This window comes from Pyrus communis, chromosome 11, assembly GCF_963583255.1.
Source record: "Pyrus communis chromosome 11, drPyrComm1.1, whole genome shotgun sequence".
NCBI lineage: Eukaryota > Viridiplantae > Streptophyta > Magnoliopsida > Rosales > Rosaceae > Pyrus > Pyrus communis.
In genome coordinates this window covers 22,138,647-22,206,887 of record NC_084813.1, presented here as the reverse complement: position 1 = coordinate 22,206,887, position 68,241 = coordinate 22,138,647, and the positions used below count along the sequence as shown (strand labels likewise).

General features: G+C 38.1%; 10 protein-coding genes across 12 annotated transcripts; 8 read left to right on the top strand and 2 right to left on the bottom strand.

Moving 5' to 3' along the window:
* The first annotated feature begins 1,214 nt into the window (after nt 1–1,214).
* LOC137749587 (glucan endo-1,3-beta-D-glucosidase-like) lies at nt 1,215–3,611 on the top strand. Its single transcript, XM_068489708.1, has one exon. The coding sequence runs from the start codon at nt 1,215–1,217 to the stop codon at nt 3,429–3,431; it is 2,217 nt and encodes a 738-aa protein (XP_068345809.1). The 3' UTR covers nt 3,432–3,611.
* Nucleotides 3,612–8,553: 4,942 nt separating this feature from the next.
* On the top strand, nt 8,554–13,955 carry LOC137749586 (proline-rich receptor-like protein kinase PERK8). The gene is made up of 8 exons (XM_068489707.1): nt 8,554–10,403; nt 10,675–11,082; nt 11,419–11,505; nt 12,070–12,140; nt 12,394–12,470; nt 12,583–12,730; nt 13,133–13,294; nt 13,374–13,955. Exons 1-8 carry the CDS (start codon nt 9,329–9,331, stop codon nt 13,722–13,724), a joined length of 2,379 nt encoding a protein of 792 aa, XP_068345808.1. The 5' UTR covers nt 8,554–9,328; the 3' UTR covers nt 13,725–13,955.
* A 2,288-nt stretch (nt 13,956–16,243) lies between these two features.
* On the top strand, nt 16,244–20,077 carry LOC137707866 (uncharacterized). The gene is made up of 9 exons (XM_068446797.1): nt 16,244–16,514; nt 17,204–17,312; nt 17,472–17,566; nt 18,166–18,291; nt 18,389–18,509; nt 18,626–18,710; nt 18,960–19,073; nt 19,190–19,229; nt 19,653–20,077. The coding sequence occupies exons 1-9, from the start codon at nt 16,338–16,340 to the stop codon at nt 19,803–19,805; spliced, it is 1,020 nt and encodes a 339-aa protein (XP_068302898.1). The 5' UTR covers nt 16,244–16,337; the 3' UTR covers nt 19,806–20,077.
* Nucleotides 20,078–20,662: 585 nt separating this feature from the next.
* Nucleotides 20,663–24,875, top strand: LOC137708761 (probable isoprenylcysteine alpha-carbonyl methylesterase ICMEL2). The gene is made up of 11 exons (XM_068447914.1): nt 20,663–21,150; nt 21,362–21,438; nt 21,972–22,041; nt 22,130–22,210; nt 22,418–22,492; nt 22,931–23,032; nt 23,137–23,274; nt 23,575–23,640; nt 23,753–23,896; nt 24,050–24,140; nt 24,323–24,875. The coding sequence occupies exons 1-11, from the start codon at nt 20,864–20,866 to the stop codon at nt 24,482–24,484; spliced, it is 1,293 nt and encodes a 430-aa protein (XP_068304015.1). The 5' UTR covers nt 20,663–20,863; the 3' UTR covers nt 24,485–24,875.
* Nucleotides 24,876–25,478: 603 nt separating this feature from the next.
* Nucleotides 25,479–30,775, top strand: LOC137707814 (uncharacterized). Of its 2 annotated transcripts, none has more exons than XM_068446729.1 (9): nt 25,479–25,690; nt 26,251–26,776; nt 26,989–27,070; nt 27,203–27,278; nt 27,742–27,822; nt 28,099–28,235; nt 28,677–28,929; nt 29,136–29,199; nt 29,891–30,775. In XM_068446729.1, exons 2-9 carry the CDS (start codon nt 26,299–26,301, stop codon nt 30,523–30,525), a joined length of 1,806 nt encoding a protein of 601 aa, XP_068302830.1. In that variant the 5' UTR covers nt 25,479–25,690; nt 26,251–26,298; the 3' UTR covers nt 30,526–30,775. The 2 variants fall into 2 exon arrangements, with proteins under 2 accessions (XP_068302830.1, XP_068302831.1); XM_068446730.1 differs by having other exon boundaries at nt 26,246–26,776.
* A 1,699-nt stretch (nt 30,776–32,474) lies between these two features.
* LOC137708705 (uncharacterized) lies at nt 32,475–36,338 on the top strand. The gene is made up of 5 exons (XM_068447838.1): nt 32,475–33,207; nt 33,315–33,417; nt 33,735–33,927; nt 34,020–34,250; nt 34,777–36,338. Exons 1-5 carry the CDS (start codon nt 32,990–32,992, stop codon nt 36,336–36,338), a joined length of 2,307 nt encoding a protein of 768 aa, XP_068303939.1. The 5' UTR covers nt 32,475–32,989.
* A 65-nt stretch (nt 36,339–36,403) lies between these two features.
* On the top strand, nt 36,404–41,726 carry LOC137708706 (histone acetyltransferase HAC12-like). Its single transcript, XM_068447839.1, has 11 exons — nt 36,404–36,676; nt 36,760–37,038; nt 37,588–37,716; nt 37,842–38,042; nt 38,143–38,285; nt 38,389–38,689; nt 39,187–39,326; nt 39,535–39,613; nt 39,881–40,273; nt 40,529–40,755; nt 40,887–41,726. Exons 1-11 carry the CDS (start codon nt 36,404–36,406, stop codon nt 40,927–40,929), a joined length of 2,208 nt encoding a protein of 735 aa, XP_068303940.1. The 3' UTR covers nt 40,930–41,726.
* A 1,404-nt stretch (nt 41,727–43,130) lies between these two features.
* LOC137708704 (transmembrane ascorbate ferrireductase 2-like) lies at nt 43,131–45,261 on the top strand. Its single transcript, XM_068447836.1, has 4 exons — nt 43,131–43,440; nt 43,941–43,989; nt 44,523–44,722; nt 44,816–45,261. The coding sequence occupies exons 1-4, from the start codon at nt 43,297–43,299 to the stop codon at nt 45,122–45,124; spliced, it is 702 nt and encodes a 233-aa protein (XP_068303937.1). The 5' UTR covers nt 43,131–43,296; the 3' UTR covers nt 45,125–45,261.
* Nucleotides 45,262–45,744: 483 nt separating this feature from the next.
* Nucleotides 45,745–49,027, bottom strand: LOC137708703 (uncharacterized). Of its 2 annotated transcripts, none has more exons than XM_068447834.1 (7): nt 48,320–49,027; nt 48,076–48,210; nt 47,587–47,957; nt 46,720–47,464; nt 46,535–46,628; nt 46,374–46,428; nt 45,745–46,237 (listed from the first exon to the last, which is right to left on the bottom strand). In XM_068447834.1, the coding sequence occupies exons 1-7, from the start codon at nt 48,825–48,827 to the stop codon at nt 46,175–46,177; spliced, it is 1,971 nt and encodes a 656-aa protein (XP_068303935.1). In that variant the 5' UTR covers nt 48,828–49,027; the 3' UTR covers nt 45,745–46,174. The 2 variants fall into 2 exon arrangements, with proteins under 2 accessions (XP_068303935.1, XP_068303936.1); XM_068447835.1 differs by having other exon boundaries at nt 47,587–47,912.
* Nucleotides 49,028–49,760: 733 nt separating this feature from the next.
* Nucleotides 49,761–52,060, bottom strand: LOC137707875 (cyclin-B1-2-like). Its single transcript, XM_068446808.1, has 4 exons — nt 51,889–52,060; nt 51,653–51,753; nt 50,833–50,930; nt 49,761–50,099 (listed from the first exon to the last, which is right to left on the bottom strand). The coding sequence occupies exons 1-4, from the start codon at nt 52,012–52,014 to the stop codon at nt 49,999–50,001; spliced, it is 426 nt and encodes a 141-aa protein (XP_068302909.1). The 5' UTR covers nt 52,015–52,060; the 3' UTR covers nt 49,761–49,998.
* Nucleotides 52,061–68,241: the final 16,181 nt, after the last annotated feature.

The following is a 68,241-nucleotide window of genomic DNA, read 5'->3' as shown; positions in this document are numbered from 1 at the left end:
AATTATGAGTCTAATGACTATGCTACTCATTAGTTTAGTTCTAATTTTCTTTTCAGTGGCAAAAAGAAATCTATATTTCTACTCTAACTGATTAAAAAAACTGATTTCTGCCCATTATTTTTCTCATTAGATATATTTTCTCTTACTTCTACTCTTAGAATACATGTTGATTTGTTTAATTTGATTGTTTAAAAAAAAAAAAAAAAAGAGTACGCTAAAGGTAAAAAAAAGTATGAACAAATTAAGTTCCTAAAAAAAATGATTGTCGTGTATAATTCTTAATCTAACTAGGCAATTGAGGATTGGTGTATTCTTATTCATCATACACTCATGCAAGAGTCATGCACTTAATCATTTATTTTGTAAGTCGACATAAGAGTAAATTTAGCTATGATAAATAACTATGTTAAAGGGTTGATATATTTTTACGAGCTCTTTATTGAAAAAGGATCCTCGCCAGATCCTTTTTTTAAGGATCCTGTGATTATGACCGTTCAACGTACATCGTGCGGTCAGAAATCATTTTAAATTTAAAATTTAAAATTAAATATAAATAGTACCTAACGAAAATTAACCGTATAACGTACGATGAACGGTCACAATCACGGGATCCTTCGGATCCTTTTCCCTCTTTATTACCCAAGGAAATACAAAAGGGAACATTCTTCTCTCTTTTGAATTACAATTCTCAGAGCTATGCAAAGTTTACAATAAAACCAGAATCAAGACCACACCATAAGTCATATGATTGCTTGCCTATGAAGCATTCTAAAATCCCACCTTGTCACTGGTATCCCTTCCTCCAAATCCAAGTACTTTTGGATATCTTGCAAGGAGTCATGTGGGGATTCCAAATTTCCCACATATATACACACCAGAGTTCTTCCTCCTTGTTTGCTAACTAACTGCTAAAAAAACCCCCACCATTTCCTCCTAGCTTCCCTCTTGGCTCTTCCCCAATTCCCACCGAATCACCCAAAAAAATAAATCTATGTTAATTGTTTTCCGCTCGAGCGATATTTTGATCTAATCTTATGTTATCAAAATCGTGATCCGAACTTGGTGCGTAGGAAGGACATATCCGCTCCGACCGACTTAACTTCGTTTTGGTACTCTTTGTAAATTATTTATTTTATTTTATTATTATTTATTTCTGACGCGTTCAACCTTGTTTGCATGCGGCCTTAACTAACTTATTGTCATTACCAAATCCAATGTTGAAAAAAGTGAGAAGAAAAATCAAAACCTTAATCACCAAGAGTTTCAAAAAACCCAAGAAAAATCCCTATAAACCGCCACCCCCTCAACCATTTTCATTTCCATCACCACCCCCTCCCGAAGAAGAACCCCAAACTATGTCGCCACCACCGCAGCAAACTCTCAGGCCACCCGCCACCGCCGGCCCATTCCTTTTCCCCCAAACGCAATCCACCGTGCTCCCCGACCCTTCCAACTTCTTCTCCCCAAACCTCCTCTCCTCCCCTCTCCCCACCAACTCCTTCTTCCAAAACTTCGCCCTCAAAAACGGCGACCAACCCGAGTACTTCCACCCCTACGCCGTTAAATCCTCCTCCGCCTCCCTAACCATCTGCTACCCATCTCGCTTCTCTACCTCCGCCTTCATATATCAAGTCTTCGTCGCCGATCTCGCCATCTCCGCCGCCCAAAAGCCCGATTCCCCACAACCCCACAAAATCTCCTCCTTCAACGACCTCAGCATCACATTGGATTTCCCCTCCTCCAACCTCCGCTTCTTCCTCGTCCGCGGCAGCCCATTCATCACCTGCTCTGTTTCCAACTCCACCTCTCTTTCAATCTCCACCATCCACGCAATCCTCTCGTGTGAATCAAACGGCTCAAAGACCAAATACACCATCAAGCTCAACAGCAACCAGACATGGCTCGTATACACTTCCTCCCCAATCGATTTGACCACCAGCGGCCTTTCACTGATCACCTCCAATGGGTTTTCTGGGATTGTTCGGATTGCGATATTGCCGGATTCGAACCCGAAATTGGAGGCCAGCCTTGACCGGTTCAGTTCTTGCTACCCGGTTTCCGGAGAAGCGGTTTTCACAAAGCCGTTTGTTGTGGAGTACAGATGGGAGAAGAAAGGATGGGGCGATTTGCTTATGCTTGCTCATCCTCTGCACCTCCAGCTTCTCTCCGGCGAGGATTCTCACGTCACTGTTTTGGAGGATTTCAAGTTCAAGAGCATTGATGGGGACCTTGTTGGCGTTGTTGGCGATTCGTGGGCGCTGAAACCCGACCCTGTTTCGATCACCTGGCATTCGAGTCAAGGAGTTAGGGAACATTCGTATGAGGAAATTGTTTCTGCGCTTGTTAAAGATGTTGGGGATCTGAATTCGAGTGGGATAGCTACAACGTCTTCGTATTTTTATGGGAAATTGATCGCGAGGGCGGCGAGGCTGGCTTTGATTGCTGAGGAGGTGGCTTATTTGGATGTGATTCCGGCGATTAGGAAGTTCTTGAAGGAAACGATTGAGCCGTGGTTGGACGGAACTTTCCCGGGAAATGGTTTCTTGTATGATAAGATTTGGGGTGGCATTGTCACGAAACAAGGGGCGACTGATTCGGGTGCAGATTTCGGGTTTGGAGTGTACAATGATCACCATTATCATCTGGGCTACTTTGTTTATGGGATTTCAGTGCTTGCGAAAATTGATCCTGCTTGGGGGATGAAGTATCGGGCTAAAGCTTATTCGCTCGCTTTTGATTATATGACGGTAGGCAGGCGATCACATTCACATTATCCACGCTTGAGGTGCTTTGATTTTTACAAATTGCACTCGTGGGCAGGCGGGTTAACTGAGTTTGCAGATGGTCGTAATCAGGAGAGCACGAGTGAGGCAGTGAATGCCTACTATTCAGCTGCATTGTTGGGATTAGCTTATGGAGACACGCATCTTGTGGCCACGGGATCACTGCTTGCAGCTTTGGAGACTCAGGCGGCGCAAATGTGGTGGCACGTAAAAGAGGGAGGTAACATGTATGAGGAGGATTTCACAAGGGAAAATCGTGTGGTTGGAGTTGTATGGAATAACAAGAGGGACAGCGGACTTTGGTTCGCTCCCCCGGAGTGGAAAGAGTGCAGGCTTGGAATTCAGTTGCTACCGCTACTGCCGATCACTGAGGCCTTGTTTTCAGATGTTGGCTTTGTTAAGGATCTTGTGAAATGGACACTACCGGCTTTGAGTAGGGAGGGAGTTGGGGAAGGATGGAAAGGATTTGTCTATTCCTTGGAAGGGATTTACGACAAAGAACACGCTTTGGGGAAGATAAGGAATTTGAATGGTTACGATGATGGTAACTCGCTTACTAATCTTCTGTGGTGGATCCACAGCAGAGGAGAGGCAGGAGCGGAATTCGGACTTGGACATAACGTTTGTTGGTCTAGGCACTATCATTAAATTTCGTTGCACTATGATTTACGATTGTGATTTCGTTCTCCGTTGTATTTACTGTCATGTTTTGATTGACATACATTTGTTCTTTCTACTGAATTGCGAGCTTTCTATCTATTTCGATCCGTTGTATTTACCTGTTGTTATTGAAACCATCTGCTTTCCTGAAATCTATCACATTTTATACGACTCTCACGTCAAAAAACATTGACACAACGAGGGGAGGTCTCGAATTCTGAAATTTTAAACTTTCGCAACGATGTTTATCTTTCACAGCATGAACTGAACCGAACCCGAACGCCATTGGAAACTCACTGAGCCTGAACAAGGTCTCGGATGAGAAATCGCCCTACAAACGCCACACTAACCAATTCTTCGCCGTTACGCACTTGATTACATAGTTGAGCAGTAAGGTCACACAAACGCCTGACGAGAATCAAGACCTAACTACGAGAAAAAATGCAGACCAGAATAAGAACATAATAATAAAAAAGAACCAGAATTCTGCACTCAGTGAGAAGTCATCCTCCGAATCTTGGTCATCTTCCGAATCTGGTTCACCTTTCCAATCCGGGTCATCTTCCGAATCCGAGTCATCTTCTGAACCTTGGTCATCCTCCATGCCTCCTAACACTGCTCTAGTTCCATCCCTTGGTTCTTGAAGTTGGGCTATTTGTTCTTCAACTTGGCGAATGAAAGCATTCAGTGCTCTGCGGACTTCAAGACTCAATGGTAAGTCATCTTCCTGGCATCGACACATTTTGATTGTTTCTGGTGGCTCCTGGCATGATATAAAATCCATCCATCGTACAATATATGTCAAAAACAAGTACTGAAAACTGTAGACTTGACGTGAAATGATGTCGGAAGGGGAGGCATTCCATTGAATCGCTCATCCATCTCACACACACATACTATAGCTTTCCTATGTTCATTTTTCCCTCTGGTGGACTGCATTGTTTATATTTTGGGCTCATTTTCTCCTTGGGACATTTTCTCAGCAACCAAGCAAACAAAACGCCTCGAACATAAATTCAACATTCAACGAAAACAAACGAGAAACTGTATATCGAATTCGAAAGCAGATTACAGAAAATGAGGTCGAAATTAGTGAATTAGATGACGGAGGAAGAAGAAGGGCGTACCTCAGCTGAGAAATCGGAGTTGGAGTTGGAGAGAGGGAGAGGAAGAAATTTGAAGTGCGCGCGTTTACGAACGCGGTTTGTGCCGTTGGGAATGGGATTCCGCGGCCGTTTGGTCATTAGCTGCGGGTTTATATGAAACAAGTATGTTTGTTGGAGCCTTGGAGGAGTCCAATACTGCTAAAGCCCATTTTTCTATTAGCCCCTAAGAAATTACTCTTTTTTTTAGTTAAATACAGTAATCTCGAGATGTATATTTAAGCTAAATCAAACAATGATTAACCCTATTCAAATATTGAACTCGTCGTTCATAAGCCAAAACTGAGACCTCCCTAAAGAAAGGAATATCATTAATATGTAGTGCTAGTTGTAGAAAACTTTTTAAAATATCATATTCCAATGTTTTTATTCTATTACGAGAAATATCAGTTTTCAATTTTTGAGATGAACTTTGACATTTGAGATTTTAGAAAAGTTTGTATTTTCCTTTTCTTATATGAGCTGTGACGGGAGAGGAGAGTTTGAACACATGACCTTAAGCAAGAGTGAACGTTTTATTAACGAATTGAGTTTACATATGACAACCAATCTTTAATATCATCTAAATATATTGTTATTTTTTGCATATGGGGGTTAGAGAAGTTGGTTTGGGTAGAATACGTCTCTCGTGCACTCCAGTTTAAAATCATTTTCATTAATTATAGTAGTATAAAATATCACACTATTCAAAAAAAAAAAAATCATTAGATCCTAAAACAGTTAGAATTTTACAAGGCTAATGTCATCATCTCACCCTCAAATCCATTCACAATTATTTTTCAAATAAACGTATCCAAAAACCATTATTTTAAAAATAAATGCCAGCCACTTAACTTTAGAATTATCGTCACCTTACAACTATCATCGTTCAAATTAACAATCAGCACTCATCATTATCACTATATTTACACTCGACAAATTTCATGATTGAATGTCATAGTCATAGTCATAACCATAAAGTAAGAGTATCAATTCATAAAATCTAATCAAAACTCTAAATCATATCCTTTTCCTTGGCTATAAAAAAACATCACACCCCTATTGGTTTCCAAATCTCAAGTGCCATATTCAAATGCTAGTTTATATGTTTTTCACATACTATATCATATTCATAGAAAGGCCTGGCCTTGTTGCAATATTTTTAGGTCAATGCCCTTGTTACACTATAGGACAAAGCAAAAGCCACATTAAGTTGTACACCAACATAAAATAATTAGAGAGAGCTTGCATGCCATATTTTCTATCATTACCTCAACCAACAAACCTCTCATTCAATCAAAGCCTTTGAGTTGAAGATTTCAAGATTATGAGATGGATTTACATTAATTAATTTAAACGACCTTATAAAACAACTAAAAGACAAAAGCCCTCCTCCTTCGTAACTTCGAGAGCACCTTATAATCCCAAATGAAAAAGACCTGCATAGATTATATTCACACTTATGCGTTGGCAGAGCGATAATGATAAACCTTCTAGACACACACACACATATATATATATATACAGTTAGTGTACTAGACCGTGTTTTCGACACCCCAAAAATCTCTCCTCACTTACTTGTAGTTGGAGAGCAAATGAAACAAATAAAACAAATTAAAAGCTGGGTTTGCTACTCAGTACTACAGTCTGATGGTATTTCTCTTAACTTGGAAGCAAGAATTCTTAGGTTCGAATCTCGTGGATGCTGAATTTGATACCAAATTAGATTGCCCATTGTGTGGTTTAACCAAACTATCTATCTTCTTAATGTAAAAATATCGATGTATTAAAAAAAAAAAAATTGAATTTTGTAGAATTGTTTATTGCCGTTTGATCAACATGCGCACATTCGGAGATCATGGCTGTTGGGAGACTGCTGGCAGTGAGAGAATGAGATCTCACAGTATTTGTTTATTAATTGATTTCAAGTCCTACGCAGCCTTGTTATTTGACTATTCTGTTTTAAGACGTGCTATCCACACATTTCATTTACTTCTCACACATCTTTGATAATTTTCGGCCGTCTTCATACAAAAACTTTGTTTATTCACCTCCCCTTGATGCAAAATTAACACAACCACGCAGTGCTTCAACTGCAAAAGTTTTTAACCTAACAGAGTGAAAGCCTTGTTGGTCAAGCAATGTAACTTTTTACAAGTTAGACGTGAACACCCTCTCAATAAGATTTTTTCATTTTGCTTTTAGCTTATTAGGTATTAGCCACCGTTGCCAGCTATTGTTTCCACATACGGAACATGCTCAAGAATGAAACTCAAAAGATTTGACGGGAGCACACACAAGCGATGAATCATACGATTTAATTCAATGCAAAGCAAAGAAACTTACTAGGGCTTAACATGCTAACAATCCTCTTGAAAGGGAGGGGCGCCTTTGGCAACGCAAACACAAATAATGCACACTGTGGATGTAAATTTCTTCCTTCTTGTTATTGGACGAAAATGCTACTGGAAAAACAATTAATACCTTAGCTCAAGGCCAAGAGCCTCACATGCCCACGATGATTTTTTTTGGGGGGGGGGGGGGGCTTTGGCCGAAGAACCTCTGATGCCAAAGTTAGAATTTTGGGGGAAAAGTGTTTGGAGAATTTAGAGAATTTTGCAAGAGGATTCAACTTAGGTTTTTGGAGGAAGTGATATTTATAGGGGTGTGGCCGGCCCCCTTTGGAGAGGTGGGAACTGGCCACATTTGGTGGTTTATTGGGTGTAATTGCAAGATATTATGTCACCATAATATCTTGCAATCAATTAGGAAATTAATTTGAAAATCAATTAATTAATTTAGGTAATTAATCCTACTTTGAATGAATATTTGGAGGTTACCTTGTGGGGAGGATGGATGAAATAGGTTTTGAATAAATACCTATCTTAATCACTTTTGACATTGATTCAATGATGATTGTCCGTTGTTCGCGCGTAGGAGTTTCGATATGGCTTGAGGATAATCTTGTCTTTTAATACCCAAAAATCCACGTGTCGCCTCTATATTTTTCTTGATTATTTTTGGCTTCACACACACAATAAGTTTTACCTAAAATCAAGTTTAAAGCTTGGAACGGTTTATATGGAAAACAACTTGAAAGGGTTGTTCTTTAATATAATTCAATAATTTAAAAGAAAAAAAATGTGGTTAGTTGCCCTCAAATTTGTATACTTTTTCTTTACAAAGAAAATATACATTGAATATAAGTTCTTTTTAATTTTAACACCTATGATAGTACGTGGGGAAACTGGACATAGAAGTGTAGAAGTAAACTTGCACATCAAGAGTTTTTTTTTTTTTTTTTTTTCTTCCAACCACATCAAGTAAGAGGTTGAATAATATCTTTGAAAAAAAAAAAAAGAGTATGAATAATATCTGTTGAGAACATTACTAAGGGGGGTGTATTCAATTGGAATTTTGAGGGATTTTAATTCTTTTAATGAATCTAGGGGTATTCAATAAGGATTTTAAGTGATTATCTGAAATTCAATGTGTATTCAATCAAGATTTTAAGATAATTTATTAAAATCCTTAGAAATTCGGTTGTATTCAATTATAATTTTAAAGAAGTTTATAACATTTCAGGTGTATTCAATTAGAATTTTAATTTAAAGAATTTGGAAAAGTTGAGGAATTATAGGGAATTTGAGAGATTTTGTAATGTATTTTAAGCATCCACAAATTTTACCTTTCTCCATGAGATTTCGAGGAAATTGAATCAAAATTTTACATGAAATCTCTATAAATCAGTTAAACTCTATAAAAATCCTAGATTTATAAATCTGTTAAAATCTCTCAAATTCCCAATTGAATACACCCCTTTAAAATTCAATTAGGAGAAAAAAAATGAACAAAAAATAAAAATTCAAAACAAAAAGATATACAGGAAGGAACAGCTAAGAGCCGATGAAGGCGTTACATTATGCTAAGCATAAAATTTGTGATCATGCTGTGAAGTAATTTTGCAATCATTGTTTTTGGCTGCCAACTGCAACTCTGCATGTGGAGTCTCTCACTCACTGGTCACTGGAGAGATAGAGACAGGCAGACACTCTACTTCCGAAGTCGCCCCACGTTAACTCGCGTATTTTGTGGGTTTATAACTTTTTTCTCCGGCTCTTTTACCTTTTTCTACAAAAATATCAAATTTTCTCGGGAAAACATTGCGGCATTGCGGCAATTCCACCATTTACGAGATAAGTACGAATTTGCTCGAGCTTTTAGCTTCTGAGTTTTGTTTTTGAACTGTTTTAAAGATCTGGGTTGCTGCATTTGCCCAGTAAAGTTCTGAACTTTGTAGTGTAGATCTGGGTTGCTGCATTTGCCCAGTAAAGTTTTGAACTTTGCAGTGTAGATCTGGGTTTTAAAGCTGGAAGCTTGCAGATGGTGGGTTTTTTTGATCTGATTTGTGCTCAAATTTTGGGGATTTGGTTGTTAAATTTGTTCTTTCGGGGGTTCTGGGAACTGGGTAGTGCTTAGATTTTGTGAATTTTGGTTGATCTGAAACTTTCCGGGGTTTTGGGAAACAGTGAAGGAGTTAGAAGAAGACATTGGATTTTGCCTGGAAATTTTGAATTAGGGTTTTCTGACATTTGGGGATTGTATTTTTGTAATGTAATGGCATCTGTTGTATAATCATCAGTGAAAGTCACCATTGTTGTCATTGAATTTGGAAAGTTTGGTGATGGAATTGATATAATAAGCCAAAAATAAGCAAAATTTAGCATTCAATTCCACACAAACATGTCTTCAACAACCTCACCTTCTCCAAATTCTTCCCCTTCTGCGGTCCCACCAACTTCACCTGATACCCCGTCACCACCCCCATCAAATTCTTCAACTACCCCAACTACTACTGCAACCCCTTCTGACGCTTCACCTCCCCCTGCCCAATCTCGTCCTCCAGTATCATCAGCTGCTCCCACTCCAAAATCGTCACCACCGCCGTCAACTCCACCACCAACTTCACCACCGCCTTCCACGCATAAGGCTCCACCACCTTCCACGCCTCAGGCTCCACCGCCTTCCACGCCGCAGGCTCCACCGCCTTCCACGCCTCAGGCTCCACCGCCTTCCACGCCTCAGGCTCCACCGCCTTCCACGCCTCAGGCTCCACCGCCTTCCACGTCTCAGGCTCCACCCCCATCGCCTCCGGCATCACCCCCGTCATCACCTCCTCCAGCATCACCACCACCTTCGCCACCAGCTGCCTATCCTCCGGCTACGTCTGAACCCCCACCACCTGCATCAAAGGGTTCTCCCCCTCCCCAATCTACCCCACCTCCAGCAGAAGCCTCACCTCCACCTAAGTCCACAAAGTCCCCACCTCCTCCAGCTGAGGTCCCGCCCCCTTCGTCCGCTTCTCCACCACCACCACAAGGAGAGGCACCAAAAAAATCTCCTCCATCCCCGACCGTCACACCTCCTCCATCTGGCTCCAAATCTGCTCTTCCACCAGCTGATAACTCTCCCCCTGCACCCACGGTGCAATCACCACCTCCTTCGGTCCCTTCATCTTCTTCACCTCCTGTTACTTCTCCTACCGTGCCTAGTAGTAATTCGTCAAGTCCCACTCCCTTACCACAGAAGCCAACTGCAAGGTCAACCACTGGTGCCAATGTGACGTCAAATGCCACATCCGGAAAGAAAGGAGGGTTAAACACTGGAGGAGCTGTGGCAATTGGAATTGTAGTTGGATTCCTGGTGCTCAGTCTTGTTGTCATGGCGGTGTGGTACAGAAAGAAGCAGAAGAAAAGAAGAGCTGGAGAAAATTTTGCCTACAACATGCCTTCCCCCTTTGCTTCATCGCAGAATTCAGGTAACTCATTGAGCATGCACTACTTGAATGGTAACTGTAGCAGCTGTTTTATACGAATTGGATGAGCTTGCTTATTAAAAATTGCTTTATCTTCTTGTTGTTTTCTGCCATTCTACTTTCTTTTAGCACCATTAGCTCTTATACGACCTTTAGGCTTTAACATTGTAGAAAATCATATTAGAAGTAAGCTTTTGAGTTAGCTAGCAAGCTTTAGTTGAATGTGAGATGAGGTAATCGGATTCAAACTAATGAACTTTTTTCTGCTCTCCAGATTCGGTATTTCTTAAGCCCTATTCTCCAGCTCCCCTCGTAGGAAATAGTTCTGGCAGTGATTTGATGTATGCACAATCAGATGGTGGCGTAAACAATTCAAAGTCATGGTTCACCTACGAAGAACTAAGCAAAGCCACAAATGGGTTTTCAAAACAGAACCTTTTGGGTGAAGGTGGATTTGGTTGTGTATACAAAGGTGTTTTGGAAGATGAAAGAGAAGTTGCTGTAAAACAGCTCAAAATTGGTGGGGGACAAGGGGAACGTGAGTTTAAAGCTGAAGTTGAAATTATTAGTCGAGTACACCATCGCCATTTGGTTTCCCTGGTTGGTTATTGTATATCTGAGCATCAAAGGTTGCTTGTCTACGACTTCGTTCCCAATGATACCCTTCATTACCATCTTCATGGTGAGTCTTCTGATTTTGAAAGCAAGACCAATCTAATATGTTCAGGAACAAAATTAGGGGGCTTGTGGTATATCCTGTTGGGTTTGATATAGATGTCTTTTAATTGAATTATTAACTAGTAGTCTTATAAGTGATGGCTACGTTAACCTCTGCCAAATAATTTGCTAATGCTGCAAATGGTGCTTGGTAATTTATGCTTCAAAGTCAGTGCATGTAGTTCTCTTGTCTACGTTGGGGTAAATGTGGAGCATAATTTTGAAGTGTAATTCTCGTTTGCGTGTAAGTATCTTGTGAAAAATTGTACCTCTTTTAACTTTCCTCTATTGAAAACTACAGGTGAGGGCATGCCAGTTCTGGATTGGGCAACCAGAGTCAAGGTTGCTGCTGGTGCAGCTCGTGGAATAGCTTACTTACATGAAGATTGTGAGTTTATTCTTCTGTTCTCGACCTCCCAATTTCAGATTTGACTTTTCTAGACCTTGGTTTGTTCGAGTACAAACACTGGCAACTGTTCTATTATTTGTTAATTCAATGAACAGTTTCCTTTCCTTTTGCCGTAAATTTCCATTCAGTACAAACAGTGATTGATTCTATGCGACAGCCATTAGTCAATGATCATACAGAAACTAAGTGTAAGCGAGGGCCCTGTACATGAGAGTTTATGGTTCACACTAATTTCCAAGGCCTTCAACTCTCCAAGTAATATTAACAATTGGGAAGAATTTCTTTGCTGTCAACACAATGACATCTTTCATACAAACAAGCTTCATTTCTGAATTTAATTGTGCTCTATTGTTTAAAGTTTTTATTTCCAATATGGTAACCCAAAGGCTAGTTAAATAAATGAAATAAATCTTTATAAATATAAAATTAGCTATTTTCACTCAAAGTTGTGCAAAGTTTGTTTATCCATCGCTGTATTTATTGTCAGGCCTTCGAACATCTTATTCTCTCTTTCTCATTATTTTGTTTTAATGTGTTTATCAGGTCATCCTCGCATTATTCACAGAGATATTAAGTCGTCAAACATCCTTTTGGATAGCAACTTTGAAGCTCAGGTGTGTCTGTTTATATAACCATAATTTTCATGAAAAAAAGCTTGTATCGGGTTATAGTGGTTGCTTGTAGTGCTTGTAACACAAACCCATTTCCATCTACTTCTAAGCAAGAGCTGTTTAGTAGCCTGATAATCATATATTCATGGAATGACTCCTCTAACAATAACTGGCAGCCAGAGCTTGGTTTTTCTGTTTCTGATTGCTAGTCATTTGATAGCAATTGTTCTAAAGATGAATTTTCTCTTACTAACAGGTTGCAGATTTTGGGCTTGCAAAGCTAACATTGGATTCAAATACTCATGTGACCACAAGAGTAATGGGAACATTCGGGTAGATTTCTTCACTTTATTGGATAAGGATCCTCCCCATTTCTTCAATCTTTCTATTCATGGCATCACTTGCTGTTCATATGTTCTGATGAATAGAATTGTGGGATTTTTAGATACATGGCGCCAGAATATGCAACAAGTGGAAAGTTGACGGACAAGTCTGATGTTTACTCTTATGGTGTTGTGCTATTGGAGCTAATTACAGGTCGCAAACCTGTGGATTCTTCTCAGCCATTAGGTGATGAGAGCCTAGTTGAATGGGTAAATTCATAAACATTGTTGCTATCTCCCTGTAGGTGGTGGGAGTTATTTCTTTTCAAAAGTGCATCTATGCATATCATTGTGATACTGTTTTTTGCCAAATTCCGGATTTTTTCTTTTTCCATCAATTATGGAGGGGTCGAATTGTGTTTAGAATTTTAAAGGGATCAAGTCCAAAATTTTTATTCTCAGTTACGCATGTCATTACTGAGAATTCTCAAATGGCTCAAGTCAAAAGTTTTAATTCTCACAATTCTCAAATGGCACGTTTAGATTACTGCTTTCCGTTGGGCATGTTTGCGGTGGAGATTTTACCTGTATTGTGCTTACACTTTGATGGATTGTTGTGGTTCAATCTGGCAAAGTTAAGTCCTAGATTATAATAGCTAATTTTTCTTCCAGGCTCGGCCTTTGCTTAGTCAAGCACTTGAAAGTGAAGACTTCGAAGGGCTGGCAGATCCAAGGCTGGAAAAGAATTACATCGAGAATGAAATGTTTAGAATGATTGAAGCAGCTTCAGCTTGTGTGCGCCATTCAGCTGCGAAAAGGCCACGGATGAGACAGGTATTTACAAAATATTGCATGACACTCACCCACATTTACATGTACAGCAGATAACTAATAATCGTTGTTACTTTCCTAGGTGGTAAGGGCTTTCGACTCCTTAGATGAATTATCAGATCTCAGTAACGGAATGAAACCTGGCCAGAGCGAAATATTTGATTCTGCAGAACACTCTGCGCAAATTAGAATGTTTCAGAGGATGGCATTCGGTAGTCAAGACAACAGTGCGAGTTTTTTCAATCAAAGTCAGAGTAGCTGGAAAAGTAGAGACTCCCGAGAGCAAGGGTACCAGAATCAGAGAAGCTGGGCGAGTAGAGACTCTCAGGAGCATGGGGATCAAACTCAGAGCAGCTGGAGTCGAGACCAGAGAGACCCGAGAAACCCGAGTACTTCGATATCCATAGATAGATCTGGGATATGGAACAACTGAGAGTTCAACCAACTGTTTGAGCCAGGCTAGGCTGTGTTGTGTTGCTCATTTCTTGTAAATCCTACACATATCATATCATTTTTTCCATTTATTTTTTGTATTCTCTGCTAACATGATTTTGTTGCCAGGATCCCAATTTCTGTATTCTTTTTGTAATGTAGATGCATTGATACAGTATATTGTATCTGTATTTGTTGTTTTAATAGAAATATATAATTTTATTATTCTGAATTATCTTCTCTCCAAATTACTATGCATTAAAGTTTTTCCCGCTCTCAAAAAAGCAGCATGCGTTTATACCTTTCTCGGCCGTGTGACTAAGATTAAGATAAGATAATATGCAGGCTCTACATGCAATAACGGTGAAAGCTGTATCCGTATCTCCTAGTTGTAGATGACTGACACTTGTATACCTTTCTCCGCCTTCAAGCTAAGATCAAAATAAAATGTAACTGTGTGGGCTCTATATGCATTACCGGTGAAAACTCTATTTCTAGCAGTCTACGTCAATCTCAACCAGTTAATCTTAATCTAATTAAAGTTTTGTGTTTGATCCTCTCACCATTAAACATTTCTTGTATCAAAAGCAAAAACGAAAGGCAAACATGTCAACCACAAACTAATAAGGGTCTTTTCATTCCAAGTATAAAGGGATGGTTGGTCCTGAGTCCTCATTCAAAGGGTAAACTGTCATTTAACCCCTTGAACTATTACTCCAGTTGTAATTGACCCCATGAACTATTTTTTTGGTAAATTAACTCCCTCAACTATTTGAAATAAGCTAATTGACCCATTGTCGGTAGATTTCATCCACTATTTCGTCAAATTCAAAGGAAAATTAGTTTTTCCTTCATCAATTCTTACTAGTCAACTATAACCAACAATGTAATTATGACATGTGAAAGGAAAAAAAAAAAAAGTGTAATGACAATGTGAGATGGTCCTTTATGTAAATGTTTGGTTTTTAATGTTTTCTCATTATGCTATATACTTTTGAATTATTTTGTGTCCATGTGTTAAAATTTTATTGGTAGTTATAACTAACAAGTAACAATTAATGATGAAATGCTAACTTGCCCTTCAATTTGATGGAATTAATTCCGCAATTTAATGGCAAGGGTTAATTGACTATTTTAAATAGTTCAAGGGGTTAATTTACCAAAATAATAGTTTAAAGGGTCAATTTTCAACTGGGTTGATAATTCAAAAGGTACATACTAGATTAAGGTTCTCACAGAGTTCCCGAAATTTCATTTTTGGTTACCGTGTTTAATTTTGTTTATCAAACTGTGTTATGGGCAGTGGATTTCGAGGACATGAAGAAGCTAATGAGAGTTGAAGAAATAAGCCAATTGGAGTGTGTGGTTGTTGCAAAGATGGGCGATATGGATGGTCCTTGTGATGCTTTTAGAGGTTGCCAAGCAATTTTCCACACCTCCTCCTTTATTGATTCACATGGTATCTCCAATTAGTCGGTGAGTTTGTCAGGACAGTGTGTTCGTTTACTTGCACCAGAGTTTGATACTCCTTCCAGTGGATAGACTAGTTTAGAATAATTTTCTGAAATTTTGTGCCTATATATGAAACTCGGGAACAAATGACATTTCTTGAAACTGAAGGGGCAAGAAATGTTATTGAAGCTTGTTGGAGGGCAGCCTATGCAAAAAAGATGCGTCGACTAGTCACTTCCTCTCTTCTAGCTGCCATTTGGACTTGAAGAAGCGAGTCAAGCGACTATGAAGACAAGAATATCATTTTGATGAGTTTAGCTGGACCAATTAGGAATTCTGCAAAGAAAATAAGGTATACAAATACAAATATGTAAATATTTGAGGCCTTTTGAGTGAATTTTGTATTTGATAATTAGTCACACCAAATAAGATTTCTAACAAATTCATAATTTTATTGTCATCGTCATTCTAAGGAAGGTATCTTGCAATCTAAATATAATATATATTTTTTTTTTATAGAATTAATGCATGATGAATTTTTTCGAGTGCCAAGAAGAGCTTCCAATAAATAATCATGACAAAGGGAAAGAAAATATTCAAAACAAATTGATAAAATTAAGTGCTCGTTTGGATGTGCTTTTACAATGACTAAAAATGTTTTTAGGGAAAATATTTTTAGAACCAATTCTTAGTAAAAATATAAGTAAATCCTGAAAGCACTTAAAGTGTTTCCTGGAAGAAGAACATAACTGATATTTCTTGCAAAAAGCACTTTAAGTGTTTTTTAAACCAAATTTTTTTTTCTTCTAAAAACGCTTTCAACCATTCTAAAAACACATCCAAACGGGCCATAAATCTAGAAATAATTGGGCTTTCACTTTTGTCTTCTTGAGATCCAAAAATTATTGGACCTAATAGAAAAACATCAAACCCAAAAGGCCAACTCACCTAACAAAATTAAGAAAACGTCCTCCAAACGACGTCGTCGGGCATCGAAAGAAAGGAATAGCAGTGGAGAGTTCGGTTGCGCCGCAAGAAAACTAACCAGTACAAAACGACTCCCTCTCTCTCTCTCTCTCTCTCTCTCTCTCTGTGATCGGAAGAACGAACGAACGGAATTAAACCAATCAATCAAGCGATCGAGAATTCAAGAAGTGAAGAAATGGCGGAAGAGAGAGAGGACCCACAGCAGCTGAAGAGAGTGGCGGCGGCGGCCTACGACTACGAGAACGACCCCAGATGGGCCGACTACTGGTCCAACATCCTCATCCCTCCTCACATGTCCTCCCGCAGCGACGTCATCGACCATTTCAAGCGCAAGTTCTATCAACGCTACATCGTCCGTCCTCTCTCTCTCTCTCTCTCTTCTTTATGCAGTTTCTTTAATTTCAGTGATTACCCTGTATCGATTGGTTGTTAATTAGCATGTGTTTCTTCGGAATTTGGACTCTGAACACTTGAATCTCAATTGGTTTTCTTCTGTTTTGTGCAATTGGGGTCGGTTTTTCCATTTGGGTAATTGTGGGTTTTGTACCCTGTTTCTTTGTTTGATGATAAGGGTTATTGGTTTTGCTTTCTCCGAGTACTCGATCTATACTGCTGGGGTTTTCTTTGAATGGCAAGATTTTACGTTTTGGGAAATCGAATTGGAGGTGCTTGAATGCATGCTGGCCCTCTATAGAACCTCATTCGAATGTAGGGGTTCGATTTTGGAAAGTTTATGCAGGATTCAGTAGCTCGTTCAATTGTTGATTCAGTTGACTTCTTTTCTTTTAGATTTCTGAGTATAAGTGAGATCTTGCTACTTCGTTTCCAAAGGAATAGTTTTTGACACATGAGTGCAACTTTAAAGTCAACATTTGGTTGAAGAATTATGCTTTAGGGATTTCCGTGTGTAGTTTTATCGTAGATTAAGAGTGCCTTGTTGGTTGATGTTTTGGGGGAATGTAATTTGGTTGGAGATGCATGGATTTTGTTAGATTTTTCTTAATTGCGTGCATCTTAACAATACTTGGATTTTGTGAATAGGATCCCGAGCTGATGGTAGATGCGATGTCGTCAGGCAGTTCTTCTCAGCCAAAGAGACCATCTGCATCGTCCCGGACAACAAATGACCAAACTCAGCCCCGTAGCGCAGGTTGGAATGCTTTAATTTTTTGGGTACAAAAGTTAGATTTGCCTAAATTGCTGTTTCCCTTGGAAGAAATGAAATTTATCTCAAAAGAAAACTCTAGTTGCCTTCAGTAGCCTGGAATATGTTGATTATAGTGAATTGACCTTGAATTGGTGCTTGTAGGTTCAACTCCCAGAACTCCAGGGACAGCAGCAGCAGCTCCTCCAACTTCTATGCGTTGGGATCGAAAAACCATTCAGTTTTCTGTAAACGCTTGGGTACTGTCAAGTCTACTCATGGATTGATAGATAGACACGAGTAACCTATACAAACACGCGTTTATATCCACGTATATGCATAGAGAATCAGCTTTCTTTTAGTTTCTTATCTATCTGTCAAACTATTTCCTTATAAGGTGTATGATGTTTATAAATCAGCCTGATTTTGAAGAAATGTCATATGACTTCTCGTAGGTTTTTTTGTTTGTTATTGACCATTCACAATTTATCTTGTTCCCTTGCAACCATGTTGTCTATTGACAGTCTCAATAAACAGTTTTCTATAGAGTTTACGTTTTACATTTTATTAACTGCTTATTCACTTCTCTGAGCCTGAATTATTCTGTCTTTTGACTCTATGGTTTTTCAAATGCAAATAAACTGCTGTAATGTCATTCTGGTTCAGTTGGGCAAGGGTCTTTCTCTGTGACAACTATGTGTGCTTCTTTTGAATCCAAAACTTACTTCACCAATTTAGAGAAAAAAGTTCAAACTATTCATAATTTAGGCGTTAAAAATGGCCTCGTGCTAAGTTCTACTTAGAATTTAATAATTCTCTGTTGTTATTGGTTCAGTTTGTTTGTCTTTCTTCCCTGCAGGTGTTTCTTGTGGCTGTGCTTGCAATTTTCCCACTGGTGCCAAAAAGCCTTTCAGATAGGGCGTATCGGCTTTCCTTTATGGGCACTGCATGTTCGTCTCTGTATTCCTTGTATTCGCTGTATGGGGTAGGTATACTTTCTCATATTCACTTGCTTTCTTACTTCATTAATTTGGATATGCTGCCCTCGTTCATATTTTATTAACGCACCCTTTACCTTTCAGAAACCAAGGGCTTGGAACTTGCAGGCTTTGCAAGTTTACTTTCAGCCAATAATCACGACTAAGGATTTTATCTACTTGATATACTGCATTACCTTTGTCACATCACACCTTTGCCTAAAATGTGAGCATTCCTTAAATCCTCAAGTTTCCTTCTCGATTTCTTCTTTCTATGTTTTCAACCTAAGTTAGCCTCATTTTCTTGTTATGTCTGGTTTGATGGTGCGATCTTTATTGCAGTTGCACTGATTCCCATTCTCTGTCGGGCTCTTGAACATGTTGCCAAGTTCCTTAGGCACAATTTTAGTCAATCCTCATTGTACAGGTAGAAGAGTTGATGTTTAATAATGTTGCTTGATATTTTCTTGTGGTGTTTGAATCCAAGTTTATTAAGTTGAGAATTGGTAATTCTGAGTGCTGGGCATGAGGATTGTATTCAGGATTCTTGTAGTACTTTTACTTTTGGTTTGATGTTCAATCCAGTCTTACTAAATAATACCTTTCCGACGATGAGTTGAAATCTACTTGTGTTCTTTACTAAGCAATCTATTTCTCTTTCTGTCATGGTGAACAGGAAGTACCTGGAAGAGCCTTGTGTTTGGGTGGAGTCAAATACAACTACCCTCAGCATACTCTCTTCACACGCTGAGGTTGGAGTTGGCTTCCTTCTGATTATATCATTGTTCTCGTGAGTTGCTTGGAACCATTTTCTCTGCTGCTTTTTTCTAGTCACAGAAACATTCTTATTCCATTGTTATTGCTTTTGACTTCAAACATTTCGTAATTTGTGATGTATATTTGTAGGTGGCAGCGCAACATTGTACAGGCATTCATGTACTGGCAGGTGTGTTTCTGTTCTTTTCTTCATCATTATGGTTATGGAATGGCATCTTTGTTCCTGAAGCTAAATTCTTTTCGATTATATTGAACACACACACACACACACACACACACACCACAAACACACAAATGGATACAAGCACATGAAAGTATGCACCGAGTTAGTGCCCCTTGCGTCTCATTTCAAACATTGTTCTTCTCAATAATTATAGATATGAAAATATTATATTCTGCAAGAGTACGGTAAGTTGGCAAATATTTTTTGGTCCTTTTAGATCAAAATCTTGGTAATTTTGGAGTCAAATAAGTATTAGTGAAGTAAAAAATTGATTTCTGTATTCATTTTTTGCAATATCTCAACCTTTTATCAGAATTCAGAGCCTAATGAATTTCCTCCCTCCTTGCCTCCTTGGAACACATTTTACAGCTATTGAAGCTCATGTATCATGCCCCAGCAACTTCTGCCTACCATCTGAGCGTGTGGACTAAGATCGGAAGGACAGTTCATCCCCTCATCCACCGCTATGCTCGGTTCCTGGAAACTCCTCTTTCTGCTGTTCAGAGATGGTGGTTGCGGTAGAGAGTAGTCGGAGACTCGGAAGAAGAGGATGAGACTCGGAAGGACGTCGATGGAAATTTCCTTGAATTGCGATTCAGGAAAAACTGACGTCTGATACACTGAATTTGTCGAAACTGTCGTTTGGATTCTAGATGGATAAAAAGTATATCTACCGAGGTGGTGTCGATTCTCTAGTTTTACTTCGAATTAGGGTTCTCAGTTCTCCCTACAAGTTTTATAATGCTCCGGCGTATACGATACTTTGAGAGTATTAATCATTAAATATTGTTTTTCGTGTGTGTTTAACTAAAATTTTAACCATAAAAGATGCTCTCATCGTTTACATAAAGAGAAGCGAATCTTTGATCTAATTCTTTATTTTTTATTTTTTATTTATAAATATTATCTTTTATGTTAAATAAATATATTTTATCCAATTGAAATAAATGAAGTGGAAAATGAAATAATTGAGCAGCAAACTTGATTATTTCTTACACGACTTGTTAGATTGACAGAAAACGATACAAAATTAACAGATTTTTGATTAACCTGTAATTGAGTAGGATTGTTATCGGGGGTCATCAGTTATAAATCTGATAAGATATCGTTGTCAAATCTAAACATCAAACGAGATAATTTTTTGCATGACAGGTTTTATCCGACACAAAACAACACGATTCGTTAACAAATCGGATATTTAACGTATCATCTGTTAAGAGTCTATTAAAATAACGAATTTAACATGTCACATCTAGTTAAAATAACGTATATGACAATAAAACGACACTAACACAACGACAAATGCTTTCGCCACTTAAGTACACAACTGTAAATCGTGGGCCTGAATATTTATTTCATCGTTACTTTTTATGCATCTTTAATTTTTAATTTCTGGTACCTTCCAGGTTCCAACGGTTCGAGGCTTCGAGTTCTCAACCGCGAGCTTCAAAATTAATGGTTTAACGGTAACTTAGTGAAAATGTTGCCAACCGAAATTAGCAACCAGTCACCAAAAAATCCTAAAAAACATTTTCAGATCCATTTCTTTTACTAAATATTGGAGCTATCATCCAGCAGCTATGGCGTCGGAAACCGATCGTCTTCTCCGGCATTCTTTCACTTCCGAGGCAGACTACATGGCGGAAGATGCGCAAGCAGCGACGCCCATCCTTTCTGGGTTTTTGAGCTATCCTGTTGCTAATACCAATACATCAAGCCACAAGAGGCGTCGCAGGCTCGCCAAGAAACAAGCCTCCGCCGCGCCTCCGCCTCACCGGCAGCAGTCGTTCAGCCACGACATTGGTCACGCTGCCAAAGAGACTTACTTGATTACTAGCCTCAGCTTCACGCTCCTTCAATGCCTCGGGTACCTATTCTTCTTCTTCTCCTTCTTCTTTAGCTCCTCCTATCTTCACCTTGCTCAATTATTGGACTTCAGCGCTGTTTGGTTGCCGAGAAAATTGTAGGAAACCGAAAGAAAATTGAAATGTAGGACAAAAAATTAACCAGCCTAGCAAATTTGTGAATTATATCGAAGTTTTTTGTTCGATTATTTCTAATCATTTATTTTCATTCAGGCTAGGCTATCTGTGGATCACAAAGTTACTTGCTCTTGGTTGTTATGCTATATTACTTATGCCCGGATTTCTTCAAGGTGTGTGTGTTTATGTAACTACTTGGTATTACATAGTCATTGCCCGTATAAATCGTTCCCCTTTTCGTTATCCGTTTTGAATTTCGTCAAATAATAGTATCCACTGATCAAACTTATAAGAAAATTGTCGGTTATCCTGCGTAAAATCAAAAAGCTTCCGCTCGGATGCTACCACATTTGATGAGCTTCACTGTCGTGATTTGTTTGGTTTGTTGCTAATCGATGAAAGAACTTGCCACCTGGATGGGATTTTGCACCATCCAGATCATCTAATCTTTCAGAAAAGCTCCAAGTTTGATTACTGTTGTTGATGTATTTCAATATTCTCGTCTCTAAGACTTCAGTAGAGTCATCTCCGTAGATTTCACACTACCGTGCCATTATATTCTTTGACGTGACCTACTTCCTGAACGTAGATTTGTCTGCTTAACATGATGAGAGTTTCTGTTTTTATTTGTTTTGTTCTTTTAATGTAGTGAATAGTCAGCTGTGCATTTGACCGGAATATAACTTGTTTGTTGATTTTTCTTCAGTTGCTATATGTTATTTCTTTTCAAGCCAGGTCCGGCGTAGTATTGTGTATGGAGATCAACCAAGAAATAGGTAGGTTGATTTTGTGAAAGGAATTTAAACAGTTGATTGCGATTTTGTCAACTTCTGTGCACTCATTTATGTCATGTATCATTTACAGGTTGGATCTATATTTACCTGCAAATAGTGATGGAAAAAAACCGGTAGTAGTATTTGTAACTGGTGGGGCCTGGATTATTGGGTGAGTGATTTTAAATAGATGTGAGCTGTTAGCTCATCAATTCTTATAAGTTTTGTTCTTGAATTAGTACAACGGCCTGGAGATGATATTCTCTTCGTTTTTTGGGGTATCATGCAAAACATCTTTAGTTGAAGTTTCTGGTTATATATATGTGGCCATTTATTTAGTTGTTTGACATTAAGTTTCTATAGTTTCATGCTGGTTTAGGTATAAAGCTTGGGGTTCTCTTTTAGGTCTGCAATTGGCAGAAAGAGATATCATCGTGGCATGCATTGATTACAGGTAATTTGTTTTCGTTAAAGCAGTACAAATTGTAATGCACGATTTCATTAACTTGCATATGGTGATCTATATGAAGTATTTGAAAAAAAAAAAAATTCTTGGGCAGTGAATCATTGATAGACTCGTAAACACCATGTTCACTGTGTCTGATTATTAGACCGATACATTAGCACATTAAAGTATTCTTTTCCGTTCAACCAAGCTGATCAAACATGGCTAATTGGTTAATTTATGCCTTGTTTTCTGTTTCCCATATAAAGAACCAGTCACTGAAGCTTGAGCACGTTCCATGATCTAAAAGTAAAATGAACCTTTGGTTTTTTATAGTTCATTGTGCACGCATTGAAGACTTGAATCATGTTACTCAAACGAACAGTTTACACATCCGTTATGTCCTTTACCCTATAAGTGTTGATATGCAATATATGATTCTTGCAGAAACTTTCCCCAGGGTACCATCAGTGATATGGTGAAAGATGCTTCTCTGGGGATCTCATATGTCTTCAACAATATAGCAGATTATGGAGGTGACCCTAACAGGTCACAGTCTAATATTTGTTCTTTCCTTCCCTATGCATCTCAAAACTGGCTGAGTATATATATTTATTTATATGTTTTGGTCCTTTTGTGGTTGTTTTGAGTAGAATCTATCTAATGGGACAATCTGCCGGTGCACATATTTCTGCTTGTGCTCTCTTGGATCAAGCAATCAAAGAATCCAAGGGAGAGAGCATTTCTTGGAGCGTCTCCCGGATAAAGGCGTATTTTGGTTTATCCGGCGGGTAAGGTTTATTTGTTGCATTATCATGAATCAAGTGAAACTTTAATGAATTTAGTTCGAATAAACTCAAATTCTAGAAACATGGATATTGGTAAGCATGGGATATGATAGTTGAAAGAAATCCTTCCATCAGATCATGTACTTTTCCGTATAAACACTACAGTCTGCACTACACTCACAGCTTGTTGTAGCATCGAGCTGCGGAGACTGATAACCAGTCATTACTTTAGTACCATGTTGATAGATCTATTGATTGATGGCAATGGATGGGTACACTAATTTTCTTATATGCTCCTCACAGGTACAATTTGTTCAATTTAGTTGACCATTTTGATAGTCGTGGACTATATCGTTCCATCTTTTTGAGGTACTAACCAAGTGACATTTTGCTAGCCACTCTTTGGTCTACTCCTATCAATTATTTTGTACATTTTCCTGTTTGTTACTTCATGATGCTATTGTGGTGATGTGTCATGCAGCATTATGGAAGGTGAAGAATCCTTGCATCAATTTTCTCCTGAAGTTAAAGTAAAGGACCCAAGCAATAGGAGTGCCGTTTCTCTCTTGCCTCCTATCACTCTTTTCCATGGAACTGATGATTATTCGATACCATCAGACGCTAGGTTAGAATCCCTTAATGTACATTAATATGGGATTTTGATCTGTATAATACTAGTTTAGGCCTTGAAGTACAGACATCTGAATACAACTTCAACTTCTCCACAGAATATATCATGGTGTGATATTTTCAGAAACTGATGCGTCTTTATATGCAGTAAAGTTTTCGTAGACGTGCTTCAAAAGGCAGGAGCTCGAGCTGACTTAATACTATATGATGGAAAGACTCATACAGATTTGTTTCTTCAAGTAAGTGATATTTCTGATGCGAGCCTTTTACAAGTGTGACTGTTAAAAACTTACGACCTCCATTTACTATTCGTATTTTAATGCACCGATGCTCGTTAAAGGTTCAAATTGTTATAAAGAGATCTGAAGTAGGATATCACAAATTCCTTTCGGGGCATCTGACTCTTGGAAGCACTATGCAGGATCCTCTAAGAGGTGGTAAAGACGAACTGTTTGACCATCTAGTTTCCGTGATACATGCTGGTGATAAGGACGCTCTTGAGCAAGATGCTATGGCACCTCCGAGAAGGCGGCTTGTTCCAGAGCTCTTGTTGAAGTTGGCACGCAGCATCAGCCCCTTTTAGTCCTTGTACACTTGTCAGTGTTGATCACCAATTATGTCCATGCAAAGGAGAGGCTTCAATTAGCTCGCGGAGATCTATTTTTCAAAACACATTACGACATATTTACTTCGATGAGGTTGCTCCTTCGTAATCCAAGAGTTGAATATATGACGAACAAATACTGGTAGCCTCAGATATATAGAGATGTCTCTCCTTGGAATCCAATTGTTTTAAATGATGGGAAGAATATGCTTTTGTTGTCCATTAACGTAGACTTCAACGCCAAAACACGCAGATCAGCGGCCTTTACTTGGTTTTTGTATTGAACATAATCCTTTTGTTGTTCACAAAACACTTGTTGCCATTCGTCGTTGTTTTAGGCAGAATTGTAAGCTTGTCTCTCGTTTTAACATCTTGTTTGCCTTTCATCATCTTGTTTGCGATCCTGAGTCTTGCGAAGCTTTCTCCATCGGTAGACACTGCAGAAACCAGCAGCAGATTGGGGACTTGTGGGTTGCTGCAATTGTTCTCCCCTTTCCTCAGTTGCCATTCCTCAATCTTCACACACAATCGAAGCCACACCAACAATGTGCATAGAACAGATAGCCATCTACATTACAACACCATGATACACGATTATCTTTGAGAAAGACTCCCAAATACAACCGGTTACAAACTTTGAATCAAATGTAGAAACACCAAACCAAATTAACCAATAATAAGTTGTATATTAATCACTAATTTTAGGCAAAATTATACTCTGTAACATATGTGATAGAATAATTGTAATACGAAATGAACTCAACGATACGTGATGGAATAACTCTGTCTCACATAATCTTTTACCCCCTAGGCCATTAACCATCTTGAATTTTTACCTTATAATTTTACTTAGAAGTGAGGGATTTGAGTTACAAATTGAAATTTTGGATTTAATAACAAAATATCTCATGTGAAGGCAAGAGTTTTGCAAGTCATTAATCTCTTATCCAAACAAGGTAAGAAAATAAAATAAAAAAAGAAAAAGCAAAAGTCAATGATTTCTCCACACTAGAAATATAGCCACAAATAGCTGCGGCGGCGAGTCCGCGTTGTTCCGTACGCCGCAGCACACCCAATCATCGCCTCTCTCTCTTTCTCACACACACTCGGAATCCGTGGCGTCTCAGGACTTCGATTGAAGCTGCGGTGCTTCTGTACAGAGACCCTAATCTCACTCAACTCAAGGTAATTGCACTCTTCAAATCCCTAATTTCGAGCCCTTTTCTATCAATTTTCTCTTTTCCGTTTGGTTGCCGAGAAACCCTGGATTTTAGGTAAGAAAGTAAATTAGCTTGAAATGGAGCTTGAATCCGTTCACAATCTTGTGTCATTGCCAACTTGTTTCCATTTCAATTAAAAATTGTTCGCAATCTTGTGTCATTGCCTACTTGTTTCCTTTTCAATTAAAAAATTTCTTACTTTTTTGTGAAATTAGTACTAATAGATTATGGTTTATGCTTCAAGATTGGATTTTTGAGTTGTGGGGGTCTGGATATCTGGTTAATTTGATTTTTATTTTTTGTATAATTACTGTATTTTGGTGGTGTTCCCGACTCTTAAAGCTCCAATTTTATTTCGTAATATTGGACATTTCAACTTAAAGATCGAATTTTTGAAATATATTTATATACAATATACATGAGTGTGTTCATGTGTTTAGTTTAATTTACTTAGTGGCGGTATTTGAGTTCAGTATCGTACTTGGTTGGTTTTCTGATCTACCAATGATTTTTTATGTAGTGCAGAGTACTTTCTGGGTGTTCTCTTACAAAAGAAGTTGCTTCTTCGTAAATATGGAATCCGAGAATTTTATTGGTCTCCTTGCTTCTGGTGGTGATTCTGTCATTGAGAATGTGGGGCACGAAAGTGATGTTCAATATGAAGTTAAAGAAAATGGGGAGGATGTGGGGCAGGAAGGTGATTTTCAATGTGAAGTTCAAGCTAACAGTGAGAACCTGAGGCATGAAAGTGATGTTCAATATGAAGTTAGCCATTGCATGCTGGAATCAAACCTTGAAAAAGAATTGGTTGAAGGTGATTCGGATATGGAAATCGAGGACATAAACAACCTCCCTGCCTTGGACAGTTCTTGTTCGGCAAATGTAGGAATCAAATTAGGGGGTAACGAGGACGGGGATGCTCATTGTATACTGTCTGAAACTGTTACAGTTGCAGGGGAGTCAAATGTTTTGTTCCCAAGGGTGCATGAAAATGGTTGCCTTCCTGTCCAAGATTCAAGTACCTTTAAAGTCCCCAAAAAGGGCGGCACTTGTATCCTTCTTCCACATTTGTTTTTTCTTAAGGTTTTCTCCTTGTTTATTTTCAAGCACTTTCCAACTGTGTAACTTTGTGGCATGTGCAAATAGGTTTACTTCTTCAACCATATAATGCAGTATGTTAAAATTAAGAATACTGAAATGTAGGTTCTCTTCATTAATACCATGATATTTGAATTTTTGTTATCCGTAATTCAACATTGCAAGCTGTATCAGGTGTTAAGAGAGCTAGAATGACAGTTGATGAACATAAAGCTTCAGTTCGTGTGACATATGAGTCGTTGACAAGGTGGGGTTGGAGTAACCATTGTTGCATAATGTTTTCATATGCACTTAAGCAAAAAATACAAAGCATATAGATTATGTCCAATTGCAGTTTTCCATTTCTCAATTTCTTAATGAATTGTCATAATTTTTCTAGAGCTAGTAAACAAAAGCTTGAAGAACTATTACAGCAGTGGTCAGAGTGGCATGCAAAGCATATTTCTTCATCTCAAGTAAGACTCCTCGTTTAGTTGGCTCATCATATTGAATACTATATCTTGTGACGTCACTTTCTGTGGGATGGATCATCCAAAGTGTTAAGTTTTAAAGAAAGTTTAACTTCCATTTTCTGTTTGAATGAAGACTCGCTCAAAATTCGGGGCGGGTTGAGTTTAACAATCCTAGGTTTTGGAAGTAATTTGGAACATTTGGCATAGAGAGGTGGCTTGTGAAATGCAGTAAACTTTGAAGAATGATTTTTTAATTTTTTTTTTGTTATAATTCTGGTTATATGGCATTAAAGCAAGAGTATCTTAGAGAATGAGAGGTCTTCAATTGGTAGAGTCCAATCAATAAAATCGCTATTACCCTGTTTTGATTTGTTGACTAAAATTATGATGATGTGTTTTCTTGCCTTATTTTTGTTTTTCTTTTGACTGTTGGGTTTATGATTACTTGTATCATGTGATCTTTCAGGATTCTATTGAAGTAGTGGAATCAGGTGAAGAGACCTTCTTTCCAGCTCTTCATGTTGGCGTAGAGAGGACGTCTGCGGTGGTATGGTCCTGCTATTGTGCCTACTTTTCTCTATATGCGTTTTGTCTGCTTGAGTTTGGGTGCTTTTCTGATTACTTATCAAAATTTCGTATTATACTTAGCTGCTAAAGTTATGCAGCCACTAGTTGTTATACTTGGCTGACATCTCCTGATTTAGCTTTCTTCAATTTGTTAATTTCTCTGTTTGTCACAAAAACTAGAAAACGGAATGTTTTATATAAATTTCATTGTTTAATACCATTTGTTAGTTTTTCTGAAGTATTCTTTCATGTTCAGTCTTTTTGGATGGACAACCAAACACGGAAGGCAGATAACAACGAATCCAATGTTTTGGATAACAATGATGTGCCCCTGTATGATCGGGGTTACGCCTTAGGTTTGACTTTGGCTGGTGGCTCAAGTAATGCAGAGGGGTAAACATTTTTATCAGTATTTTAAATATAGTAGGATCATGTTATTGGTTTTATGTTTTATGATGATGGTATTACTATATTTGTTAAATTTTTTGTAGTTGGTTCCTCATTTTTCATGTTTTGGTTTAATCCTTCTGATAGACATGTTTATGTCCTTGATCTTCTTGAGGGAGAAAACACCAGATAATTAAAAATGAATAATGAGTATCAAGCGTGAAGGGTGATTGGGCTCTGAATATTGTTAGGTGTCTAAGTAGAGATCTTCATTTAATCCTTAATCTCGTCATGACATGACAATCAGGATGCTTTGTATGGTAATCTGGTGGTGAAATGTTTGAATCCATTTCATGGTTGTCTTCAGCCTGACTTCTACGTATGAGCAAAAAGTTGTTTTGCAGATGTTTGATATCCTTCTTTCTTTATTTTTATTTATTGTTTCAGAGGCTTGGAGATTATAGATGATGCAAGTCGTTGTTTCAATTGTGGCTCTTATAGTCATTCATTGAAAAATTGTCCAAAGCCTCGTAACAATGCTGCTGTCAACAGTGCCCGTAAACAGCTCAAGTCCAAACGTAATCAGAATGCTAGTTCTCGCAATCCAACACGATACTATCAGAATTCTCCGGCTGGAAAGTATGATGGTTTAAGGCCTGGTGTCCTCGATGCTGAGACACGGAAGCTTTTGGGTCTTGGGGTAAGTGATCACTCATTGTGTTTAATACAGAACACTTGTTATTGTCTACTGGTGTTCCTTCGAATTATGAGGCAAATACTGTTAGTTGAACGTTAAGCTCCTATTCCAGATTGTATTAGTATAGAAGCTTAATGATGTGCTTGTGGTCACATGAGTCTAGAATATTAAGAACCGATTTATTTATTTATTTTTTTGCTTGTGTGCAGGAGCTTGATCCACCACCTTGGCTTAACAGAATGCGAGAAATTGGTTACCCACCAGGATATCTAGGTATTTGAATATATTTTACTGAATTGGCAGTCACTTAAAGTAACCGATTATAAATAATTGTTGTAGTTCCATCACAGAAGTACCAAAAAAAGAAAAAACTTGGTGAAGTGTTTTCAAATTTACATTCCATTTTGCCAATGACCAATCAAAGGGAGAAAGAAAGTAGTTAGGTTTTCAGCAGGGAATTGATCTGGCCCTTGTGTCCTCTAGCTTCATTTACTTTGTCAAATTTTTATTAGGCAGAAAAAAAGCTTGTGGGTCTGATTTGATGCATAATCAATGGAAAGTTGCTGAAGCTCTTATGGTTGAAATGTTATTTGCGGGATTAGGCTGTGCATTCGAAACATATTCGAATAGTACAGTTCAGAATTTAATATTGCAATTTAATGCTTGATTCTGGTACAGCATTGTTTGTGGCTGTGCAATGTGCATTTTGAAGAGATTACCCAGCATTCGCAAATGTTTGAGGTTTTTTGCTTTGTGATGTATGGGATTTTCATGTGCTCAGGTTATGGAGAGTGATGTGCTAAAATCCTGGATAGCACCCTTGACCGTCCTGTTTTCTAGAAATATCAAACCTAGGTTTCAAAAAACTATTTGTTAGCCGTACTTTTAATTTATTGTACTTCCCTTTTCCTTTTAGATTTAAATTCTGTTTTCAAGTCATAACACCTTGTCTTGTCATTTTTAGATGTAGATGATGAAGATCAGCCATCAGGGATAATAATATACGCTGATGGGGAAATTAAGGAAGAACAGGAGGATGGGGAAATTATTGAGACAGACTTTGCTGATCCAGTGAGGAAGAAGACGGTCAAATTTCCAGGAGTCAATGCACCAATCCCAGAAAATGCTGATGAGAGACTTTGGGCTCCTGGACATGCATTTGAAGATCTCTCTAGGAACCGTTCACACAGCAGAGTGAGCCATCATTCAGAACCTGTCAGCAGAGGGCATCACCGCGAGCAAAGGTGGTCCAGGGATTATAGAGACGATGGGCCTCCTGGCGTTGATCCAGGTTTTGCGCCATCTAGTTACCCTCCAAGATATGCTAGTTATGATTACGGATACAACTCTCACAGTTCAAGTAGTGCTTCAGCACCAAGAAGTCCTACCTTCGGAAGGTCCCAGTCAGACAGAGGTAGAAGAATCCCGTCATTCAATGAAGGTTCTTTTCCATACTCCAATTCTCGTCATTCACCAAAGAATTATGACTCGGGCAATACTGAAAGTTGGAACGATGGAAGCAGGAATGACTACGACCTTGATCTTTCAACTTATAGTAGGGATAGGCTAGACAGGCATCGCCATCACCGCAGGAGGTAATGGCAATGACATGTAGCTAGTAGAGATGCTTACTGTGATGGATATAGGGATAGTTTAATCCAAGGAGGGAGTTGTACAAAGAACTAGATGTGATGAGTTTAGATGGCTCTGTGATCATCAGCCGCTGTTGTTGTATGTTTTTCTCTAATTTAATGTACTCGAAGATTCGAAGTTTGAAAGCTTTGTCGTTTGGCCCGAACCTGTTTCGGGCCTCATCAACATTTAAATAAAAATAAGAAATTATGGTAGAGTGAAGTTAAGGTGCAGGGAGTTCGGGTTTTGTCAAGAACTACTATTTGTTTATTAAAAAAAAAAAACAAAACTTTTATACTCATAAGGGTTTTGTCATTAAACTCGCAGAAACTAAGGGTTTCCCTTTTCAATTATATGCCCATTTTTCTACTGTAAGAAACAATTACATTGTTAGGAGATAAACGCTTCAAACCCGATACTTTAGAAAAATATCTTTTAGAATTCTAAGCTAAGAATTAATTAAAACATGACAAGTGATTGATTTATCAAATGACCGATTGATTTTGAACGCTATTCCGCAATTTATAAATCCAATGACTGGGTTTTTATTTAATAGCAATAAATGAAATAACTTCACTCATCTGCTTCTAATCAAACTATGCAAATTATTTGGCGCGCAGAAAATGGCACGCATATGAGTAGCACCCAACAAATGGATGGTTGTGAGATTTTTTTTCTACAATTTTTTTCTAATTCTCTGACTTTTGGTAGGTGTAAATAACCTTTAATCTAAAATATTGAGTGCTAAAACTATATTAGAAAAAAAAAAATTAGAGAAAAAAAATTTAATATATATTATAATTTTTGGAACTAAATTATTTTGGAAATAACTTCTTCTTCAAACTTCATCACATATAAGATTTATTTTTTTGTCATCAATCCCTATTAAGATATTTCAAACCAAAAAGAGAAATAGTGGGCTTTGTTTTAGCAAAAAAAGAAATACTTGGGCTTTGAGCTTGGATTTCCCTTTCTACTTTATTAGGGATTTCCTACCAAAACGATGGTGAAAAATAAAAGTTTACCTTACTATTTAAAATTCGATACTTGAGGACACTGAATATTACGGTTTGATGATATTCTTATTTATTTGGAAGTGAGATATATTCAGTTCAAATCTCGTCCAACTTAGGCTGCTCATAATGTGGCTTAGCTGAACTCCCAATCCCTTAAGTGTAAAAATATCGATGTATTAAAAAAAAAAAATCGATACTTGAGGGTCAAGCTTATAAAATTGTGTATTTACTTATTGACAAAGGGAACGCCAACGCAAATTCATGTTTGGGCAAGGAGAGAGACTTAAGCACAACTGGAATCGAATATTTATTTGTTTACACTTTTTTTCGCATGACATTTAGATAGACAAAGGTAAAAATGGGAATTTGGGAATACACACATCACCATTCTTCTGCTGTAAAGGTTTTTTTGTAAGTGTAGCCGGAGCCAGATATTTATCTGCCTATTATGCATCTCTTAACTCGTGTGGCGCATTAAGACAGAGCTAGATATTATTCGTTTATTACACACATCTTTACCTGGGTGGCGTAACGAGATAAACAGAGGTGAAAAGTGGCGTGCGGGTAATTTGGTAATATAAAACACCCTTCTCTCCTGTGCGGGGAGTAAAACCTAGGTTTTTTCTTGGATATTATATAAGTATTTCGACTGACTGCTCCTGCTTTGAACTTGTCTCTCTCAAACATTCACTTAAACTATTCAATAAAAAGCTTCAGTGGGCCACCACCGATGGTAACGTCGAGGACGCAAACTTCAGCTTCAAGCCAATAAAGAAAAAGAGGAAATTACAGGTCTTTTTCCTTAAACCCTAATCCCTCTTTATTTTTTCCAATTAGGGTTTTTCTCGATTTCCCTTCTTTTTGCTTCCTGCTGATTTTTTTAGGGGTTTCTGACTTCGTTGCTGATTGCAATTCGGCTGTGGCCGGCGGCGTTAAATCCCAATTCTTGATTCCGACTCGCCATTGATCACAATTTTGTTGCGTAATTTGATGATTTTTAATTTAAAAAAAAATTTAATTGAATGGTTTTTAGTGGGATAATTTGAGCAGCGAATTGCTGAATTTTGGATTTAGGGGATTAGGGATTTTAGCTTTCGGTGGGGTAAATATTTGTAATTTATTGAAAAAAGGATTGATAATTGTATTTGCAAATTGGGGACTTGAGCGAATTGATGAATTTGATTATTTTAATAGGATTTTGAAATTTAATTTAGAATAATTTGATGGTTTCGCGTGGAAAATCATGATTTAAACGTGGTAATTGGTAAATGTTATCAAACAGCAGCTGCATTGTTATCGAGATTCTTATTTTGTGGATGAAACTTTAATAATTTCCTGCAGCGTTGATGTACGCTCAAACATTCTGTTTGTAATCTTCCATACTAAATGTTCGGTAATTTACAGTTTCAGCATGAATGAAGTCTCATAAAATCAGCAAGATGGATGTACAAATATACAATTCAGAACAAACTCCTGGCCAGATGCCTAACTACCCAAGGCTGAATTCAAGTCCTTTTTTGCCGGGAGGGGATAGTTTACGTTGTCAAGCGTTGAAATGCCCAGTAGGTTACTTGAGGGATTGGCGCAGAGGTCCTAAAGTTATCCGCTTTCGTAATTTCGTGAGGAAACTACTGTAAGTCTCTTAAGCTCGCATTTCAACATAAGCAGATACATTAAACTACGCTTGCGTAGTCTTAAGCATTTGTTTTATTTGTTCTGACTTTTGAAATTCTTCCACAGTAATGAATACTTCTTAATACGTACCAATTACGGGTGTGGAGAGATGGCATCTGATTATGCGGCTGTTGTGGAGAACCAGCTATTTATGGAGGCTACTTCTGAGGTCTGCATTCACATTAAATTGAATTTAGCTTGATAAGTTTGTTATTTTATCCATGTTTTTGCTACTAAATGGGAAAAACTTAATAGCCAATCGTGGCCATGCTATTGGAAATACTTTTTGTATTCTGATGCTTGATAATTAGTCCTTGTAACATGTTTTTGAGTAACTCGGTGACCTCATCAACTAGCTTCAAATTCTTTAAAGAAAAAAACTTGTTACTTGAATCGTGTAGGATATATTTTTGCTATCTTGTCTGCCTGAAACTTTATGAATATGTGTTAGTTATCCTGAATTTTTCAAATTTTCATATATTTTAGGAGGAGTATGTGAATGTGGAAACATTATCTCATCGGCTGCAAAAATTACTCAACCTATATGATGCAAACTCCAGTCAACCAGCAGTTTCTGCAGAAACACCTTTCAACTGCTTGGGTGGTGCTAGTAGATCTGACTCTGCTTGTAATAATGCATTCATAGCTAACAATGCTGACGATGTTAACCTCATAAAAGGTGGGCCATTTGAACCGTCCATCATAAACATAATTAACAATTGGTTAGTTTTGGACATATTTATCTAATAGCGTAATTAATTTCTCTTGCAGGGTTCCCTTTTAATGGTGATAAGCAGGGAGATACTAAAAGATTCATTACTTCCGATGAACTGGACATGCATTTCCTGACAGGTCTAAGACAGGCTTCTACTGAGACTGTTGTTCCTCTTGAGGATGCTTCAACATCATTCGCTGCATGCTCCAATGCCAATCAAGGATATCTGAATTACATTTCTGACATATCATCTGATTGTCAGGTTCAACATCAACATCTTGGCCATGGTATGGGTTTGTTTTAGGTCCCCAAATCATATAATCTGAATTACATTCCTGGAGATATAATTCTTGATTCCATATTTAGCTACAGGCTACAACTTAGTATCTAAATGACAAAATCCTTTGAGATTTTTGATGACTTTATTGGGATGTCTTGGTTTTGCTCTGAATTAATGTAGAAGTAGTATTATTGTGTTCTTATTATGAAACAACATAGTTGGATCCAAGGCCATATTGCTCATGCTCCCCAAGTTCTCCCATTTTACATTTGATAAACTTGCTATATTGTATGTTCACTGATCCAATATGTTCTCAAGCAGACTATTTGCATCTGTTTATCAACAGGCGTGCACTTTTTTAGAGTTGTAAATTATGTTATTAGAGAATTTATATTTCTAGAAATAAATATATTATATAGGAAAAGTGTAAAACATACTTGAGTTTAACTAGTCTATCCGCTCAAACATCTTCACTAAACCCTTTATGCTGTTTGCCTGTTTCTAAGAAGTTTTTTTTTTTTTTTTTGGTGAAGTTGGATCCTCTAAATTTGAAGGTCGTTTGGGGTGTAACAAGAATGCTCGATCGGTTGTTTTTCCATCCACAGAGGGAGAGTTTTCAGTGTTTTCCTCTTCTAACTTGCTGATCCCGCAACATGTTCCAACGGATGTTCCTGTAGTCTCCAGAGAGATCTCAACTCTTGAGGATATATTGCAATCTTGCTCCCAGATGATAAAGTCTCAACATAACCGGAAACGACCCCTTCATCCATTAATGTGGTCTCAGGTTCCTCCAGTACAGTCACATGGTGCTCAACAGTATTCTTCAGATGGACCCAGTGCAGGAAACATTGAAGATATGCTGCCTTTGTCAAAAAGGTTGAAGATGGGTAACAAAAGTGGAAGTAATCATCTATTGGCTCCTTCAGTTGTTGAACATTGTGTTCCTGGAGGACTTTCATATCTGCAGCAACAGTCTGAATCTCCTACATCCATTAATTCTGAGGACATAGTGCAATCTTGTTCTCAGATGATAAAGTGTCAACATAACCAAAAACAATCCTCTCATCCATTGAAGCAGCCTCAGGCTCCTTCTGAACAGTCACATGGTGCTCAACAGTATGCTTCAGATGGACCCAATTCAGGAAGCCTCAAAGATTTGCTGCCTTTGTCAAACATGTTGAAGATGGATAATAAAAATAAAAGTTCTCATGTATTGGCTCCTTCAGTTGTTCAAATTTGTGTTCCTGGAGGACTTTCAGATCTGCATCAACAGTCTGAATCTCCTATATCTATAAGTTCTGAGGATATAGTGCAATCTTGCTCCCAGATGATAAAGGCTCAGCATAACCGAAAACGACCCTTTCATCCATATTTGCAGCCTCAGTTTCCTCCTGAACAGTCACATGGTGCTCACCAGTATGCTTTAAATGGACCCAGTTCAGGAGATATTGAAGATAAGTTGCCATCGTCAAAAAAGTTGAAGATGGAGAACAAAAATGAAAATTACCATATATTGGCTCCTTCAGTCGTTCAACCTTGTGCTCCTGAAGGACTTTCATATCTGCAGCAACAATCTGAATCTCCTGTATCTATTAACTCTGAAGTAACGCATGTGGAGATGGAACCTGTAAATAATTCCATACAAGAATCAATGAGGATCAATGACGTTACAAAATGTGATTCTGACAATATCCTTGAACTGAACTCCGAGAGTGTGCCCATTCCTTCTGGGGAAGGATCTGCTTGTCATCAGAGGGAACAGATAGACCTTACTAGCAGTAGTGAGATTATAGACAATGTGAAAGAATTTTCTGGAAGAATGGGGTCGAAGAGTTTCCAATTTTTCTCGGAAGATCTTAAAGAGGGAACTGTGAGGACTGAGTTCATCCAGACAGAGCCAGAACCAGACTCTGATTTTGAGGAAGTAATAAAGCCACAGAATCCAGAAACAAATAGTGTCCTATTGACGGAACCATTTAAAGAAGAGAAAATCAAGGAACATTTATCGAATCTTGGGCAGAGCATTGATCAGGTAATAATTTTATATTCATCATTACTACTGCTCCAAGAGTTTCAACTTTTTTTAATTGCCTAGGTTTTCATTCATTTAGCATGAAGGGGTAATATTCTTATGCATGTTGTTTAAAACAGAGTATCTTGATGGAAGACAGAGAAAACAGTGAGAAAGTGTGTCAGTTGTGCGCATTAGGAAAGCTGTTTTTTGCCCCTGCACAAATATATTGCTCATGCTGTGGTCTCCGTATCAAGCGCGGTGTAAACTATTACTGCACACTAGACGAGCATAGTTCACGATATTGTTTTTGTAACTTGTGCTATAAGGGGTCTCGAAGAGGAAATATCTCATTTCATGGGAGCCGTGTCTCAAAGGCAACACTTGGTAGAAAGAAGAACGATGAGGAAACTGAAGAACCGGTAAGTAAAGTCATACTGTCTTCTTATCTTCTGAGATCTTGAAAGTAATTACTTAATTCCTGGGGCTTTTTATGTGCTTGCAGTGGGTTCAATGTGATAAATGCAAGGGCTGGCAACATCAGATATGTGCTGTCTTGAATGATAAAAGTGCTTTGAGAGGCCAAGCTGAGAACACTTGTCTCAAATGCTTGTTAAAAGAAACAGAATGTGGGGAGCTCAAGAACTTACCAAAGAGTTCTGTTTTCAGTGCAAAAGATCTGCCAACTACCATGCTTAGTGACCATATAGAACAAAGGCTCTTTAGGCGCCTCAAGCAAGAGAGAGAAGAGAGAGCAAAGGTCGAAGGAAAAGAGTTTTTTGAGGTAAGAAGCAACCTCCGATTTGGAATTTTGTACTTTCAGCTTATCTGATTTATTTTTCATTCTACTGAGAATTTTATTTGTTTTGAGATTTGCGCAATTTTGATCACTGGATAGGTTTCGTGAGATGAATGCCTAGCGATTAGGAATAACCAATTTAATCATGGGCTGCTTGATCTTTATTTTCTATCTAATGAAGTTGCTTGTTTTGGATAATCATGTGTGTATCATCATACAGAAATGTTGATAATCTAAAGTCCTTTGAAGCTGCTTGTTTGTTATGTTTTTTCTTAATGGGTTGTTAGGTCCCGGGAACAGAGGGTTCTGTTGTCTAAATGGTTTGTTTTGTTGAAAGTGTAAAAAGAATATATCCAATTTAATGAGAATAAATACTCTGCCTTTAAGTCACATGCTAATCAACTCAATCACTTTGGTTCAATGTAAATTAAATTTTAACTTGAAAGTCCTGTTTTGATATTCACACAGAATGTATTTACAGTATACAATCCTTTCTGTCTACTTATTGTTTATGTTTTGTTTGATGATTGTTAGGTTCCAGGAGCGGAAGATCTTGTTGTGAGAGTAGTGTTATCTGTTCAAAAAACACTAAAAGTTAAGCAGAAGTTTTTGGATCTCTTTCATGATGAGAATTACCCTGCTGAATTCCCATACAAATCAAAGGTGAGACAGCTTTTACAATCCATAGACTTCTTTTTCCCACTGAATCTCCTCTCCATCAGTATAATTGCTTGTTTGTTACAACTTCAGGAAAACCTAATTGCACTTTTTTTTCTTTTTGCATCCAGGTTATTCTTTTGTTTCAGAAGATTGAAGGAGTAGATGTATGCCTTTTTGGATTGTATGTGCAGGAGTTTGGCTCAGAATGTAGTCACCCGAATAAGCGTTGTGTTTATATCTCATATCTGGATTCTATTAAGTACTTCAGGCCAGAGATAAAAACCGTGACTGGAGAAGCTCTTCGTACGTTTGTTTATCATGAAATACTGGTAGTTACCTCTTTTCCCTATCATTATTTAGTCCCATGTTATTGCTATGTAAATCGACACATGTTTACTTACATGTTCTGTTTTGCTATTTTTTCTACAGATAGCTTACCTTGAGTTTTGCAAGAAACGAGGTTTTGTTACGTCTTACATATGGGCTTGTGCCCCTTTAAAGGGTGAAGATTATATATTACACTGCCATCCAGAAATGCAGAATATGCCCAAGCCTGAGAAGCTGCGGCAATGGTCTCCCTCTCTCTCTGTCTCTCTCTCATGTGTGTTTGTTTGTCTTTGTGTATGCATTTCTGCATATTTTCCTTCTCTGATTTTAACTAATTCACTTGTGCAGGTATCAGTCAATGATAAAAAAAGCAGCTGAAGAAAAAATTGTGGTCAGTCACACTAATTTATATGATCGGTTTTTTATCCCCACTGGGGAATGTAACTCCAAGGTAACAGCAACTCGTTTGCCATATTTTGATGGTGACTATTGGTCTGGTGCTACCGAGGATGCGATCAGTGCGATTGAACAAGGGATGGCAGATACGCAGAAGAAATCGAAGAAAACAATAACAAAGAGAACTTTGAAAGCCATGGGGCATACAAATCCTTCTGATGGCTCTACCAAAGATATTCTTCTGATGCAGAGAGTAAGTATTCTAAACCTTTTCCTTTCTAATTCTTCCTACTAAATTGGTGGCTTAAAAGTTATCTTCTAATTATCTACTTCTTCACTTTGCATACTCTAGATGAAGCAACCTTGGTGGCTTAAAATATACCCTATCTAGTCAAGTGAGACCAGTGTGTGAACTCTGATAGATATGGGTACAAACAGAGCACAAACTAATGCTTGATTAATACGATCACCTTCATTTTGATCTGCTACTTCCCTAGGGTGTAAGGCGGGCAATATATTATCCAGATTCTGTGGTTTCCTGGGAAATATCTATTCCTTGATCACAATATCAATATTTGAGTGTGTGAATGTTAGCCTTAAATTTCAACAATGATAACAGTCAATAGGTCTTCGGAAAGAATAAATTATTTACACGAGCATTGTCAATTGCATTAATGCTATTAATAGATTTACCCTCTTTTTCTACCTGTTATTATCTCTCGTCTTATTTTGTTGCGTCTTCCTTTTTAGATGGGTCAAACCATTTTACAGAGTAAGGAGGACTTTATAATTGTCGACATGCAGTATGTTTGCACGCACTGTCATGAAGCAATATTATCTGGACGACGCTGGTCTTGTGGTCAGTGCAAAAGTTTTCACCTCTGTGGAAGGTAATGAATCACTCTGAAGTCTCTCCTTCTCTTCCAAACTTTTTATGTCTCCTTTAACAAGAATGTTCTCATTGAAATGTAGTATTGTTCATCCTTCTTAGCTACCTGATATCTTATTTCCCATCAAGGAACAAGTGGGATGAGCACTACTACATAATTGATGTGTAATGTTTTATCTCTATTTACTTTTTGAATGTATATGTTGCAGATGCCATGACGCTGAGCGCAAAAATTGTGGACAGGACATTCACATCTCCATCAACATGGAACGACATGTGCTTTCTCAGGTGAACTTTAAACCTTATGAGCTCTATGGTATTCTATTAGCCTGCCCAGTAGATAACTAAGCGAGTGGCAAAGGAAACTTAAAAGTTTATACCAGTCAATTAGTGTTAACATCTACCAAGCTTAAAATAATATGAACCGGCCTAGGTACCAGTTTTACCAAATGCATTGTAGATTTAAATATATGCTCCCGTTAATTGTTAGAGTGATATATTTGTACTTATAAAAATTAAATCTGATTAATTCGTATGACTTTTGCTCTTTTTCAGGTTGTGGTGGAGGATATGCTTTCTGACACTAAGGACGAAGATGTTATTTCAAACAACAATTTACTTGAGAATAGGCATAGTTTCTTGAGCTTGTGTGAGAAAAAACACTATCAGTTTGGCACACTTCGCCGGGCCAAGTATTCCTCAAAAATGATTCTGCATCATCTCCATAATGCTACTGCGCTAACTTCTGGGAATACATGCAGTCTGTGCCATAAGGATGCTGTGATTGATCAGAGATGGGTGTGTGAAATGTGCCCAGAGTTTGATGCTTGTGCAACATGCTATCGAGAGAAAGGAAGCTCTTGTCATATTCATAAGTTGACTCTAAGTTCTTCAGCTAGCCGTAGCCATACGACAGAGAGTCAACAGGCACCAAAAAAAGGATTTCTGGTATAAAAGTTATAATTTTTAATATTTCAACATTTCTTCGGACTTGCATGTAGTAGTTTTCATCTTTTCTCATGATAATATTATTATTAAAAATAATGATAAATATAATATTCATCATTCCGTCTTTGCAAATAGTAATTTTAGTTGGCCAAAGGAAAAGTTGCACTGTGCATGCGTGTGTACGGTTTTTGGTGATGTTCAGTTTCTTTGTCAGGTCATTATGCTTTAGACTTATAGCGTAAAAATGTGGTGCAGATAAGGGAACTGCTGGATGTTTTACAGCATGCAACTACATGTTACCCAACCAAGATTCAGCCTTGCTTTTACCCAAACTGCCTCCAAATGAAGAAGCTAATCCACCATGCAGTCAAGTGCACGGTTCGGGCTTCAGGAGGTTGTCAGTTCTGTAAGAAGGCATGGTCCGGATTGATTTTGCATTCGTTAAACTGTAGAAAACTGAATTGTACCACACCGCGTTGCATGTGAGTATTCTTTGCATTTAGCCACCATCCCCTCCACACAAAAAGGGGTCTTGCTTTTTTCGTTTTCATTATCTGCATTACCATAATTGCTCTATTTTTTTGCTCATTTATCGGATTATTTGGTATTGAAGGGACCTGAAGAAGCATGCAGAAGAGCGTCGGCTGAAGAATTAGTCAGGTAGTGAGCAGTGAAGGCTGCTAAGAGTTGATAGTCTAAAGTGTACAGAATAGGGCAGGATTGTCAACAGTGGCAGCCTAATGTATAGAAAGTTGAGCTTCCAGCGTTAAGTGTTGCACCGCTCAACGATGTTGTCAAATAAAAACACAGTAAAATCTGAGTCTAGTACCAACCCCATGTATACAAACTTTGTGGCATTCCTTCGGATGGGTTGTGACTCAAGGGGTTGGTACGGTTCCAAAACAAAATAGGCTTAGAAAAGGTATGCTTTTGATAACTGGTTAAGGCTCTTTCTGCAGTCCTTACCCCTTCCCTGAACAGATAGTTTTCTTGGACATCAGTAGACGAGCGCCTGTTTAGAATTGGTAAATCAGAACCTCTAGTTTGAGGCAATCACAGTTTTTATGTCTTCTTCTCGTTCTTTAGGTTTCTGATGTAATCTTCCGGTGACTTGATCATTTATGTACTTGTACATGTAAATTCAATGTCGTTTTTTAGTATTTACCAGAAAGAGCTTTGTTGTGTTGTGTCTTCTCTGTGCTGTAGTTTTTTGAAGGAGGTTTTGAGCTTGGAATCTCTTGTTTGTCAATCAGCTAATTCTTCTGCGAGAATGCCTCGAAAACAAGATAATTTTTCATTAAACTGTTGAGCGTCGAGCAATGTATTAGAAGGCCGAGGCGTGGGCCAGGCGTCCAAAGGATAGCCTTGTCTTAAATTTTTTTTAATATATATGTTTTATATATTATACATATAATTGTATAAAAAATAATATTTTGTATAATAAACATCTATTCTCAATTTATCATTCAAATCCGTTCTCAATAATACTTTGTGCCTACTTGTAGCTGTGCCTATTATTAGTGTGCTGTTGCTCTTGAAATGCATTGCTACTTTAATGTGTTGTATGGTCTGAATATGCTTCCTATTTTTGGTACTAGTTGCCATCTTCCGCTCGGTGAAGTTGAAAATGCAAAGCGGTACATGGTGTTTATGTAGTTTTGTGTTCCGAATCGGTAAAGGTGTATGTTTTGTGTCATAATGTTACAATGTTGTTTATGTAGTTTTATATATTTTAGTATTATATTGATCATAGCCTTTGTATCTACTTTAACCAATATCAAGTATTCGCCGTTAAGATCATCACACACAAACTATATAAAAAAAATTAAAATAAAGTAAAATCAAAAAATAAAAATCTCAGAGACCCTAACCTTTAAAATTGGGAATTTGTGGGGCTTGCTGACGGCGATGTTGCTAGGTGACTTCGGTGGGGTGACAATGGCTGAGCTGCTGTGTGTTTTGGTCTGGCGACGCGAGAGGAGTGAAGAAGGCAAAGGCGCGATTGAATAAAAGAGATGAGGTATGGTCCGTATGGAGATTGGAGATTAAAAATCCTTACCCAAACGGCATCGTTTTGGGAGGTTTTTTTTTTTAATTTTAACAAAAAAAAGACAAACAAGGTGCCTAGACGTCTTGAGGCACACCTCCGTCGCCTCGGCATCTCCGGTGAAGCCTTCTACCCACTCCCTCAAAACAAAGGCAGGAACACTGACGCCCAACCTCAAAGGACGCCTAGGCGAGCCTTTTAAAACACTGATGTCGAGACATAAACGTTGGTTGTGACTAGAAGCTCTTGAACAATAATCTTAGTCTATAATTTGTGAAAATTTTCAGTTAAATAAAAACAAAAACTAAAATGACTAAGAATATCCTAAATTTTTGTCAAATTATTTTGACTCATTGTTTATCAAACTGGGGGTATTCTAATCATTTTTTTTTTTAACAGAAGTTTTTCACGGAAGTACCAGAAAATGATTGAGGTGGAGAAACTCAGCGATCGCTTCTATCAATTTCAAGTCTTTGGGATAAAAGTGAGAAATTATGTAAATCTCAGACACTATTTTAACTAAAATGGCATAACAAAATGAATACACAAAGCAGGAGAGCAGTATGGTCGGAACCAGAACCCCTCCAGACCCGAAGGAACTGAGCTCACTCATCAAATGATCTGGGCCACTGAAATTTGATCCAACGGCTACAAATAAGGGGCCTCATTAAAAGTTATAATAATTGTAGCTGTTTGATCAAATTTCAATGAGTCCGGAGAGGATCCGGTTCCAGTATGGTCACGTGCCAAAAAACCCAAATAAAGAAGAATGGTCCTACGTGTACTAAAGCTGACGTGTCATATCTCAGTTGAAAGAAAGCCTGAAGATCATTCGACCGCCACCACCTTCGTCGGTCCGCGCAGGAAACAGATCCAAAAATTGAAATCCCCAAAATAAATCCCCCTTCTTTCCCTGTCAAAACCCTAAAATCTCCGTCCCTGAAAGATTTCAGAGCCTAAGGAAGAAGAAGAAGAAATGGCGGTTCCGGTGGTCCCGTTCCCGATCTTGAATGCAGTGAGGGTTATAGGAGTGATAGTGGCGGCTCTGGTGCTCACGTGGAACGTTCATTTCCGCGGTGGATTGGCTCTCATTTCCGATGACAAAAGTCTTATTTTCAATGTACGTCTCTGCCCAAATCCTCATTTTCTCTCACTTTCTTCTACTTAAAGTTCTAATCTTGATTTTTCAGAATTTCTTTTATATTAATCTGTTGGGAAATTAATTTCGAATTTTGTTTAATGGTTGATGGGTTTGCTTAGTTGACTTCTACTGGGTACTGGGTTTATCATGTAATTTGTTTTAAAGCTTAATTGTTGTCGAGTCATGCAATACTATGTTTCTCTTCTTTGCTTGTATCTTCCGTGTGATCCCCCGCTCCACTCAAGTTCGAATCTTCATTCTCCTAGTTTGGATTAGATTATGCTATTGTCCCGATCAAAGAAAGCTCATTCTATTAAATTTTTGTAGTTCACTATCATCTTGAGCTGGAAATTGATGCTTCTTTGGCCAATTTCCTGGTTGTTTGATCTAGGAGAAATTTCTCTTTGTAAATTAAGCATTTGGTGCATTCCCATTGCTCTCTCTCTCTCAATTTTATATGTTTGTCGTGTTTGTTGTAGGTTCATCCGGTATTAATGGTGATTGGGTTGATACTGCTCAATGGAGAAGGTAAAGTTTCTGTTCTTATGGCACTTGGCTCGGTATCTAGTTACGGATTTCTCAATGATGCGTCTCCCTCCCTCCCTCCCTCCCTCCCTCCCTCCCACCCTCCCTCCCTCTCTCTCTCTCTCTCTCTCTCTCTCTCTCTCTCTCTCTCTCTCTGTAATCTTGCATTAAAGTTATTGTGATTACCTTGGGTGATTGTGTCCCAATACAATGAGTTCCTAGAGCAGGCCAAGGATGATAAGTTTGATGTGTTTGTGGAAATATAATCGTATCGTATGTTAAAAATGTTCTTGATGGATTTTAGATGTAATCGGGTACTTTTCTTTTTCCTCCTTTCGCAAAGAGTTGTGAGAGAGCAATAAGTATATTTTTTTGTTCATCTTGTGTTTCAGTTACAGGTGGTTTTATTTCCTTTGCTTTAAAATGTGAAATAATTCTATAGGGGATTCTATGGAATCTGTGAAGTTATCAACTACCTGTATGCTTACCAAAATTGCTATGAATTTGAACCATCCCATGTTTCTACGATGATGCAGCCATGCTAGCATACAAGACGGTTTCAGGAACAAAAAACTTGAAAAAATTAGTTCATCTTACACTACAATTCCTTGCCTTTTGCTTAAGCATCATAGGCGTATGGGCTGCTTTGAAGTTCCACAACAATAAGGGCATTGACAACTTCTACAGTCTGCATTCCTGGTTGGGTCTAGCTTGCTTATTCCTCTTCACCCTCCAGGTACCTTTATAGTTACTGTTTTTCTTTGCCTGAGAAGATAGCTTGTACTACTTTTTTTTTAGCCAGTTTTCACCGAGGTTTTCTTTTCCCCAGTGGGCTGCTGGATTTGTAACGTATTGGTTCCCAGGAGGCTCGAAACACAGCAGAGCTAACTTGCTGCCATGGCATGTATTTTTCGGTGTTTATACTTACGCCCTTGCTGTTGTTACAGTAACTACTGGTATTTTAGAAAAAGTCACCTTCCTCCAAACCCACCAAGTAATCTCACGCTATTCAACCGAGGCTTTGCTCGTGAACTCTCTCGGAATATTGGTCGTTGTTCTGGGAGGTTTTGTTATCCTTGCCGTTATTACTCCGATGAATAATAATAGAGGTGATGTTCTCAGAGGACCAATAGAGTAAGCACAAGCTGCTCAACTGTACTGACTTTAGTTCACAAAGAAGGCATAATTTTACCCTAATATATGGATTACAAGATTTTGTTACTGTCAAAAGATGAGTGTATTAAAGTAACAATTCCTTTGGTTCTTCCTTTCTCATCTGTTATTTATTTATTTATTTTTGCAAAATGGTTATCATTATTGGTTCTTTGCAAAGCAAGGGTAAGGCTGTGTGCGAGAGAAGTTTGTCCCCTTCCCCTCGTAAATCAGGAAGCCTTGTTGGCTTGGGTCTCCCTTTCTGGTTATCATTATTCATGTCTTGGTTTATTGATGGCATGATATGGCATCTGGAGGTTCCATTTAGGATAATAGGGTGGCAATTTCAGACGCGACTCAAAATCTTCGCTGATTTGGAACGTTGCGCTTTCGTTTTTAAATAATGATCTGGATTTGTATAAGAAGAAAATTGTATAATCATCCAGTTGAGTTCTTAAGATGTAAATTGTAATCAATGGCAAGAGACTTGTAACAGAAGTGTTACAAGAGCATTCATATTTACGCCTGAGGTCCTGTGGTTGATTCTCTTCCTACTCGTATAGCTTTGTATAAAAATAAATGAATAGAATTGAAAATCGAGATGGTGCATTTTTTTAATTTATAATTATTAAGGTGAGGAGCAGAGTTCAAAACTAATACAATAATTTAGAAGATGACAGAATTTCGAACACGTGACGCATTGGTGAAACCCAACACCCTATCGGCCAGTATACTAGACCACATGCAGAGCACGGTCATTAAAACATACCAATACCACAACTCCCAAGTAGAACAGGCAAAACTTGTGTAACATAAATTTAAAACATCTGACTTGTGTCTCAATGACTCAATCCACAGACAGACACAGATAAGAGTGAGTGAGATCAAAAGCTAAAAAAAAGAGGAACTTCTGGCTCTGGTCTTCTTGTTTGCTAAAGGCTGCTGACTCCGAATCCACTGATTTCAGCATGCACATATAATTTTGAAGAAAACTCGAGAACCATAAGACCATTTCCGAGAGGGGAATATAAAATGATCACATCCACAGGTGTTCTCTTCCGTATTCGCGCACAATGACGGGCACGCTTGTGGGTGGAACCTAACAAAAGCACAAAAACATACGCGTCATCAGTCTTTTTCCTAATGAGAATGAACAGAAGTAATCTCATGAGCCATGAGTCGTCGTGATGACTTGCAAGTTCAGAATTTGTTGCAACAAGAAGAAGGGGACTTACCATGCCATAATCCGTGATTATCATTGAAATGTAATCTGATGGCAGTGCATCATAACTGCCAATGACAAATTAAAACAGGAGTGCACGGTTACTATGGGGAGATTAAAGCTGAGAATCGCGTTAAGTGCACAACACAACAGAATAATAAACACTTTACGTACATCAGATTCAGCGGTTGAAGATTTTCACAATTCGCGTGACCATCCAAAGGATTGACCTCCCTCCCAGGAACCTTTAAAATGACATCTGGATCACCTGCAAGAAGAACCATTACCAGAGTAACCAAGCAAGCACTTCTTATAAAAACTTTTCAGAATGACCAAAGCTCTATGCTACGAGTGCATACCGAGCTCATTAGAGCATATCGAATCAAGCTGTACCCTTTCATGAAACTTATATGCCTCACAACATACCAATACAGGTACACGGAATGCATGAGCTACCATAGCAACACAAGCAGTCCCAACCCTTGAGTAAACTGTTCCATTAGAGAGCACTGAAGAAGCGCCTAGAAAAACTCGAGTAACTTCATGCATGATATAGGAAGCAGCATTTATATGAGTGTAAGTGCAGCTGAGGCCCTTTCCCACCAACCTACGAAGTAAACGCTGTCCTTCAAGCTTTGGACGAGCGTCTACCACCACAACGCGAAACTGTTTGCCAAGCTCATGGGCATGCAATAGCAACATTTCAACTGCAGAGGATGACCCGTACGTTAGAAGAACATCACCATCCCTGATTTTGCTAACTGCATGCTTGACTATCACGTTGTCAGCAAGTATAATCTTCTCGGCTATGAACCGATCAATATCTGACTGGAGAGATGCTTTTGCTTCTGACTCGGACATAGTTAAAGGTAACTTGGCAATTCGGCTCTTCAGAAACCGAATTGCATTCCCCATGGTGATTGAAAGTGGCCTGCACTCACTGAAAAATGAAACGTAACTACTTATTTTTGCTGTCAAATCCCTACTCAGGTTTTTCTCTGGTGGTGTCGAATAGTCTTTAATGGCCTCCTGAAGTGCTAGAAGCATGGCAATACAACGAGCATTACCACCCGATATATCTCCTGATAAATACTGTAACCCAACCTGACATTCGTACAAAAAGCTACAATTAGATGGAACCGTAATCTCTTTTATAGTGACATTAACCTCTCGACATCATCAAGCAAAAGGCTCAAACCAACAAGCTGACGTAATCATCTAAATACCTTATAAACAGCAGGATGCACAGGGTCAAGTTGGAAAAACTTGGACTCGAGATCAGGAAGCTGAGTTCCATGCTCGTATTGAGGCAAATGCCTGAACAACTCAACCCTGTTCCTGGCCTCAGTTTGCTTAACCACCGACCGCCTTTTCGCCTTCTCCACACGACTCTTATCATCATATTGCATTCGCGGATGAGGAACTTCTTTCTTCCTCTCTTTCTCAGGCGGACGTTCACTGCCACCACCTCCGCCACCGCCCTTCTTCTCAGATACCGCCACAGATGATTGTGACGCAAGTTTCGTGGCCTTAGGCGGTTTCACATTTGCTGCTGCCGAAGCAGAAGCAACAACAGAAGGTGTTTTACCTCCATCAGCTAATAACACAATGCAAGGAACACATTCATAATCAACATACGAAATTCGAATTCTTTGAATACAATTACATTTCTATTAAAAACCACTTGTGAATCAGTAAAAGCTGGAAAAACATACCTTTCGCAGCGGCCTTAGCTGCTCGTTGAGCTTCCTGAAGGGCCCGCCTTTCGGCTTTCGTTGTTTTCTCTTTCAGTGGCTTCGAATTCCCAGCTCGCTCGCTTTGCACTTCCGTTGATGCATCAACATCTTTCTCTGCAAAAGTTTCAATATTTGTTTCTTCAAGCTTAGCAATCACAATATGCCTGAGCTAAATTAAAATCCCAAATCAAATCAAAGTAATCGAACAGCAATCAGCAATTACCAGAAATCCCAGAAGGCATCTTAACCACGGAGACAGTCATCAACCCACTCGCGGGGACGCTACTCGCCTTCACGGCAGCCGTCAGATCGAACCCTCCACTAGGAAACGAAGAAGACGTTGTCAAACCCCCAGCTGCTCTTACTCTTCTGAAGGTTCGACCCGGCGACATGACGACGTCGTTCAGGAACTCACCATTCCCCATCACAATTCCATACGACGACGACGCAGTAGGAGGCGAGGTGGGGAAGAGCTCAGAGGAGTTGTTGTAACTCTCGACGAGTACAGATTCTCGGCGGGCCGGTGAGGCGGGAACCGCAGGAAAAAGAACCGGACGGCTGGTGTCGGAGGAGTGACGTGGCGGGGGGATCATTACCGGAGAGAGGGAGTTACCGGAGGGGGAGTTGGAGACGGGAGGCGAGGAGGAGGCGATGGGGTCGGGCGAGGCGAAGAACCCGACTTGTCGGACCTTGGGGTCGCTGACTGCGCGGGGAGGCCGGCGAGGGTCCATTTGGGAATTTGTGGGTGTGGAGTGAGGGTTTTGGGGGGTGGGGAGAGTGGGTTTTGGGGTGCGGAGAGAAGTTTGGGGGGTTTGGATCGTTGGATTTGATCGGCGAGGGGAGGGAGAAGACGGGAAGCAGCAGAGAAATGCAGAGCGCGTGAAAAAGAAGTGGGAAATTTCCACTTCGTAACTGTCGTTTGATGTTTTTTTACATTATCGTTTGAAAGTAGAACAAAAATGGTGACTGCTTCTGCCATTGAGCATTATACACAGGGCCATTGACGATGACATAACAAGATTCTCAAAAGATTCTTCATCTTTTTCAAAATTTGTTACTTACGTGACTAACAAAATAATCCGCATGTAAAAGAGTATCATTAGACTGTAACGTTTGTGATATAAAAAAGCAGAGTTTAGAATGATTTTTGTAGTTCGAATAGCTTGCACGAATGATATTCATATGAAAGGCTCGAATGGCAGTGAGCATAATGACATTCCCATGAAAGGCTCGTCTAGAACTAGCTTGCGTGAATAGGACCAGTTTCTGTTAGAAGTGTTTTTAATTCGAAGTGTTTTTTGTAAAAACACATGGAAGTTCCTTCTAAAGAAGCATTTGATACCTGCTTCTCTACAAAATGCTTTTTACGAGCCAAAACTCTAATGTTTATCTTTGCATTTGAGATTATGAGTTTGTGTTCTCCTTCCTCTAATATCGCTTGCATCAAGCGAACAAATGTACATATGCAATCTGGCGTTCATATTGTACCTATTCACCAATGGGAGCAGTGCAGAAGGATAAAACGGGAGTGGAAATCACTATATCGTTTAAGAATGTTTTGACGAGCAACATTTAGTAATCAAAATCCGAAGCAACGTGAATGGAACAGATTTATAAGGATTCTGATAGAAACACACGCATGGCCACAGCCAAGATCAAAGAGGGGAGCTAAATTTTCAAAAATAAATTGAAGTGCCAAATAGAGGAACTGTTATTGGATAGAAGATAACCCAATACTACTACAGAGTACATGTAACACCACAATATCAATGCCTGGACCTTTCTACTCACAGCGCCACAGACAATCAAATTTTAAGAACAACGTTGGCATCGAAGTATAAGCCCATGCATGACAACCGCAAGGTTACAATCCTCCTCTTTCGGGAAGGAAGTCTACAGGGATCACATAAAGCTTGGGGCGACTGGACCCTTTGAAAGTCCAAGGCGAACTTCCATTGCATGATGTGTGTCCACAGGCCGGAAGGTTTCAGATTCCCGGGGGTCTGCAAATAGCACAACGAAACATATAAGAAACCAAAACACCCAAAAAAAAACATCTGTATGCGTTTCCCTTGCTAAAACGGCTCCATAATATAGCTAACCAACCAGGCAGACCAGACTTTTCTGGGGAATGACTCAAGAAAAGGTGATTGATTTAAGGAAAATTGGACAATCTGGACTTCCTAGGTTTTACTAAGATCGACTGACCACCTTAGAAGCTTCGGCTTCTATATAAGTATGCAAGTTCCAAAATATAAGCATACTAACTGCATTTCAGGGATCAGCATGCAATTAAAACAATATATGCCATCTGGGGGATAAAACTTCACTAGTTTAGAGCAAAAAGTGATAATTCCACTCAAGAAGAAGTTTCAAATCATTACTTACTGACCCCTCATTGTTATATTTAGCATCTTGAAGATGAATAGAAATTAAAAGACAAATCAAATTACAGAACGCAAACTCCTAATGACATCAACACTATTTGAAAATGAATTGATCAGACCAAAAAAGGCTGCATGTTTCTAACTCATGGGGCTTACTAAGGATGTTTAAACGAGGCAAGTACAAGAGGACCCTGGTTGGTGACCTATTTACAAAGAGGAATGTAATAAGGCTCCAATTGATCATAAACATTGAAGGAGTTCAAACAAATAGTTCAAAGAGAAAACCAGGAACAGTTAAAGCTTCAGATAGCAAGATTATTTACTAGGTATAAGAAGAGTATTTTCTTACCATTCAGGTAATCCTCAAAGCCAAAATCATCCAATCTTCCGGTCATAGCCTCCAAACCCAACATTGAAGAAGGAATTGGTCCAGCAGGCCTCTGGAATCTGCAGTTGTTTCAAAGAATAGAGTACGATTAGTGACTCAGATTTAACTCCAGTTTACAAATTTATGCACTACCTAAACTAGCAAGCATTGGTGTATACAAACTAAAGAAAATAAACACTCAGTGTTTTAAGCTCCATGATATACAATTACATCCACCAATAATATACGGACTTCGGAGAAAACTCAGACTACAAAACAAGATTCTGTAAGTTCTTGCTTACATTCATACTCAGTCTGGATATCTGACAAAACTAAAAGCACCTCAAATTGATAGGGACCTGGTGTTATAATCAACTCAATATAGAGGATGCGAAAGAACATAAGAACACAAATTTCCATCATCTTATTCCTAATTGAATCAGTTTTTCGTCAATGAGTGAGAGATAATGACCCAAATCGGGCACAACCTAAGAGCACAAACTGTAGAAAGAGATTAACACCTACACAGACAGAACCACCAACAAAGCTCTAATGCAAAAGTTTCATACTGAAAAACCATTCCGATACATAACCAACAATTCCACAACGATTCCAAACAAAAAACGTAACAAGGTTTCGCATAAAAAGTCGGCGTAATATACAAATACAACAAGAAAAAAACCCTAACTTTTCAACATAGCAACACATGTATACTTCCACTCAATCATAAAAATAAGAGGAACCCATTACAACAATTCACAAACACAAGTCAGACTTCGACAAAAACAAAAGAATCGCATACCGAGAAAGGATTTGCCTTTCGAGATCCATCTTCAGTGGAAACGCACTTCCATAAGTGTACCCCAAGATTTTCCTATTTATCTGCTCCTGAGTTACCTTCGCCTAAAACCCAACAAGTAAATGAACCCAAATCAACAAAATTTAATCACACATCTTCAATTCCAAACAAACAGCAACGCAAATCAAGAGAGATAAGAGAGCAAGAGAGAGAGAGAGAGAGAGAGAGAGGAAAAATACCGATTCCAAAGCAGATTCGACAGGGTGAGCGCCGACGAGGTCGCTCTTGACGCCGTGAAGTCCGAACCGAAGGGCGTCGTTCTGGATTCCTCCGATTTGGTGCTCGATCGTCTTCGGTGCCTCCATTTTGCTTTCTCTGGTTCTCCCTTCTTTTACAGCAAGCAATGTATTTTGTACAGACTTCGCTGCAAGATATAGTGGCCCGGGGGGGGGGGGGGGGGGGGGGGGGGGTTGGGGGTTGTGGTTGGGGGGTGTGGTTTTGGTGGGGTTGGGGGTTGGGGTTGGGTTTGTTTTCAGAATTTAACTTCAATTTTTTGGGTTGGGTCAATTGGGTTTTTAGCTGCGAGCCCATGTAGTCTTGATTCAGGCCCATCATTTTAACTGTGTTGGGCCCAACGGTGGTTGTTGGGTTTGCTTATGTGGGCTGGTTATTTTATTTTATTTGTGTAATGCTTCTTCTTTTTTTATTATTTTATTTTGGGCAAAAGATTGTTTAGTACTCTGAAGTTTCGTGGTTTTCAACATTTAGTACATCAAGTTTTTTTTGTCACAGAGTCATACCTAAAGTGTTAATTTTGAAACAGTCTCATACATTCGTTAGTCAAACTGTTAAGTCTGCCGTTAATTGATGACTTGGCGCTTATGTAGACAATGATTGGGCGCCGCGTGGATTTTTTTAACAAAACCGTCTTCTCCCTCCCTCATCCCCGCACCCTATCCCTCCCTCATCCCCCGCACCCTATCCCTCCCTTCTCTCTTCTGTAACCAAGGTCTTTGGGTTTCAGGTTCGAGTACGAAACCGAGATGTTGATGACCTGACTCGACTCATCGTACTCGATCCACGAGTTCACCAAATCGCCGCTCTTGAGATTGATGTCGACGGCATCCAGATCCAACTCGACATGATTCCTGTTGATGTCTTTTCTCTTTCTCCGTCACATCACCTCCAAAGGGTTTCTTTTGTAGCGTAATTGAAATGGTTGGGCGCATATTGACCCATGTGCTTTTCTTTTGTTTGCTCTTGAGATCAATGTCGACGGCACCCAGATCCAACTGATAGGATTTTTACCACCTACAAAAGTAAGGATAAAAACACTTAAAAATACTTGCAAGAGTACAAAGTTGTCGTAGTATAGCAACTCAAGTAAGGTCGTTTTCCACAGGGATTGAATGAATAATTTGTGTTTAAAACCAACTCTTAATTAATTATTTAAAACAAAGTTTGGAAAATGTTGATTTTAGAATTTAATATAATGAAAACGAATTTTAAAATAAAAAACAATTAAAGAAATTAACTAGAGAACAATTTAAAGAAAATCAATTTGTAAAAGCCTAGGGTTCTGCCGTCCCTTTAACAATCCTACGCAATTTTATCAATTACTTATGAATTTCTACATACATGCTTTGAAGGTTAGGTTTTCCTAACACATATTTTCCTCGTGATGTTCAAGCGAAAACGTATATCTAACATGCAACCCGTCTGTGATGTTCAGATCAAATGTAAACATGCAAGACTCAGTAAGCTTTGTGAAAACCCTTTGAAAAACCATGCAACCCTTAAGAGCGTGATGTTCACCTTAAGTGAACTTACAATTACTAATCACAAGAAGCCTTCTTCAATTTCAGGGTGATGTTCCAACAGAAATTGCATCAAATTACTTGTCTAAAAACCCTAATGGTCGCGAATCATTAAGACAATTAGATAGTTTTAATCGCGGTAATTAATAATTCAAAACAAGCATGCATACATTCATAAGCAAATTAATAAAATCACAAATTCATGTTAAGGCTCAAGACTTCGCCCTAACAAAAGAACTAGTTACGAACAATCATAATAAAATATTATTAAGAACAAGGATAGAAAACACGTAGAAAATAAACTTGAATTGTCAAAGGCTTGTGCGTTTCCTCCTCTCCTTCCCTTCTCACCCTAACGGCTAAAAAGTCTTATTTATACTACACAAAATAAAACCGTAAAAAGTCTTAGAATAAAACTAGGAAACATAATAAAATAATAAAACAGAAAATAAAAGGTTTCCTATTTAAACTGAAATTCGGATTTTTCAGAAAATCAAACTTTTGACCGACCAAATCAACTCCGATTTAGTCCCAAAATGTCTCTTTTGAAAACTGGAGACGTCCCCTACAAATCCTCAGAAGAAATCTTTCTCAAAATATGCCATCTCCAAAATACCCAAAATGTTCAGAAATGTCAATCTGGAAAAGCTGTGCGCTAGACCTTTATTTCATCGCCACGGTCAAACAGTTTGATAGAAAAATCTGAAATTTTGATACAATCATCTTGAAAGACTCACGAACAACCTCCAATTGGAATCACTCCAAAATTTATCCGTTTGATTACTTTTTACCCCAAAGGAAGTCGAATGTTCTACATTAGAAATATAACTCAAAGTATCAAAGTTCACACATAATAACCAATAAATTATTACTAAGATTAGGGCAAAATACATAGTATAATATCGACTCATCACCAACCCGATGTGCTTTTCTTTTGTAGTGCGCCATTTTCTCAAAGTTGTACGCGATCAGGTTTGGTTTGATTTGTTTGGTGGGATTCGATGAGGTTGGGTTTTATTTTACTTTTTCTTGAATTTTTTTTGGTTTTTTGGATTTGTTTTTTGTTGGGTTTAATTTGTTTGGTGGGATAAATTTGTTGGTGAATTTTTGTTCTTGGTGGTGTGCAAAAAATGATTAAACTTTAGCTTGAAAAGAATTGAAAGATGGAAGCTTGGTGAGATCGAGAACCGCGACATGGTGGGTTAGTGCAGATGAGAGAATGGAGGGATAAGGAAGGAAGGAGGAGAGAAGGGAGGGAGAGGGTGCGGGGACGAGGGAGGGAGAAGACGGTTTTTTTTTTTAATTTTTTTAAACCCTTCTGAAAAAAGAAAAAAAAAAATCCACGTGGACCCCTTGATGACATGTGGTGCCCAATCATTGTCCACTTAAGCGCCACATCATCAGTAAACGGTAGACTTAACAGTTTGACTAACGGATGTATGAGATTGTCCCAAAATTAACACTTCAGGTATGACTCTGGGACGAAAAAAACTTGATGTACTAAATACTAAAAACCACGAAACTTCAGGGTAGTAAACAAAGTTTAACCCTTTTTTTTTTTTTTTTTCAATACACAATCCTTGTAGTTCAAGCTCTTCTCTACATCACGCTAATCACATTGTAAAGTGAAATTTTTTGCAGTCGAGATATGAACAAAGGAATCATGCAGACACCAATTTGATATGAAATCACTAAATCTAAATAACTAATGTTGTCAATGTACCATACAAATTAGTAAGCAAGTCAAGAAACTACCATTGAGAATAAAACGATTCCACTTTTATCTTCCAACATTCTGAAAACTTATAAAATAGAAGATAAATTTTCAAAATTGTTAGGAATACAAACTCCCAAAACCTGTACATGCTGATTGAACCACCAACTCACTCAAAACATTCAATTCTGATCGAATTTGGATCCTGATTTCTTCCTGGTTTCAAAAAGACGAATTAACATAATCAAACCACATCTATGGTGTTCATACTTCAAAGATGTCTGTGCAATACAATAGCATTAGAAAATCACACTTCAACACAAATCAACTGAAGAAATTATAAACTGCGCAGGCTTTTCATCAAAATCACAAAAATCCAATGCAAATCATATATGCACATATAATATTTGCATTTTTTGGACTTTCACTTTTAGCATTGCTAATATCACTTGCTATTTTTGGGTAGCAATATCACAAAACATCAAATTTTGCATCCAAAATATAATTTCCTGCATGAAAACAGCAAGAATAAAATTTAGTCCTACTATTTTGTTTCTATTATTTTCAGCTAGTTGTAAATTTAGTCCTACTATTTTGTTTCTCCTATGGACGATATTTAATTCATTACTAGTTTAGATTTTAGACTCGTTTGAAAATATTTTTTTAAACCACTTCAATAAAGAAGTGCTTCTAATAATAGTGTTTTTATTAGAAGCCAGTTAATCTTTTTCATAAAAATGTTAAGTACTTTTGAACACAAATAGTTAGAAGAGTTTTTAGTGATCTAAAGTAGCTAGCACATCGGCCAAGGGAGTGATCCTTAAATGTATATTCTCATCCCTACCTAGCACGAGGCATTTTGGGAGCTCACTGGCTTCGGGTTCCATGGGAACTCCGAAGTTAAGCGAGTAGCACGCGAGAGCATTCCCAGGATGGGTGACCCATCGGGAAGTTCTCGTGTGAGTTCCCAGAAACAAAACCGTGAGGGCGTGGTCGGGGCCCAAAGCGGACAATATCGTGCTACGGTGGTGGAGCGGGCCTGGGAAATGGTCCCCCCCCCGGGCCGGGATGTGACAATTTGGTATCAGAGCCTAACCCTGGTCGTGGCGTGCCGACGAGCTCCTAAGAGGGGTGGATTGTAACATCCCACATCGGCCAAGGGAGTGATCCTTAAATGTATATTCTCATCCCTACCTAGCACGAGACCTTTTGGGAGCTCACTGGCTTCGGGTTCCATGGGAACTCCGAAGTTAAGCGAGTAGCACGCGAGAGCATTCCCAGGATGGGTGACCCATCGGGAAGTTCTCGTGTGAGTTCCCAGAAACAAAACCGTGAGGGCGTGGTCGGGGCCCAAAGCGGACAATATCGTGCTACGATGGTGGAGCGGGCCTGGGAAATGGTCCCCCCCGGGCCGGGATGTGACAAGTGTCATCTATATTTCCTTACGCAATGACATAGACAAGTAGTATTATAATACATGTCATTTTTTTTAGAAAAAAACTAATGAAAATAGCTTGAAAACCTAGTTTTAACGATAAGAACAAAATAAATGGTAAAGTAAATAGTACCAGGATTGATTTTTTAGTGTAAAAATGTGGTTTTTCTTTAAAGTGAACAACACCGAGAGTTTTTCGTTAAAGTTCCTTTTTTTTTTTTGGGATAATAATTGCACTCCTCAATGGGGGAATGTGCAGATCCCACTTTTTTAAATAATCCTCACGGTATCAATTTTATAATCGGAATCGCTAATCTTGATAATCTTCATTTGAATATTATTCTTACAAAAAAAATTCGAATCTGAGATCGTTTAGTCATCCAAGTATGGAACAAATCAACGATTTGAGTCCCAAGTAACATATTCATGATAAACTGTCATTTATTTGATATATTTGAATGACTAAACGATCTCCGATTCGAATAAGTTTTTGTAGGAATTTTCAAAAGAAGATTAACTAGCTGAGCGGAGATTATAGAGTTTATAGAATGAACATAAGTTATTTGCAAAAGATAGAATATGTGCATTCCCTCATGGAGAGAACACAAGTATTATTCTTTTTAACGCTCAGTGTATTGAGTTTGTCATTTTTTATGAGTGTGAAAAAAGTTCAAAATTTAAAATAAAAAAGGATACGTGTTGTGATACCATTAGCCCATCTCACTGGATAAGAAAATTGGATCATGATGACATAGTGATGCCCTCAAATAGTACTTTTATTAATGTGTTAAATTATTTAATTATAAATAGGATAAATTAAAATTAGATGCCTCATTTTAGATTTTTTTTTAAATTAAACATCTGTTACTTTTCAACTTTTAATTAAAGTGCTTTTATTTTTAATTAAACTGTATATTTCAGGTATATTCTTAATTTAAGTATTTTATAAATTCTTTTAAATCCATTTCTATGTAAAAAAAATACACTCAATAATATTCATTAATTTATTGCTATTTTTATGGAATCTCATCCCGTCCTCAATTTAAGGATTCAATTATATCTACTGGGGTTCAAGATTAATTGGATGAAATATAGTTTTTCCAATTTCCAACTCAACATTTTATATAGATTATAAAATAAAAAAACAAGAGTTCGTTTATAATTAAAATTGAGATGTAGACTAGACTGCCTATGACAACCCGTCCCTAGTTCTACTATTTTATAAATTTTAAAAGAATGAATTTACGAAAATGCCCTAGAGGCAAGAACTTTGACTCCCGTTTACCATCGTCAGAGAGACGTATGACTTATTCTTTTAGCATATCCTCGTAGTACTCGTTGGTACGAACGCATAGGCAAAAACCGTTTATGAGTCCGGATTATATCGGTATAGTTAGAGATATTTAAAATTGGTTATTTAAAGTTTAGTTATAAATTAATTCAAACTCCCACCATGTGGGAGTGGTAACGAATCAATTTTAAGAGAAAAAGAAAATACAAAAGAAGAAAGAGGAAGGGAGAATGAGGGGCTACCTGATGGCAGCGAAAGAGAGGGGAAGAAGAGAGCACATGAGGGACAAAGATAGAGGATGGCCCAGTGAGGGAAGAGGGAAAGGAGGAAAAAGGAAGGAGGAGAAGAAGGAAGGGAACCGGATTTGTTCCCCTTGACCCGCGAAACCCACGGACCCGACCTCTATTCCGACGATTTCGGTCGCCTTTTTACCATTTTTCCGATGATTTGGACCGATTTACTACTCCCAGTCATTATTTGGCCTTCCCTTCTTCCATATCCACCTAAAATTTGAAGGAATTTGGGTGTAAGTTCATCAAAAGGCCAACGGCGGGGCTAAGGGTTCATGGTGGCCATTCCTCAAAAAATAAAAAACAAAACCCTTAAATTACCACCACCAAAATACTCCTATGAAGCTCAGGAACAAAGCCCAAACAAGTTTAGGGGCGTCGGAGTTGCTATAGAGCCGAATTGAGGACACCAAAATTATAGGGTTTCGCCGGGTTCGTGTTAAATTGGGGCTTTTCCCAGCCAAATTGACCTTGGTCGCAGGTATGAAACTTTCTCCACTCACTGAGATCTTCATTTCTGTAAATTTTGAGAATTTTTAGAAATAGTTAGATTTTCCGACAAGTCGGGGTGCCCGATCGCCACCCACCGCATCGCGTGCAGTGGCGCGTGGCCAGGGGGCCGTTGATGTCATTCTTACGCTAAATTAGATGCCTTGAGTTCAGTCTTGGTAATTGTATGTCTTAGGTTGATGGTTGGAACCTAAATTCTCTACGTCACGTTATTTGGTAAAAGTGTGAATTGACGATCCGACCATTGGATCGTCACCAAATTTTAATACATTATAGTACGTAATATTTTTGGACCATAGGAACTTACAAATCGGGAATCCGACGTACAGATCTTCCAGAATTGGAATTGTTAGTTCATAAAATAAAGTGTTGACTGCCACTTGGTTTTGGCAATTGGCAGACATTCGACCGTTGGATCATATTGAAATACTAGGACGTGGTTCTAGGAACATAATATGAATCTTTGGAAGTAACAGATTAGAAATCCATCATGCAGATCTTCCGGAGTGAATTACATAGGGATGTATTTTTTTTTTTTTGTAAATTATGTATTCTATCGGTAAGAACTCTGAGACGTGAATTGATAATTGTTCTAGGCAACATTGGTTCGTGATGTCTCGATATACGTGCTAGGGAGTCGTAGGGCGGACCTGAGGTGAGTGAGTCATTTCCTTTCTATCATATATATACATATGATTGATAATTCCACAAACGTGTTTAAATTGATTTATGCATGTTACCTACAAATAATTGATGTGAATTACAATTAGCTTGATCCCTGTTTAAGGTCCGTAGACAGTCTAATGAGACGTTAGATGTAGCCATACAATAAATGAGATTAAATAATCGAGACAAAAGCCTTGTTTGGGAATTGAGCAATGTGAAGGAAGTTGGTGAAAATGCGAGATTTAATCTTATGATTTTGGTGGTTAAATATTGGTCATAAATCAACATGTGAGGAATTGAGAGATTGAAGTAAAGAATCGTAAATAATGATGGTTAATTAAACTAATATTTAGTTGGACTTGTTCTCGATAATTATTCCCGAAATAAATAGTTCGGGAGTAGGGTGCTACAGATTATACATATTTCGCCATGTTATATATATATATATATGTATGTATGTATGTATGTATGTATATACTGGTAAATGATATGACATGGTTGATTATTAGATTGCATCATGACATATCCATATGTATACTACCTGTAAGGAATTACTGTGAATGCTTTGAAGTGCGAAAAGGAACGCAGGACGCACAGGTAAGTTCAGGTAAGTTTATGGTGTTACTTGAAATGATCGAGTTATGGCATGACTGTATTTATACTTTAGGCAACTCCGACCTTGTCGTACAGGTTGCAATAATAGGTAACCTCGATACTGTCGTACAGGTTGCCCATGATTCGTACATGTTATAATAGATGCAGTTAGAGCTCATAAACCTGCACCCCGGTGTTAGTGCTCCTGCCTGTGGTCAGGGTACAGTCTTTCACGTGATGTTCACCTCCCGCACCTTACGCTCACCTTGGATCCAAAGTAGGTGCACAGTCATGTCGTACATACCACTACAGGTGGTTCCGACTTGTAGGTGACCTGCGATTATTCTCATAGTCTTCACGTGATTGTAGCACTTGAGCGTACTTATTTACACCTAGTTCTGTCGTAAAGACCACTAGATATGGTTCTTACTCGTGTGCAGGGATATGTGATAAGCTATGAGTTCAGCCGTACAAGCCACAAGAGGTGGATCCGACTGACATATTACTTGGATATTGATTGATGAGATATGGGTGAGTCGTACAGGTCACTATAGGTGACTCCGACTTATGAGCTAGCATTGATTGATGAGATATGGATGAGTCGTACAGGTCACTATAGGTGACTCCGACTTACGAGCTAGCATTGATTGATGAGATATAGATGAGTCGTACATGTCACTATAGCTAACTCCGACTTATGTGCTAGTATTGATTGATGAGATATGGATGAGTCGTACAAGTTATTATAGGTGACTCCGACTTATGTGCTAGCATTGATTGATGAGATATGGACAAGTTGTACATGTCACATTAGGTGACTCCGACTTGCGTGCTAATATAGATTATTGAGCACATGATTATTTATATTACTGACGAGATGTTGTATTATGGTTATTTATGGAATTACTGTTGATATATTTTTTATTTCACATTGATACGTGATATGAGTTTCTGAAAACTATACAGGTATTGCATCGAGGGGTTATAACGTTTTAGAAGGCTTCTATTAAAAATTTGATTTCCAGGGCCACTCACCTTTGTTTTGTTTTCACCCTCTAGGTTTTATTAGCTGAGCTTTCTTATTGACGAAGGGTCGTGGCAAATCTTAGTATTTGAGATTTCATTCAAGGGTATGATTCTCCATCCACTCTACTGTACTTACTTGTGCTCTAACGTCACGTGTGAAGTGGGTTCATTCCCGCTCACCAGCACACTCTGGTAACTAGGCACTCTTAGGTTCAAATTTATTCATATTTTTCCACATCATCACACTTTATGACTTCGTCACGTTCCAGGTGTCGGCCAATACAGCTCGATTCAAAGTCCTTGTGGACATTCCGGGTCGGCGTGTGTCAGTTTGGTATCAGAGCATAAGTTGGGCAGTATTGCGTTCATCACACGTGTGATATGAGCATTTTTTATTCTTGAACCTAATTTCCGAATCTTGCACCTCGTCGAATACGAAAAATGTGTTAATTTTTCCTAAGTTTTGGGCAGTTTTGTCGACTTGTTGACGTTTTAGAAGATCATTTTGGCGAATGCCTCTAAATTATAAGGGAAGAATTTCCCTGCCAAGGAAGGATGTAAATTTGGGATAAGTTGATGGCCTTGAAGTAGGACTACTATATTGATAGTTGTGTATTCCAAAGGGAGAAATTCCTATCAATTCCACTACTATCTAGTCATTTCTTCTAATCTTTTCGCGTTAGGAAACCATTGATAGTCTTGTAGATGACTATCTTACATATTCTATTAACGAGATTAAATTCTTCAATTATTAACAGTTAGCTTCACATAAAATTCCTCAAATATTACCTTTGTGTAAATTGGTACTTCTCTTAGGAGATGTGATTTTCAATGATATTTTTTCTTTTCTCCAAAGGTAGTAGCGGAAGAAAGTTGGAATTCTCACAAGGTATTGTGAATTTCAAGACATGTTTGGTCTTGTCAATTTTATCGACAAATTGTTAGCAATTTCTCAGCTGTGGTATTTTTCTTCACATACCAACCGAGGAAGGTCAATTTAGTTGAGATGTTGAATATGAATAAAGTTTCTAACAAAGAACTGTTGTCTCACCTTACCTTTTCTTTACATCTTTCAATGACATTGATCATTTAGAAATCCATGATGACATGTTCTTTAGATATTCTAATTGTGGGGGAGGTAACATGACGATGAATCGCTTAGACTTTCCAACAATTAAAATCGTTCAAAATGAACCATCTTATTCATGACTATAGTAAAGTGTTATCATCTTTATTTGAAAAACCAAATGATACTTCCTGGTGGAGAAACGTGTTAGAGACCTTTATCAATTTTGGACTTTTCAAATATATTCTCATTTGAAATAGATTAAATTCTGACAGCGGTAGTGGAAGAACTAAATCAACTTTTATGATTATCACGATTGTGCAAATGTATTACTATTTATTGCAGCAAAAGATTTATGTATACTTGAACACTTTCGGCCTGTCCTATTCTGCCTCAGTTGGAATTCACAGGTATTGTTTTGACGTTACTTGCGAAATATCAAGAAAGGGTTTGAATGGTCATAATCACTTCTTGTATATGAAGGGAGTTGAGAAATATCATCATACACCTTTGAAACGAGGTATCTTGTACATGTGGTGATGATGATGATGATGTTTTGATGTTTATAGATCGACTTGGCAAGTCAACCCATTTTTTTCATTGGTCTAAAGGGACTACATTTTTGACCACTTGGTATTATTTTTGAATTAGGCAAATTGTCTAGAGGATTGCTAGGACATTGACATTTAGTCGTGAACATTAAATTCTCAATCACCCAACAAATACTCTACTAAACGAATCTTAACCGTTGGTGATTGAATGTTCCAGAAGCTACTGTTGTAGCGAGATGTTATATATTAATTTCAATTACCTTGTATTTAAAATTTGATGGGTCATTTGACCCTCAAATTCTCGAGTATTATGTTAGCCTTCTTGACATAATTTTTGCTAAATTCGAGAGAAATTCAATAGGAATCTGCTCATTATGGTGTTATGAATTGCATTGTTGAGTTGCGTGGTGTGTATGTTGTAATAAATAGTCATTTTTTTAGTTGGTTGTAACTACGGTTACAATTTTTGGTTTCGAGTATGGCATTGTTAAGGCGTACTGTGAAAATTTTATCCATTGTTGAATGATCGAGATTATGATATAGAAAATTATGATATTTGTTGATGTTACCCGTAAGGCTAGTGCGTGAACACAATCAAGACTTGGATCAGATGATTTATGCGTATTTTCCCATTGGGGGGCACAATGGTAATACTGCACCTTTGGGAATCTGTTACTTACTTATCGGGACAATAGTGAGTTGTTGGTATTACGGGCTGCTGACCGTAATATTGAAAACTTAAGTATTGAATTTGTTAAACAAGTAGACATCTAGGTCCGTCTACGTTTAGTTATGTAATTATTGTTTGGGCTTGACCCAAAGATAGCACACTCATCTTCGAGGCACGTGACGCCTATGGGTGTGTAGGTGAAGTTTTCTATTTTTGGTGTTGTTTTCAGTACAACTATTTTAACTTCACTTTATTATATACGTGCTTTGATATTACGTTGTTATACATCTATTTTTGTACCTTATGCTTTGTAAAGGACTGTATATTTTAGTACTGTACTAAAGGAGAAGGAAAGTTTAAGTTTGGAGGCATGAAAGAGGAATCACTGCACTCTGATCACGATGGAATGACATTCTCTGTTATGCAACCACTCTAGCTTGATTTCCTCCTTCCATATATGTATATGTATACTTTTTCCTATCTTCTGGAGTACATTATTTTTAGCTAATGATTTAAAATTTCAGGGACAAATTTTTTTAAGGTGGGTAGATTGTGACAACCCATCCCTAGTTCTATGATTTTATAAATTTTAAAAGAATGAATTTACGAAAATGCCCTAAAGGTAAGGACTTTGACTCCCGTTGACCATCGGTTAGAGAGATAAGGAGGGGCTAAAAAGGGGCTGCCTGATGGCAGCGAAAGAAAGGGAAGAAAGAAAGCACAGGAGGAACTAGGAGAGAGGATGTCCCAGTAAGGGAAGAGAAAAAGGAGGAAAAATGAGGGAGGAGAAGAAGGAAGGGAACCGGATCTGTTCCCCTTGACCCGCGAAATCCATGGACCCGACCGGTATTCTGGCGATTTCCGTAGCCTTTCTACCATTTTTCCGACGATTTGGACCGATTTACTACTCCCAGTCATCATTTAGCCTTCCCCTCTTCCTTATCCACCTAAAATTTGAAGGAATTTGGGTGTAAATTCATCAAAGGGCCGACGGCGGGGCTAAGGGTTCGTGGTGGCCATTCCTCAAATTCTGAAACAAAACCCTTAAATTACCACCACCAAAATACTCCTCTGAAGCTCATAAACAAAGCCCAAACAAGTTTAGGGGCATCGGAGTTGTTATAGAGCCGAATTGAGGACACCCAAATTATAGGGTTTCGGTGGGTTCATGTTAAATTTGGGCTTTTCCCGGGCAAATTGGCCTTGGTCACATGTATCAAAGTTTCTCCACTCATTGAGATCTTCATTTCTGTAAATTTTGAGAATTTTTAGAAATAGTTATATTTTCTGGCAAGTCGGGGCGGCCGATTGCCACCCACGGCGGCGCGTGGCCAGGGGGCCGTTGAAGTCATTCTTAGGCTAAATTAGATACCCTGAGTTTAGTCTTGGTAATTGTATGTCTTAAGTTGATGGTTGGAACCTAAATTCTCTACGTCACGTTATTTGGTAAAAGTGTGAATCAACGATCCGACCATTGGATTGTCACCAAACTTTAATACATTATAGTACGTAATATTTGTGGACCATAGGAACTTACGAATCAGGAATCCGACGTACAGATCTTCCCGAATTGGAATTGTTAGTTCATAAAATAAAGTGTTGACCGCCACTTGGTTTTGGCAATTGGCGGAGATCCGACCGTTGAATCATATTGAAATATTAGGATGTGGTTCTAGGAACATAATATGAATCTTTGGAAGTAATGGATCAGAAATCCATCATGCAGATCTTCCGGAGTGAATTACGTAGGGATGTATTTTTTTTTTTTGTAAATTATGTATTCTATCGGTAAGAATTATGAGATGTGAATTGATAATTGTTCTAGGCGACATTGGTTCATGATTTCTCGATATGCGTGCTAAGGAGTCGTAGCATGGACCTCAGGTGAGTGGGTCATTTCCTTTTTATCGTATATATGCATATGATTGATAATTCCACAAACGTGTTTAAGTTGATTTATGCATGTTACCTACAAATAATTGATGTGAACTACAATTGGCTTGATCCTTGCTTAGAGTACGTAGGCAATCTAACGAGACGTTAGATGCAGCCATACAATAAATGAGATTAAATAATCGAGACAAAAGCCTTGTTTGGGAATTGAGCAATGTGAAGGAAGTTGGTGAAAATGTGAGATTTAGACCTGGTTTGGTACTGAGGTGATTCTGAAAAAAGCTGCTATAAAAAAAAGCTGGGAGCTATTTTTGTGTTTGGTAAACACTCAGCTTCAGCTTTTTTTCACAGTTTTGGATGAAAAAAAAGCCAAAAACAAGAAGTTGCAAAACCCAGCTTTGAAAAACCGGCTTTTTTTCACATCTGTTTTACATAAAAGTTTCCCAAACACTCTAATACTGCTTTTTTTTTTTCAAAAGCACTTTTACAAAAAAGTTTACCAAACACTCTGCTGCTTTATTTCACAGCTGCTTATTCTCACAGCACAGCAGAAGCAGCTTTTTTTCAAAGCACAGCAATACCAAACCAACCCTTAACCTTATGATTTTGGTGGTTAAATATTGGTCATAAATCAACGTGTGAGGAATTGAGAGATTGAAGTAAAGAATCCTAAATAATGATGGTTAATTAAACTAATATTTAGTTGGACTTGGTCCCGATAATTATTCCCAAAATATATAGTTCGGGAGTGGGGTTTTACAAATTATGCATATTTCACCATGTTATATATATATATATATATATATATATATGTATATGTATATACTGGTAAATGCTATGACATGGTTGAGTATTAGATTGCATCATGACATATCCAAATGTATACTACTTGTAAGGAATTACTGTGAATGCTTTGAAGTGTGAATAGGAACGCAGGACGCATAGGTAAGTTCATGTAAGTTTATGGTGTTACTTGAAATGATCGAGTTATGGCATAACTATATTTATACTTTAGGCAACTCCGACCTTGTCGTACAGGTTGCAATAATAGGCAACTCCGACACTGTCGTACAGGTTGCCTATGAGTCGTACATATTATAATAGATGCAAGTAGAGCTCATAAACCTACACCCCGGCATTAGTGCTCCCGCCCGTGGCCAGGGCACAGTCCTTCACATGATGTTCACCTCTCGCACCTTACGCTCACTTTGGATCCAAGGTAGGTGCATAGTCCTGTCGTACAGACCACTACAGGTGGTTCCGACTTGTAGGTGACCCGCGATTATTCGCATAGTCTTCACATGATCGTAGCACTTGAGCATACTTATTTACACCTAGTCCTGTCGTACAGACCACTAGAGGTGGTTCCGAATCATGTGCAGGGATATGTGATAAGCTATGGGTTCAGCCGTACAGGCCACAAAAGGTGAATCCGGCCGACATATTACTTGGATATTGATTAATGAGATATGGATGAGTCATACAGGTCACTATAGGTGACTCCGAATTATGAGCTAGCATTGACTTATGTGCTAGCATTGATTGATGAGATATGGATGAGTCGTACAGGTCACTATAGGTGACTCCTACTTATGAGCTAGCATTGATTGATGAGATATAGATGAGTCGTACAAGTCACTATAGGTGACTTCGACTTATGAGCTAACATTGATTGATGAGACATGGATAAGTCGTACAGATCACTATAGGTGACTCCGACTTATGTGCTAACATTGATTGATGAGATATGGACAAGTCATACAGGTCACTATAGGTGACTCCAACTTATATGCTAGCATTGATTGATGAGATATGGGTGCAGTTGTACAGGTCACATTAGGTGACTCCGACTTGCGTGCTAATATAGATTATTGAGCACATGATTATTTATATTATTGATGAGATGCTATGTCATGGTTTATTTATGGAATTACTGTTGATATATTTTTGATTTCACATTGATACGTGATATGATTTTCTAGAAACTATACATGTATTGCATCGAGGGGTTATAACGTTTTAGAAGGCTTCTATTAAAAATTTTATTTCCAGGGCCACTTACCCTTGTTTTGTTTTCACCCTCTAGGTTTTATTAGCTGAGCTTTCTTATCGACGAGGGGTCGTGGCAAATCTTGGTATTGGAGATTTCTTTCAATGGTATGAATCTCCATCCACTCTACTGTACTTACTTATGCTCTAACATCACATGTGAAGTGAGTTTATTCCCGCTCACCAACGCACTCTAGTAACTAGGCACTCTTAGGTTCAAATTTATTCATATTTTTCCACATCATCACACTTTATAGCTTCATCACATTTCAGGTGTCGGCCATCATAGCTCGATTCGAAGTCTTTGTGGACATTTTGGGTCGGGGTGTGTCATTGCCTAATTTCATGCAACTGAAAATAAATTTGAATTTTTTAGCAACTACTTATAGTAGAAACGTGAACTAAGAGTTTTCACATTTTTATTTAAAATGAGTCCTTATTCCAATAATTAATTATTAAGAGTTGACAAAATATTTTTTAGTGCAATGTTTTAATGTGAAAAGTTATCTTTTTTTTGGGTTACACAACTTACACATAACGTACCATAAGTTTTGTACGTACCAAAATAAGGATAATACAACGTACTAATAACTTGGTACGTACTAAATAAAGAATTGCATAACGTACCAAAATACTAATACGTACCCAGATTAAATTTATATAACGTACCAAATGATTGGTACGTTATATTTAATATATGTGCATGTTATATTTCATAATTGCATGTTAATAGGATGTTTATGTGTTTTTAGAATTTAAAACAACAAATTATTTGAATAAGAAAAATTCATTTTGAACGAATTATGATAAGATAAGATAGGATGTTTATGGTGATTTTAGAATATTTGTGATATTATTTTCTGAACTAGTTGGTTAATTAAATACAATAAAAATTATAATTTTTAATTAAAAATTAGTAGAAGAATGTTTGATCAAAAGTTTAAAAGTTATAGATGTTTGATTAAAAAAATTCAAATATGAGGCATCTATATCAAAATGCTAGTTTAAATCCCTTCACAA

Coding starts and splice junctions, on each gene's coding strand:
- LOC137749587 (XM_068489708.1), top strand. CDS start 1,215: ATGTTGAAAAAAGTGAGAAGAAAAATCAAAACCTTAATCACCAAGAGT.
- LOC137749586 (XM_068489707.1), top strand. CDS start 9,329: ATGTCTTCAACAACCTCACCTTCTCCAAATTCTTCCCCTTCTGCGGTC. Junction 12,731..13,132: donor ATGAGAGCCTAGTTGAATGG/GTAAATTCATAA, acceptor TTTTTCTTCCAG/GCTCGGCCTTTGCTTAGTCA. Junction 13,295..13,373: donor AAAGGCCACGGATGAGACAG/GTATTTACAAAA, acceptor TTACTTTCCTAG/GTGGTAAGGGCTTTCGACTC.
- LOC137707866 (XM_068446797.1), top strand. CDS start 16,338: ATGGCGGAAGAGAGAGAGGACCCACAGCAGCTGAAGAGAGTGGCGGCG. Junction 17,313..17,471: donor AACTCAGCCCCGTAGCGCAG/GTTGGAATGCTT, acceptor TGGTGCTTGTAG/GTTCAACTCCCAGAACTCCA. Junction 19,230..19,652: donor AGGCATTCATGTACTGGCAG/GTGTGTTTCTGT, acceptor CACATTTTACAG/CTATTGAAGCTCATGTATCA.
- LOC137708761 (XM_068447914.1), top strand. CDS start 20,864: ATGGCGTCGGAAACCGATCGTCTTCTCCGGCATTCTTTCACTTCCGAG. Junction 21,439..21,971: donor TATGCCCGGATTTCTTCAAG/GTGTGTGTGTTT, acceptor ATTTTTCTTCAG/TTGCTATATGTTATTTCTTT. Junction 23,641..23,752: donor TATCGTTCCATCTTTTTGAG/GTACTAACCAAG, acceptor TGTGTCATGCAG/CATTATGGAAGGTGAAGAAT.
- LOC137707814 (XM_068446729.1), top strand. CDS start 26,299: ATGGAATCCGAGAATTTTATTGGTCTCCTTGCTTCTGGTGGTGATTCT. Junction 28,236..28,676: donor GGCTCAAGTAATGCAGAGGG/GTAAACATTTTT, acceptor TTATTGTTTCAG/AGGCTTGGAGATTATAGATG. Junction 28,930..29,135: donor GGAAGCTTTTGGGTCTTGGG/GTAAGTGATCAC, acceptor GCTTGTGTGCAG/GAGCTTGATCCACCACCTTG.
- LOC137708705 (XM_068447838.1), top strand. CDS start 32,990: ATGAAGTCTCATAAAATCAGCAAGATGGATGTACAAATATACAATTCA. Junction 33,208..33,314: donor AATTTCGTGAGGAAACTACT/GTAAGTCTCTTA, acceptor ATTCTTCCACAG/TAATGAATACTTCTTAATAC. Junction 33,928..34,019: donor CGATGTTAACCTCATAAAAG/GTGGGCCATTTG, acceptor TTTCTCTTGCAG/GGTTCCCTTTTAATGGTGAT.
- LOC137708706 (XM_068447839.1), top strand. CDS start 36,404: ATGGAAGACAGAGAAAACAGTGAGAAAGTGTGTCAGTTGTGCGCATTA. Junction 38,043..38,142: donor TTGTTTATCATGAAATACTG/GTAGTTACCTCT, acceptor TTTTTTCTACAG/ATAGCTTACCTTGAGTTTTG. Junction 38,690..39,186: donor ATATTCTTCTGATGCAGAGA/GTAAGTATTCTA, acceptor CTTCCTTTTTAG/ATGGGTCAAACCATTTTACA.
- LOC137708704 (XM_068447836.1), top strand. CDS start 43,297: ATGGCGGTTCCGGTGGTCCCGTTCCCGATCTTGAATGCAGTGAGGGTT. Junction 43,441..43,940: donor ACAAAAGTCTTATTTTCAAT/GTACGTCTCTGC, acceptor TGTTTGTTGTAG/GTTCATCCGGTATTAATGGT. Junction 44,723..44,815: donor TATTCCTCTTCACCCTCCAG/GTACCTTTATAG, acceptor TCTTTTCCCCAG/TGGGCTGCTGGATTTGTAAC.
- LOC137708703 (XM_068447834.1), bottom strand. CDS start 48,827: ATGGACCCTCGCCGGCCTCCCCGCGCAGTCAGCGACCCCAAGGTCCGA. Junction 48,211..48,319: donor GATGCCTTCTGGGATTTCTG/GTAATTGCTGAT, acceptor AAACTTTTGCAG/AGAAAGATGTTGATGCATCA. Junction 46,429..46,534: donor CTTCAACCGCTGAATCTGAT/GTACGTAAAGTG, acceptor TGTCATTGGCAG/TTATGATGCACTGCCATCAG.
- LOC137707875 (XM_068446808.1), bottom strand. CDS start 52,014: ATGGAGGCACCGAAGACGATCGAGCACCAAATCGGAGGAATCCAGAAC. Junction 51,754..51,888: donor TCGAATCTGCTTTGGAATCG/GTATTTTTCCTC, acceptor GTTGGGTTTTAG/GCGAAGGTAACTCAGGAGCA. Junction 50,931..51,652: donor GAAAGGCAAATCCTTTCTCG/GTATGCGATTCT, acceptor AAACAACTGCAG/ATTCCAGAGGCCTGCTGGAC.